Source organism: Triticum dicoccoides, chromosome 3B (genome assembly GCF_002162155.2).
Source record: "Triticum dicoccoides isolate Atlit2015 ecotype Zavitan chromosome 3B, WEW_v2.0, whole genome shotgun sequence".
NCBI lineage: Eukaryota > Viridiplantae > Streptophyta > Magnoliopsida > Poales > Poaceae > Triticum > Triticum dicoccoides.
The window spans coordinates 836,656,887-836,728,975 of NC_041385.1; positions in this window are offsets into that span (position 1 = coordinate 836,656,887).

The following is a 72,089-nucleotide window of genomic DNA, read 5'->3' on the forward strand; positions in this document are numbered from 1 at the left end:
ATCCACTGTTCTTAGTCCGTGCAAATCGCGGTACCCACACTATCAAAAGATAGCCTACGCGGTATTCATGGCATCCCGGAAGCTGCGACACTACTTTCAAAAGTGTTCAATCATAGTGGCCTTGGAAGTGCAACTTAATGATATCATCAACAACCGCGATGCCACGGTCCAGTTGCTAAATGGGCCATCGAGCTCCTCCCGTTCGACATAACATATAAACCTCGGCGAGCCATTAAGTCGCAAGTATTGGCCGATTTCGTCGCCGAATGAACGGAAGCCGAACTCCCTAAAGAGTACGACACATACTCCAATTGGATCATGCACTTCGACGGCTCCAAAATGCTGGCTGGACTAGGGGCTGGTGTCGTCCTGACATCCCCAACCGGAGATACGGTTCAATACATACTCTAGATACTATATACAGACTCCAATAACGCAGCCGAATATGAGGCTCTGTTACATGGTCTTCAAATGGCAGTTTCCATGGGCATTCGACGCCTAGAGGTGCGCGGGGACTCGAACCTCGCAATATCCCAAATAAATGGAGACTTCGATGCCAAGGATCAGAAAATGGCGGCTTATCGCAACGCCGTCCTCATGATGTCAGCTCGGTTCGAGGGGTCGAATTCCACCATGGGGTCCGAGAAAACAATCAGGCAGCGGATATCCTTGCCCGCATCGGCGCTAAGCGCAACGCGGTCCCACCTAACATTTTCTTGGAAAGACTGTTTAAACCATCCGTGGTATGGGAAGGGTACTCCGGCAACCATAGCCCGGACCCAACCGCAACGACCGACACCAAACACCCTAACATAATCAGAGGCTCTGCCCCTGAAATAACACCTTCAGCCCACGTAATAATGGCCATTATCGCCCCGTGGACAGAACCATTCCTGGCCTACCTAACTAGACAGGAACTCCCAAAGGATCAAAGTTAGGCACGCTGCATAGTGCGGTGATCTAAGTCCTACAAGGTCCATGAGGGAGAACTTTACAAGAAAAGCACTACCGGAGTCCTTCAAAGGTGCATCTGCGAAGAGGAATTGCGGAAATTTCTGGCAGAAATTCATGCCGGACTCGGCGGTCACCATGCCGCAGCCCGGGCCCTGGTAAGCAAGGCATTCCGTACAGGTTTCTATTGGCCAACGGCCCGGGCAGACGCACAGGACTTGGTCCAACGCTGCGTCGGTTGCTAGCTTTTTGCAAATCAAGGCCATATGCCGCCCACTGCCCTCCAAACAATCCCCATCACCTGGACCTTTGTGGCCTGGGGGCTTGACATGGTCGGACCCCTTAAAGGGTAAGAAAAAATACTTACTGGTCATGGTGGATAAATTCACCAAATGGATAGAAGCCAAACCTGTTACAATGGCCGAATCCGGACCGGTAATAGACTTCATATCCGGGGTAGTACACCGTTACGGCGTCCCCCACAGCATCATCACCGACAATGGCACAAACATCATAGCCGCTGAGGTGAAACTCAGGTGCAAAAACATGGGCATTAAGCTCAATTATGCTTCTGTCTATCACCCGCAAACTAACGGTCAGGTCGAACGAGCAAATGGTCTCATTATGAGCGGCATCAAACCCAGACTCGTGCGGTCCTTAAAGGAATCTGACACACACTGGGTGGAGGAGCTCGACTCCGTACTCTGGGGGCTGCGGACCACACCGAATCGAACCACCGGATACACACCTTTCTCTATGCATGGTGTACGACATAGAGGCAGTTCTGCCCTGTGACATAATTCATGACTGACCTCGAGTGCGCATGTATGAGGAAATAGAGGCCGAGCTTGATCGGCAAGATAGTCTGGATACCTTGGAGGAGAAACGCGACGTGGCTAAAGCCCGTTCCGCATTCTATCAGCAACAGGCTCGATGATACCAAAGCAGAGAAGTACGAGCCAAAACTTATAACGTTGGCGAGTTAGTCCTACGCCTGCCGAAGAAGAAAAAGACCAAGCTCGAGCCCAAATGGGAAGGTCCTTTCATCATTGACCAAGTTCTAGCCGGCGGAGCGTACCGTCTGCGGATGCATCGGATAACCGACTCGAGCCGAACCCATGGAACGCAGCCAGGCTCCAAAGATTCTACGCCTAGTACCGGACTCTATGTTCGTCTCCTTCCCCTGTCCATTCTTTGCATATACTTTATCTGTCTATTATTCTCTCTCCCCTCCCTCTCTCCTCTCTAGAGGCCCTTTTGGGGCCACTTGGTGCCTTGTTTGCACGCCATTGACGCGTTAACCGCGCTCATTATACCTGGGGGCTTCTTTTCCAGAAGCTTAATTATTTATACGGGCTTCATGCCCAACACATGTGTCATTCTTCCGCATGTACCTTTTCTTCACCATTATATGCATCGATATGATTTAAGTTTTGGCCAAGCTGGGTTGCCTGGCTCTTGTATTTATGCCCTATGTTCCCATTAATTCGGCGAGGGCATAAGGGGAGCACCTCTGCGATTGTTACTGTCGGGTCAGCCGGATGTGTACCTCAGACTGGGTGAAGCCGAAAGCTAGCATTCTTAAGGGAATATTCGGTCGGTGATCAAAAGATGATTTTTATTTATTTTTAATATGTGCCCCCAGATGCTTTAGCCCGCGTCTCTCCTCGCAGTCCAGACATGCACTTCAGGGCATGCATACCCAGGGAAAGGAACCCTTAAAGGAACTATTCTCCCTGGAAGATGTTTCTTACTAACCATGTAATATAACATAACTAGTTGGATACTTGTCTGTTCAAGCACTAATGACCCTATGCCTGGTTTCCATGCATACTCCGATTTTTCTATGACCAAGCGGGTATTCGGAGACACTCCGGACTATCGGGTGCCGAGGTTGAAGCGAAAAGGTCCGCCATGACAATGAATTTACAATACGGCTAGAAGGTATTAAACATGTCACTTTCATTACATAGTCACTTAGACTGACTAAATTCCTCTTCTATACCATCCAAGAGGCTGTCTAACTTACAATCCTGTTGGGAATATTTTGCGGCTAACTCTTCTTGCCCATACACTAAGCTAACAGGGATCTCTTTCCCGTCGGGCCCCACAGGTCCGACCTCGGCCATGTGGTTTGGGTCAGACTTGGCGTACCGCGTCTTCACCATGGCCCACGCTTCCCTGGCACCTTGATGGCAGGTCGATATCTTCCACAATTGGAAGCGCCGCCGCGCTTCCTTGAGCTTCTTTGCAAGCTCTGCAAAGCCTTCGGGCAGGGACATGGATGGCCACAAGGCCTGGGCAATACCTTGCATCCCCTGCCGAACTTGCTCGTACAGCCGTGAGAGCTCTGGTCCGTGGACCCAGGCATCTCATCCTCGGGACGACCCGTCAGCATACCTACAGACATAACTTTGTTAGCTGGCCTCTTCGCCGAACTCTTTTTTACAGTTCGCTCAAGCACTTACTGAAAATGCCGCGTCGAAGCCGCTTATTCTCCTTCACGGAGTCCAACAACTGGGCACGAACATCCTTTAGTTCCTCGCTCAGCTGGGTATTGGCATCCTGGAGAACATTTTTCTCCTACCTAACCTTTGTAAGCACACGCTCGCCAACCTTCAGCTGCCGTATAGCATGTTGCTCATCCGGATTCACTCCGGCGTCATCTGCACATATCATTGTTACAAATCACGTGCATGCCATGTGCTACATGGTACCTATAACTCTTTAAAACAGGTATTATCGGAGGATGCCTTCTCGGACTCCTTCAATGTGGCCATTACGGCCTGCAGCTGGGCCTTGCATTCTTCCAACTCTTGAGACAATTGGGTATTCTTCTCTGTAAGAACCTGCATAAATCATGATCCTTAAATCAGTTATCTTAACTATTTCAAGTCTCAGGGGCTACTGATATACATAATCATCAAATTTTCTTACCCGTGTGTCTTTCACGTACTGGTCCGTTGCCCTGTCTAGGCCAGTTTGAGCAGCACGGATATACGCATCTCCCGAATTGAAGGCATCGAACGCCTCTTGGGAGAAACAAGCGTCATGGAGTACGGCTCGGCGGCGCCTATGATTCATGGCGCTCTCCACTTTGGAATGCGTAGCGGATAATCTATCCGCATCCTCCATAGAAGGAGCATCCGGCGTACACCTCGTGTCAGCCTCCGCCTCTGTGTCCGGCCCTAGAACCCGACTGGAGGAGGCGTGATTGGCATTCTCTCCGGATATAGTCCGGCGAGTGTTCTTCCTTCTAGGAAACATGGGTGTTATTAAATCCTTAGAAATTACAAACCCTGGAGCGAGGTGTCCCATCATACCTTTGTGCCGGCGTCTCCGTCCAGACCGCTTTCTTTTTCGCTTGTCCGGCCCTGGAACCCCTTGTGGGCGGACTGCCACAGGCTCGATGCGGTGCCCGGAACGCCTTCCCTGTAAAATACCGTTTGTGTACGGTAGGTGAAGTGCAGGAAAGAAAATCCTTCTAAAATAAGGTTGGGGACTCTAGTCTCATTTACCTGCGAGGCTGCGAGAAGCCCGGGATAGTCGGCTATGATAGCCACCATGGCGTCATCGCAGCTTAGTTGATAAAATATCCTGTCGACCAGCTCCATAGATATGTCCGGATCCTCTTCAAGGCCCGGGTCGTGAGCCCGGTCAGGATCCTCCGGTTGTGGAGGGGGGCTGTTAATCTCCCTCACAGCCTTTCGCGGTTCCTGCCGTGAATCAGTAAGGTGAAAACTTATGATGTTGAATGCGGGAAGGATGGAAGCAAAGAGTAAAACAACTTACCAAACTGGGAAGGTTGTGCATGGAGAATCCGTCCCGTGGCTTGTTGCAGAGGAACTCTTCTTCCTCCCCCTTGTACAGATCGGATAAATTTTTTGCCAATGCTGCAACTGAGTCCGGACCCTTGCGCAACCAGCGAGTGGCATCATCTTCCCCGTTGAAGTGCCACATGGGGTGACCTCGATATTGAAGTGGCTGCACCCCCCGCATTATGCATATTGACATGACCTCGGTTATTGTCAGTCCTGTTTGTGCCAGAAGTTTAATCCGGCCCATCAGGTAAAAGACGTCCCTGTCATCTTCCTCCCGAGGGCTCCGTGGGCGCCAGCTTTGGCGTTTCTTCAAAGGGGCATCATTAAACTCGGGAAGGCCAATCCGGATAGGGTCCGGGAGGGGGACGTCCTCCATATAAAACCTCTCAGAAGGCCAGTCCTCGGACGTCTTCTTCGGGGTTCCGGATAGGTATCCGGTCTCGCCGATACGCCAGATTTTGGCTCCGCCCACTTGATATAGTGACCCCCTATGTGTACGGGGCACGAGGAAAAACTACTTCTTCAACAGCGCAAAATGCACTTCGCAGCCCAGGAACAACTCACAGAGAGCTACGTAACTGGCAATATGTAGTATGGAGGTAGGGGTGAGGTCGTGCAGCTGGAGGCCATAGAACTCCAGCAGCCCCCGGAGAAACAGATGGATTGGAAATCCGAGTCCCCTCAGCAGGTAAGGGACAAGACATACCCGCTCTTCCCTAGAGGGGGTGGGAAAGCTCTCCGCCCGTTCCCCGCCATTATAGGTGGCGAGCCTGGCTCGGACTGGGACCATGTACGCCAGAGGGAGAAATCCCTGGGTCTGCAGTTTCACCAGTTTACTGTGTGGGACAGAACACTTCTCCCAATCCCCGGGCTTAGGGCTACGGGAGCGAGAAGAGGAGCTACGCTGGCCAGCCATGTTGGAATGGGTTTGCTTGGGTGCCCTCTGATGAATCCTCGCAGGAGGGGAATGGTGTGGTTTGGATCTGAGGGATCCTCGTCTCTTTAATAGACAGTCTATTTGCATAGTTGGGGTGGTAAACGTAAAAAAGCCCTGGCTCCTCACCTTCGTTCGACATGTGGAAGATGGCCATTATTGGACGCAGAAGCCAAGAAGCGCAGCATTTATGAAGAACCAGACACTATTTAACAGGTATTCAGAGCTTGGAGAAGAACCCGCCTTGCAATGCCGAAGACCATCTGCGCACCGGACTTATCATCATTGAAGCCTGGTTCGGGGGCTACTGAGGGAGTCCTGGATTAGGGGGTATCCGGACAGCCGGACTATATCCTTTGGCGGGACTGTTGGACTATGGAGATACAAGATTGAAGAATTCGTCTCGTGTCCAGATGGGACTCTCCTTGGCGTGGAAGGCAAGCTTGGCGATACGGATATGAAGATCTCCTCCCATTGTAACCGACTCTCTGTAACTGTAGCCCCTCCGGTGTCTATATAAACCGGAGAGTTTTAGTCCATAGGACAATAATCAGACCATAGGCTAGCTTTTAGGGTTCACCCTCTCCGATCTCGTGGTAGATCAACTCTTGTAAGACTCATATCATCAAGATCAATCAAGCAGGAAGTAGGTTTTTACCTCCATCGAGAGGGCCTGGACCTAGGTAAAAACATCGTGTCCCTTGCCTCCTGTTACCATCCGCCTAGACGCACAGTTCGGGATCCCCTACCCGAGATCCGCCGGTTTTGACACCGACACGAATATTTGAGTTATATGATCGTAATGGTGTGTCCGAACATCGTAACCGTACTTTATTAGATATGGTGCATTCTATGATGTCTCTTATTGATTTATCACTATCATTTTGGGGCTATGCATTAGAGATAGTTGCATTCATGTTAAATAGGGCATCGTCTAAATCCGTTGAGGCAAAAGTTTGGGGTTGCGACACTTATGTCAAAAGGCTTCAGCCTGATAAGCTCGAACCCAAATCCGAGAAATGCATTTTCATTGGATACCCTAAAGAAACTATTGGGTACACCTTCTACCACAGATCCAAAGGCAAGATCTTTGTTGCTAAGAATGGGTCCTTTCTAGAGAAGGAGTTTCTCTCGAATGAAGTGAGTGGGAGGAAAGTAGAACTTGATGAAGTAATTGTACCTTCTCTCAAATTGGAGAGTAGCACATCAGACAAATCCGTTCCCGTGATGCCTACACTAGTACGCGTCGGTGCTATATAAATAGTTTTTAACCCCTTTCCACGATGGCATTTGGAACCGTCACCTAGTGAGTGGCAGCGGTAGGGGGGTCCATCCCACACGACCCAGAAACCGTCGGCAATATGCCCTCCTGGCACACACGCTCGGCAAAATGAGGTCGTGTGCGACTGGCGAGCGCTCAAATACGGAAATACGTACAGTAGAGCTAAAAAATACAATTATACAGGCGAAATTGTTTCCTGTCGAAAGTACATCCCACACAGTCAGTCCCCGCTAAACGTTTCCAGTATGTACATCCCACACAGTCGCTCCAAAGAAAACGTTTCTGTTCACACGTACATCACGCATGATTTTCCCCATTAAATCGTTTGCGTTATTGAATGCATCACACATGGTCCGTAAAAGAAACTGTGTGGCAAAGGCTATCCATCACACATAATTTTTATGTGGTAAACGTTTGCGCAAGGTGGCCTAACGCAAACTGTTTTCAAGAGAAAGTCATGTGTGATTGTTCATTGATCCAACACGGTTTATTCCTAGAAACTGTGTGCGTTGCTTGAGGTCATCGCCCACGGTATTTTTTCGATAACCGTTTGCAATAGCAAACACAATTAGCATGCTAATTGCCCTATTATTAATAATCCATTTATTAATCTAACTGACATTCGTATTAAGCACAAAATATATTTCATTTCCATATTAAGGAAGCAGAATTTCATAATTGAAATACATCATAGTACGACATGATATAGTTTCAGCACTCAACTACCATATTACACAACTGCACCAGCACCAAGTTTCACATGCAACATGTAGAACCTTTCAAAATTAGCATCATAGATGATATATAGACATATGCATCACATCTGGAAAACTGCTGAAGCGGAAGGCGAATATTGATCCTTCGTTCATCACTACTAGGGAAAAGCCTAGCACCAGCGCGGGTTCTAGGTATATCAGTAGCGCGGGGACCGGCGCTACAAATAAGGCGCTATAGCTAACCCATAGCAGCAGCGCGTGCGCGCTCGTGCTACTGCTATACAAGTGTAGCAGCAGCGTGCTGCACGGAAGCTCGCTACTGCTAATAGCTCTAGCGCGCTTTTTCTGGACGCGCTACTGCTACTGTCACGCTGCTGCTAGCTTTTCTCCCCTCGCTACTGCTAATTTTAGTAGTTTTTGAATTTTTTTCTGCATATTTGTTTTGTATTTGAACAGGCTTTATACAAGAATCTTTAGCAGATACAAATGTGATCATGATACACATACAAATGGCTGCGAGACCACAAATGTAATCATCGCATATACATAGAAATAGTCTCATCATAATCATCATCCAACACAGTGGTATCTCGTTATCATCTCGAAAATAGCGATACATGCAAGTCTCGAATACTTGCAACTACAACGCCATCCATCTAAACAATGGTATACGCCAGAAGAGCTATCACTATGAGTGAGAGCGAAACTATGCAGTACATGAGGCGCAGTTACGAGTCCTCTCTTGCGCTAGCGTGAACCTCAAGTAACTAGCTTCTCCTTCTTGTCTGCTTTTGAAGCCTTTATGGCTGGCGCCCGAGACCCCATTCACTTGCGCTTGACACTGAGGCCACTCGTTGTACACCCCCGGAACCTTCCTTTGTACACGATATAGCACTGCCATCTCTCAATCAAGAAACTAGGTACCTGTTAGAGATGCATCTTCATAAAGAGGGTGTACAATCATATGCAACAAAACATACTAGAGCAACACGAAAAAAGAAAGGGTTAGCAACTAGATGCAACATACATTATGCAAACTAATTAACTAGAGGTACGAAGGTCATCGTACCCAAACTAACAAAGTAGCGTTACGCAAGTTCGGCAGGGACCGTGGACATCACAAAGTCTCATCGCTACAGAAAGTATACAAGTTCAAACGAAACATATCATCATCATCAGCATCGTAAATCACTAGAAGTTCCATCCTTCCATATCATCGAGGATGTACCCCAGCTTCTTGAACGGCGTGAGGTCTTGACGTTGCATGCCTATGCGAGTTCGGACGTCAGCTCGCCATATAGGGCCGTGGTTGAACATCCCCTTCTCATCGACGACTTCTTTCATGATGATCATCGCAATGTCCCTTTGGATGCGAAAGAAGTCATCTCTAAGTTTATAATCCGCTTCTCCATGAGATTCTAGCCACTTGTGGATATGGTCATCATTTCTGCTTGTCATGCAAAGCTTTTGGTGATCCGTGTTGAACTCAATCATGAGATGGAGGATGTAGAATCCATCCTTCTTGCTTGGTTTTGGGACATGGATGCAGCAGAAGTTAGTTTTATGCGCGAAACCGATCTTCTTGTTCCATTGTATCCTGATCTGCATGTGGCAACCTTTAATGTTGAAGCCTTGGAGAGCATAATCTAGAATATTCATTATGTGGGTGTAATCCTTCTTCTCGTAATCTCTGGAAGCGTCAAAATACAGGGCGTGGGAGACTTGCAGGTAAAGAAAGATAAGGACGGCGCGCCCGTTGCTACGGGGAAAAGACACCTCAAATTATTCTCCATATGTGCGAGAAGGAATGATTGAAATGTACAAAAGGGTTGTCCGGAACTGACTTACTTTGGATGATAAGGAAGGAGGACAATTTCCTGGTCCTTATTCTGTACCATGAAGTTTTGGAGGTAGTCCCTAGCAGTTTAACGCTCAAATACATCGAGACTCAAGAAAGACTCGTGCATGTAGTACGGATCCGCCACACAGATTTGCGAGACTTCTTCTCTCTTCATGACGGAGCTAATATGTAGCGCAAAAAGGCGGACAATTGTAAAATCGAGCCGCCTTGTCAGAAACATCTCAAAGATATGGTCAAACCGCAGGAGGAACACCTCCGTGGGCCGTGTGTCGATGTAGCACTTCCCCTCAGGCACACCAACCGTGTATGTCGGATATCCTGGATCCTTCGAGGCTAGTAGGCTTTTCTCAGTCGAGAGCACATTGGTCGTGCAGTCTCCTGAGATCCTCTGATAGTGCCTCCAACGATTTCGGCGGTAGCATCGGCTCGCTCGTGAGATGGAACATGGCCGCACCTTTCACGGGCACACGCTCTTCAGAATCCATCGTCTGGCTATGATGTGCTCTGGCTTGTTTGGAGGCAGCTATCTTCCCCGATCTCTTCCTCTCCTTTTTCTTCGGCACACCTTCTAGACCCTTCCTTAACCCCTGCCCTGGTGTTCCCGGGTTAAGCACTATACGACCCTCGGCTAGTTGGGCCTGTGTTGAGGCGGCATCTTCAGGCGTGTGCTGTGAGGATTTCATGAAGAGAGACTTTTTGCAATCCCTGGTACGACCTTCCTACCCGGGCAGATCATCCATATCCTCATTAGCATGCTGATAGCCCGATTCTTCATATTGTTGACTCATCATATCTAAGTCACAGTCATACGCGTTTGTATTGAGGAAACCCATTGGGTCGACCTCCGTCTCATCATCCATTCTATGTTCTACAGGACCGATTACATCAGCCAATACTATTGCAACCCCTTCATCATGTTGTCTGCCGCTCTCACCCGGCACTATAGGACCTGGTAATTGCATAGGTGGGGTGGTGGTCTCCGCACATGCTTGTTGATGTGAGGTTATTGGTGTGCTCTCAGCCGACTCCAGACGAATAATATTCTTCGGCCATAGCAGCACCCAACCCTTGCAGCTTCCAATCCACGGCGGGGTCACGTCGTCCTCTCCCACATGCTGTACTGGAGGAGGCAAATCCTCGTGCCCCGATCTCACACTGGACAAGTTAACCCTGAAGTGCCCAGCGGGGATCGGCTGGTTGTGGAACGTGGGTTGCAAGGGGTTAATTATCATCCCCTTTCCCACGTCCACCTTCTGGCCTTTGATCAAGTAGAGTATGATGCATGGGGTTTCTTCGGCCCGCAAACACATGTCTGTGGCGTAAAACATCTGAAAGGCAACGAAAATGGAATATTCTGTATATATATATATATATATATATATATATATATATATATATGTTGGTGCGACATGTAATTGTCGTGAGGGCGTCGAGCTCAGCCAAGACGAAGGCCCACCTAGCGCTCCAGAGACTGAGGACGGGCTGCTATGAGCGGGAGCGACTGTGAGAGGAGGCCCGGTTGCGTGAGCAAGTGATGGTGCGGTGGTGTTGTTGTTCACGGAGTTGCTCCTGACGAAACTGGGCAACGGGAAATCATGTACCATCTTGTCTGGATTATCGTTCGTCCAATTGATGATAGCTGGAACCAAGTTAGTAGCAAAATCATTTCTGCAGGCAGTTACAGCTGCATTGACTGCCTGTTGTAGCAACTCATTTTTCTCCTCGGCTATTCTTTTCGCGTCCTCGGCTGCTTTTTTCTTGACCGCAAGCTTCTCCTTCTCGTTGATGTCCGCCTGACTAAACTTATTTTTCTCCTTCTTGGACTCCGGGCCCTCGTTGTAAAACACCTTCCACGTGGCGCCGTCTCCAGCGCCGTGCACATGATCATATTGCGGCCGCTGTCCCAAAGGGAATCCCTTAAGTTTGTTCGAGGCCCGGTTGAGAGGGGTGTCCCACTTGGGCCTCATCGGAGAAGTAGGGCTTTCGGCTGCAAGCTGGTGTTGCTTCTCCTGCAGAAGGAGCGTGAACCATTTAGGAATGTGTAGTCGACTAGATCTGGAGGTAAATGTAAGGTGGTAAAAGAATAATTACCAGTAGTCTAATCAATTTCCTCATGATCTGGTCCATGTAAAAAACCTTCTTTTCATTGTCCCACTTGTAGCGGGACCTGATGAAGTCACGCTCCAAGGGGTTGGTGTGGACTTCGCGAAGGGGTCTGGGATACCTGCGGCTTCATGTTCCGCGTCCTCCTTATCCCATATAGACCTTTTACCGAGGTAGCCACGGCTTCCGAGGTGATGCTTCCCCGTGTTCCTTTGCTGTAGGCTCTTGAATTTCGCAGCCTTCACCTTGGCTGAGGGTATGTACCAGTAGCTATGTGTTTGATCACTCTCTCTCTCTCTCTCGTGTTCTTGATTTGGCACGATCTTGATGTATCTCGAGCTTTGCTATTATAGTTGGATCCTATGTTTCTTCTCCCCCTCTTCTCTCTTGTAATGAATTGAGTTTTCCCTTTGAAGTAATCTTATCGGATTGAGTCTTTAAAGATTTGAGAACACTTGATATATGTCTTGTCATGCGTATCTGTGGTGAAAATGGGGTACCACGTGCCACTTCATGTATGTTTTGGTGACCAACTCGTTGGTTCCGCCCATGAACTAACGCATAGGGGTTGGCACACATTTTCGTCGTGATTCTCCGGTAGAAACTTTGGGCACTCTTTGAGGTTCTATGTGTTAGTTGAATAGATCTGAGATTGTGTGATGCAAATCGTATAATCATGCCCACGGATACTTGAGGTGACATTGGAGTATCCAGGTGACATTAGGGTTTTGATTGATTTGTGTCTTAAGGTGTTATTCTAGTATGAACTCCAGGGTTGTTTGTGACACTTATAGGACTAGTCCAACGGATTGATTGGAAAGAATAACTTTGAGGTGGTTTCGTACCCCACCATAGTCTCTTCGTTTGTTCTCCGCTATTAGTGACTTTGGAGTGACTCTTTGTTGCATGTTGAGGGATAGTTATATGATCCAATTATGTTATTATTGTTGAGAGGACTTGCACTAGTGAAAGTATGAACCCTAGGCCTTGTTTCAAAGCATTGCCATACCGTTTACGCTCACTTTTACCGTTCGTTACCTTGCTTTTTTATATTTTTAGTTTACAAAAACCTATATCTACCATCCATATTGCACTTGTATGACCATCTCTTCGCCGAACTAGTGCACATATACAATTTACCATTGTATTGGATGTGTTGGGGACACAAGAGACTCTTTGTTATTTGGTTGCAGGGTTGCTTGAGCGAGACCATCTTCATCCTATGCCTCTCGCGGATTGATAAACCTTAGGTCATCCACTTGAGGGAAATTTGCTACTGTCCTACAAACCTGTGCACTTGCAGGCCCAACAACGTCTACAAGAAGAAGGTTGCGTAGTAGACATCAAGCTCTTTTCCGGCGCCGTTGCCGGGGAGGCTAGGTAAGTGAAGGTATATCTTTAGATCTTGCAATCGAATATTTTTGTTTCTTGTTTTATCACTAGTTTAGTTTATAAAAGAAAACTACCAAAAAATGGAATTGAGTTTGTCTCATACGCTTCACCTTTTTAATATCTTTCGTGAGTATGATGGAAAGGGAAATTGTGCTCAAGTGCTAGAAGAAGAAATCTATAAAATGTTTGGAACTAAATATTTGAATGATGAGCATGATTGCAATGTTCTTAGTATGAATTCCTTGAATATCCATGATGCTAATGATATGCAAAGCCACAAGCTTGGGGAAGCTATGTTTGATGAAGATGATATTTTTTGTGCCCCAAGTTTTGATGAGCAAATTTACTATGATGAAAGCATCCCTCCTATCTATGATGATTATTGTGATGACACGTATGCTTTAAAGAATAATGATAACCATGAAAGTTGTCATCTTGATTTTAATTTCCAATCATATGATAGTTATTTTGTTGAGTTTGCTCCCACTATTACTCATGAGAAGAAATTTGCTTATGTGGAGAGTAATAAAATATCTATGCTTGTAGATCATGAAAAGAATGCTTTAGGTGCTGGTTATATTGTTGAGTTCATTCATGGTGCTACTGAAAATTATTATGAGGGAGGAACATATGCTTGTAGGAATTGCAATAATATCAAGTTTCCTCTCTATGTGTTGAAAATCTTGAACCTATGCTTGTTTTGCCTTCCTATGCTAGTTGATTATTGTTCCCATAAGTTGTTTGCTTACAAAATCCCTATGCATAGGAAGTAGGTTAGACTTAAATGTGCTAGTAATATTCTTCATGATGCTCTCTTTATGTTTCAATTATTATCTTTTATGTGATCATCATTGAAATCATCATGCCTAGCTAGGGGCATTAAACGTTGGCGCTTGTTGGGATGCAACCCAATTTTATTTTAGTTTCTTGTTTTTTGTTCTGTTTAGTAATAAATAATTCATCTAGCCTCTGTTTAGATGTGGTTTTGTGTGTTAATTAGTGTTTGTGCCAAGTAGAACCTTTGGGAAGACTTGGGTGAAGTCTTTATGATCATGCTGTAAAAAGCAGAAACTTTAGCGCTCACGAGATTAGCTAGAACTTTCTACTGGAGAGTGATATTTAGTTGATTCTTTTTGTACATGATTACTAGACAAATTCCTCAGGTCCACCAATTTAGTTTAGAATTTTTTGAGTTCCAGAAGTATACGTTTGATACAGATTACTACAGACTGTTCTGTTTTTGACAGATTCTGTTTTCATTGTGTTGTTTGCTTATTTTGATGAATCTATGGCTAGTAAAATAGTTTATAAACCATAGAGAAGTTGGAATACAGTAGGTTTCACACCAATATAAATAAAGAATGAGTTCATTACAGTACTTGAAGTGGTGGTTTGCTTTCTTATGCTAACAGATCTTACGAGTTCTCTGTTAAGTTTTGTGTTGTGAAGTTTCCATGTTTTGGGTAAAGATTCGATGGACTATGGAATAAGGAGTGGCAAGAGCCTAAGCTTGGGGATGCCCAAGGCACCCAAGGTAATATTTAATGATAACCAAGCGTCCAAGCTTGGGGATGCCCCGGATGGCATCCCCTCTTTCGTCTTCGTTCATCGGTAACTTTACTTGGAGCTATATTTTTATTCACCACATGATATGTGTTTATTTGGAGCGTCATTTTATTTTCTTTAGCTTTGCTTGATGTTTGAATAAAATACCAAAATCTGAAATTCTTAAATGGGAGAGTCTTCACATGGTTGCTATTTAGCTACTCATTGATCTTCACTTATATCTTTTGGAGTAGTTTGTTATTGGCTCTAGTGCGTCACTTATATCTTTTAGAGCACGATGGTAGTTTCATTTTGAAGAAATAGATGAACTCTCATGCTTCACTTATATTATTTTGAGAGTCTTAAATAGCATGGTAATGTGCTTAATTCTAATATGCTAAGCATAAAAGATTTGTAAGAATTCTTATGAGTGTGCTGAATACTAAGAGAAGTTTGATGCTTGATGATTGTTTTGAGATATGGAGGTGATAATATCGAAGTCATGCTAGTTGAGTAGTTGTGAATTTGAGAAATGCTTGTGTTGAAGTTTGTAAGTCTCGTAGCGTGCACGTATGGTAAATGTTATGTAACAAATTTGAAACATGAGGTGTTATTTGATTGTCTTCCTTATGAGTGGCGGTCGGGGACGAGCGATGGTCTTTTCCTACCAATCTATCCCCCTAGGAGCATGCACGTAGTACTTTGATTTTTGATGGCTTGTAGATTTTTGCAATAAGTATATGAGTTCTTTATGACGAATGTTGAGTCCATGGATTATACGCGCTCTCACCCTTCCATCATTGCTAGCCTCTTCGGTACCGTGCATTGCCCTTTCTCACATTGAGAGTTGGTGCAAACTTCGCTGGTGCATCCAAACCCCGTGATATGATACACTCTTTCACACATAAACCTCCTTATATCTTCCTCAAAACAGCCACCATACCTACCTATTATGGCATTTCCATAGCAATTCCGAGATATATTGCCATGCAACTTCCATCATCATCATATACATGACACGTCCATCATTGTCATATTGCTTAGCATGATCATGTAGTTGACATCGTATTTGTGGCAAAGCCACCGTTCATAATTGTTTCATAAATGTCACTCATGAGTCATTGCACATCCTGGTACACCGCTGGAGGCATTCATATAGAGTCATATCTTGTTCTAAGTATCGAGTTGTAATTCTTGAGTTGTAAGAAAAATAAAAGTGTGCTGATCATCATTATTAGAGCATTGTCCCAGTGAGGAAAGGATGATGGAGACTATGATTCCCCCACAAGTCGGGATGAGACTCCGGACGAAAAATAAAAAAATAAAAAAGAAGAAGAAGAAAAAAAAGAAAGAGGAAAAAAGAAGAAAAAAAAGAAGAAGAAAAAAAGAAAAAGAAAAAAAGAAATGAGAGAAAAAGAGAGAAGGGACAATGTTACTATCCTTTTACCACACTTGTGCTTCAAAGTAGCACCATGGTCTTCATAGTAGAAAGTCTTGTGTTTTGTCACTTTCATATACTAGTGGGAAATTTTCATTATAGAACTTGGCTTGTATATTCCATCGATGGGCTTCCTCAAATGCCCTAGGTCTTCGTGAGCAAGCAAGTTGGATGCACACCCACTTAGTTTCATTTGTTGAGCTTTCATATACTTATAGCTCTTAGTGCAACCGTTGCATGGCAATTCCTACTCACTCACATTGATATCTATTGATGGGCATCTCCATAGCCCATTGATTAGCCTCGTTGATGTGAGATCTTCTCCTTTTTTGTCTTCTCCACATAACCCCCATCATCATATTCTATACCACCCATAGTGCTATGTCCATGGCTCGCGCTCATGTATTGCGTGAAGGTTTATGAGTTTGAGATTACTGAAGTATGAAACAATTGCTTGGCTTGTCATCGCGGTTGTGCATGATGAGAGCATTCTTGTGTGACGAAAATGGAGCATGACTAAACTATATGATTTTGTAGGGATGAACTTTCTTTGGCCATGTTATTTTGAGAACACATAATTGCTTAATCAATATGCTCGAAGTATTATTATTATTATGTCAATATGAACTTTTGTCTTGAATCTTATGGATCAGAATATTCATATCACAAGTAAGAAGAATTACATTGAAATTATGGCAACTAGCATTCCACATCAAAAATTATATTTTTTATCATTTACCTACTCGAGACGAGCAGGAATTAAGCTTGGGGATGCTTGATACGTGTCCAACGTATCTATAATTTTTGATTGCTCCATGCTATGTGAGGGAGTCCCGGATTACGGGGTGTTCGGATAGCCACACTATACCTCCCGCCGGACTCCAGGACTATGAAGATACAAGATTGAAGACTTTGTCCCGTGTCCGGAAGGTTCTTTCCTTGGCGTAGAAGGCAAGCTAGGCGTGCGGATATTCAAGATCTCCTACCAATGTAACCGACTCTGTGTAACCCTAACCCTATCCGGTGTCTATATAAACCGGAGGGTTGTAGTCCGTAGAAAAACCATCTTCATACACAATCATACCATAGGCTAGCTTCTAGGGTTTAGCCTCCTTGATCTCGTGGTAGATCTACTCTTGTACTACCCATATCATCAATATTAATCTAGCAGGAGTAGGGTTTTACCTCCATCGAGAGGGCCCGAATGTCAGGACCCCGACTCAATGCCACATCGATCTAGCATGTAACACCTCATATCACTTTGCGGACTCACGCACGGTATCCCCACGGGTGTCGCCTTACCTTTGCCCGGGACCGTTTGCGCCTTTTGGCACACGTATATGATAGTGTCGCTAGCATCCATATGATAAGGAGCCCGGGCTGACATGGCTAGTCGTAAACCCAAAGTGGCACAAACTTACAGGGACAGGCATCCATGACCCAGCATCGAACGTGTCGGTCATCAGCGAGTGAATCCAGGCTGTAGCACTGGGCTAACAGGACTCCGGTGAACCGGGCTGTAGCGGGCTAACAGGACTCCGGTATTCATCGCGTGACATTTCCCCGAAGGAACAGACACAGGAACGAAGAAGGACACATGCCGGCCAGCCTAAGTGTTCCGGAGCAGTAGCAAGCTACCAGGGCTCAGTGGAAGCACTAGGAGACATTTCCCGGTAAGAGAGGCTACTAAGGATAAACAACTAGATAGTCAGATCCCGCACATAGCAATACACATTACACGTACGCATAACATGCAAGTATGTGCTGTACAACATGGCATCACAACATAACTCTACAACTCATATAGATAAGGCTCAAAGAGCCATCATAGCATTTATTGCAAACAGGGGTCACAAGACCCATCATACAGAGCATACAAGCAACAAGCGGAAGCATTACATGTTTGAGTACAGACATCTACAAATGAAAAAGACTGAAGAGCCTGACTATCTACAACATCCGATCAAGATCGTAGCTGAGGTACAAGCTACTTGTCGAAGTCCACGAGAACACTAGTAAGACCGAAGTCTCCGCTGCAAAAACATAAATAAAGCACCATGAGTACAAAGGTACTCAGCAAGACTTACATCAGATCCTATCATACATGCATTTGTATCAAGAGGGTAATGTGGGGTTTAGTTGCAGCAAGCCAGCTTTGACTCTGTGGCTATCCTGTTCTACGACTACCAGAACTTCTTTGAGGTGATATGGCGCACACGAGTCCACTAATCACCACACAATACACTACTATGGATTCAGCCCCGTCTCCCTACGAGAAGGCCATCCATAGTACTCACACTTGTCTTGAGCATTTTATAGTATCCACTTCAAGTTGTCTATGTACCATGTAAGCATCCAAGAAGTCCATAATCGTGGACTCGGCTATTCGAATAGATCATGTTAACCCTGCAGGGGTGTACTTCTTCACACACGCTCTCGCCACTTACCGCCATGTACACGTCATGTATCTCGGCAACCTTCAAGCGGAGGCCTGGCGAGGGTGTCGGCCACGACCTGACTAACCACACAAGACTCTAGCCCAGGTTTATCGCCTATTCGGGTTCCATCCGCAAGGAGATCCGGCCGGGGTGTCGCTCACGGCCCCAAACAATGTGTGCAGGGTTCCCGAGCCCACCATCCGGGTGCCACTCAGTACACCAGGCCACGTGTGCCTAGTCTGTCCCAAGCCCACCCTGCCGGGTGCCACTTGGTAGAAAAATAGCACTACCTACAAACACCAGAAACTAGTTGCGACTCCTGGACAGAGATCAAGTTGGTTAATAAGTCGAGAGGGCTTGGAGCGCCCGGAGCCCAATGTGTGGTAGTATCGAGTCATTGGACAACATACATAGAACTCAGTGCTTAAGGACGGTTCCAGTGAGACAACCCACCATGTACTCCTACATGGCCTCTCACCGCTACCTTTACCAAATCGTGTTCACACGTTCACTCTCAGCATCAGAACATAGAGCATTGTACTCCAATTCATTCCCGATGAATCAGACCTGACACAACTCTAAGCAATAGCAGGCATAGCATGGTAGGAACACAACATGGCTCAAGCAACTCCTACACATGCTAGTGGGTTTTTACTATTTACTGTGGCAATGACAGGTCATGCAGAGGAATGGGTTCAACTACCGCAGCACAAAGTAGCAGATGAATCGTTGTTGTCCTAATGCAATAACTGAGAGCAGGAGCGAGAGAGTAGGATTGTATCAGAATGAACAAGGGGGTTTGCTTGCCTGGTAGATCAACAAGGGAGGCACTGCTTCATAGACAGGTACTCTGGAACGGTCTCCGGAGCAAGACCTATCGAGAAGGAACGGTGCCAACAATCAATACACAAGCATATGCAACAATATGATGCATGAACATGGCATGAAGATGTGATGCTGTTTGAGCTAATGCAACTAGTATTCATTTGGTTTGAAGTCCATTTGAACCAAAGGTTCAAATGCATCTCCAAAATAAGCTCTTTATATAAGCCATTATAGTGTTTCACTTGTACAGCAGGTATAACTTGGTTTTTCATGCATGAAACTGGTACATATGGATAGGTTGCATTTTTCTGATAATTTTTCATATATAAATTATTTCAATCTGAGCTACGGTTGAATTTCTATGATTTTTTGAAGTTTAAATCATTTTCTGGAATTTCCTGATTTATAATAATTCCAGAAAATAAATAATTGCGTCAGCATGACGTCATGCCTGCGTCAGCAGGTCAACGGTGCTGACCAGGTCAAACCTGACGTGTGGGGTCCACACGTCAGTGACAGGGGGTTAAACAGGGTTAGTTTAATCCTAACTAAAGGATTAGTGGCGCTGGGGCCCACTGTCAGTGTCAGGGGGTTAACTAAGCGGTGATTAGCACTAATCTAACTTAATTAGCTGGGGGGGTTAGTTAGCTGGGTTGACCCGGTCAATCCTGCCGGCGTTTAGCCGGCGGCGACCACGGGGCTCGGCGGAGTCCCCGCTGGAGGCCACGAGAGCGGCGGCTGGGGGCACCAGAAGGTCGCCCGCGCTCCCGCGCATCCAGGGGAACCAGCGAGAGGCGGCGGAGGTGGCGGAGCTCACCGGAGCGGAGCTCGGGGCGGCGGCCGGAGTTCGGCCGAGTGCGCGCGGGTTATGCGGGGCACGGGGAAGTGAGCGGAAAGGCTCCACGGCCTCCTAGCGTCACCAGGAACACGGTGACGCGCGCGGGAGTGGCTGGCTCGGGCTCTGGCCACCGTGGCGCCATGGCCGGCGGCGAAGAGCTTGCGGGCGCGGTGGTTGTGCTAGCTAGACGGGGCAAACGAGCACGGGGAGGAGGGGAAAACGAAGTAGAGCTCACGGCGGATCCAGCGAAGGCATCAGCGAGCTCGGGGAAGCACTGGTGCGGCCGGAGCGTCGTCGGCGATCTCGGGCAGCCGATGACGAAGACGATGGCGATGGCGGCGCTCCAGGGCTTCCTGCGTCTTGCGGCTTGGCGGAGAGGACGACGACGGCGCGGAGCTCGGGGACGGCTCAGATGATCTCGAGGGGCGCGGTGGCTACGGCTACGGCGAGCGGTGGCGACGGGCGCGTTCGGGCGGTTGGGAGAGAGAGAACCAGGGGAGGGGGAGGAACAAGAGAGAGGGAGAGAGGTGCGGGGCGTCGCGTGGCGTCGTCCGGTCCATCCAGAGCGACGAGGGGGAGGACAGGCAGGCAGGGAGGGAGGAGGTGGCGCGGCAGAGCGCGCGCGCATCGGGCACGCGCCCGTCCCCCTGTCAAGGACGAAGACGACAAAGGAGGGGCGGCTGGGCCGGGCTGGCCAGCTGGGCCGGCCAGGCCGCACAGGAGCTAGGCCGCAGGTAAGTCTCCCTCTTTTATTTCTGTTTCCTTTTCTATTTTTCTGACATATGTTTTGATTTAATTAACATACTAAATCAATTTATTATCTTATGCCAATTTTTGCAGGAGCTAACTATATTATTCCAGAGCTCCTCAACAAGTGGCATAATTTTTGGACCATATTTTGTATATATAACAATATATATCCAAAGCAAATAATTATCGGATTAATCCAAATGGCCAAAATTAAATATCCATGAGCTCCTAAAATATTTGTTTGGATTTTACCTCTGACCAATATTTTCATAGAGCAGCATGAACATTTCCTTGTACCTTTTTGGAACAATTTTTATTTGGGTCATTTTCAGAATGATTCTGAGGGTTTCCCAAGTCCTCATTTCAAATTTAAATGGTATTTAAGCATGATGCACAAATGACTAGCTGGTCTAGGTCATACCAGACTAGGGATGTGACAACTCGCCCCCACTTGAAAGAATCTCGTCCCGAGATTCAGGGGTCGACGGAAAGAAAGTGGGGTACTCCAATCGAAGACGATCTTCTCGCTCCCAAGTAGCTTCTCTCTCGGAATGATGAGACCACTGAACTTTGAGAAACTTGATGTTTTGACGTCGGGTAACACGCTCTGCTTGATCAAGAATGCGAACCGGGTACTCTCGGTATGTGAGGTTATCTTGGAGATCAAGCGTTTCGTGGTCCACTCCGCGGATAGGATCCGAGAAGCAACGCCTGAGTTGAGAGACGTGGAAGACATCATGAACTCGAGAAAGATGTGGGGGTAGTTCCAACTGGTAGGCAACCTCTCCTCGTTTAGCGAGAATGCGAAAGGGACCAATGTAACGAGGAGCCAACTTGCCCTTGATACCGAAACGATGGGTACCCTTCAAAGGAGTAACCCGAAGGTAAGCTTTGTCGTCAATTTCATAAGTCATATCCTTATGATGACGATCATACTGGCTCTTTTGACGAGACTGGGCTGTTTTCAAATTCTCATGAATGATGCGAACTTGCTCTTCTGCCTCCTGGATCATGTCCAGTCCAAAGAATTGTCTTTCACCGGTTTCTGACCAGTTCAAAGGTGTTCGACATCTTCGTCCATAGAGAATCTCAAAAGGAGCTTTCTTGAGACTGGATTGATAGCTATTGTTATAAGCAAACTCGGCGAAAGGAAGACATTTCTCCCAGTCCATACCGAATGAGATAACGCAAGCTCTGAGCATGTCTTCGAGAATTTGGTTGACCCTTTCCACCTGACCACTTGACTGAGGGTGGAAAGCGGTACTGAAGGAAAGATGTGTTCCCATGGCAGTTTGGAAACTCTCCCAGAAGTGAGAAGTGAAAAGACTACCACGGTTTGAATTGATTTCTAGTGGAACACCATGAAGTGATACTATTCGAGAAATATATAAGTCAGCGAGCTGACTAGCAGTGATACTCTCTCGAACAGGTAGGAAGTGAGCCACTTTGGAAAGACGATCAATGACTACGAAGATAGCATTATTCCCTCTCTTGGTCCTGGGAAAGCCGGTGATGAAGTCCATACCAACTTTATCCCATTTCCATTCATGAATAGCTAAAGGTTGAAGGGTGCCAGCAGGTCTTTGATGTTCTGCCTTAACGCGACGACAAACGTCACAGTTAGCAATAAACTGAGCAATTTCTCTCTTCATCCTAGTCCACCAGAACCTCTGGCGTAGGTCCTGATACATCTTAGTACTACCGGGATGAATCGTGAGAGGAGATTCATGCGCCTCCTTAAGAATCAACTGTCGCAGATGTTGATTCTTGGGAACCACCAAGCGGTTTTCAAAGAAAACGACACCTCGGTCATCCATAGAGAAACATCCACCAACTCCCTTCTTAATGTTTCTCTTGATCCGGGAAATTCCCGTGTCCTGCTTTTGAGCAGCGATAATCCGATCCTCAAGGTCAGGTTTCGCCACCAAGGTAGAGAGGAATCCATGAGGAGCAATGTGAAGGTTAAGCTTACAGAATTCCTCATGGAGAAGTGGTTGACCCTGCTGCAACATGAGATTGTTGCAATAGGATTTACGACTTAGTGCATCAGCCATGACATAAGCTTTGCCTGGGGTGTAGGTAATCCCTAGATCATAATCTGAGATCAACTCCAACCAACGTCTTTGCCTAAGGTTTAAATCTGGTTGGGTGAAGATATACTTGAGACTCTGGTGATCGGTGTAGATCTCGCAACGTTTACCAAGAAGGTAATGTCGCCAGGTCTTGAGTGCATAGACTACGGCTGCAAGCTCTAGATCATGTGTAGGATAATTCTCCTCATGTGGATGCAACTGTCGAGATGCATAGGCAATCACATGACGATCCTGCATAAGAATGCAACCTAGTCCCTGTCGTGAGGCGTCGCAGTAGATAACAAAGTCTTTAGTGAAATCCGGTGGCACAAGTATGGGAGCAGAAGTCAGTCGTCTTTTCAGTTCCTGAAAACTGTACTCACACTGTGGGGACCACTCAAACTTTTTATCTTTCTTGAGAAGTTCCGTGAGAGGTTTGGCCACTTTAGAGAAGTTTTCAACAAAGCGGCGACAATAGCTGGCTAGACCAAGGAAACTCGTAACTTGTTTAACGGTTTCAGGTGGAGTCCAATCTAGAACGGCCTTAACTCTCTCGGGATTGACAGCAATGCCCTTACCAGAGATTACGTGGCCTAGGTAGGTCACTTCTGGCAACCAAAATTCACACTTGGAGAACTTGGCATAAAGGCGGTGCTCTCTGAGTTTTTCTAGCACAAGTCTAAGATGTTCGGCATGCTCTTCCTCGTTCTTCGAGTAAATAAGAATATCATCGAGGTAAACCACGACGAATTTATCTAAGTACTCCATGAAGATCGAGTTCATCAAGCGGGAGAATGTTGCTGGAGCGTTGGTTAGACCAAAGGACATGACGGTGTACTCGTACTGGCCATAACGAGTGACAAAGGCTGTCTTGGGGATGTCCCCGTTTCTGATCTTGATTTGGTGGTAGCCTAACCTCAAATCCATGTTGGAGAAGACTGAGGATCCAGCGAGCTGATCATACAGGTCGTTGATCCTGGGGAGCGGATATTTGTTCTTTATCGTGACCAAATTAACGGGACGATAATCTACAACCATCCGGTCCGTACCATCCTTCTTCTTGACGAAGAGGACGGGGCAAGCCCAAGGAGAAGAACTAGGACGGATGAAACCCTTTTGCAAGGACTCATCAAGTTGTTTCTTAAGCTCGGCTAGTTCTAAGGGTGCCATCTTGTAAGGTCTCCTAGAAATTGGAGCGGTTCCTGGGATAAGATCTATGACGAACTCTACATCTCTGTCAGGTGGAACACCTGGCAGTTCCTCTGGAAAGACATCCGGAAAGTCACAGACTACCGGGATATCTTCAAGGTCTGGAAGAGGGCTGGCATTAAGTGAATAGTGCTGACGCTTTGCAACTCTGGTGGAGACAGTGACTATCTTGCCAGATGGGTGTGTAAGCTGAACAGATCTGGTGTAACAATCAATCTTGGCATGATGAGCTGTCATCCAGTCCATACCCAAGATGATGTTAATATCTGAGGACTTGAGGTCTACAAGTGATGCAAGAAATACAAGTCTATCAACAAGGATTTCATTACCATAGCTGATTCTGGTAGTTTGCCATCTAGACCCTGGGGTTTGGATTTCAAGCGGAGTTGGCATATCACAAAATGACATGTCGTGCAAACGAGCATAGCCTTCAGAAATGAAGGAGTGAGATGCTCCGGTATCGAATAGAACCGATGCTGGATGACAATTGACAAGGAGTGTACCAAGAACGACATCTGGATCATCATGAGCGTCTTTAGCTGAGACGTGATGCACACGTCCACGTTCAGTAGGGGCTGACTTGACAATGATCATCTTGCGTGATGGCTTACCACGACCAACAGACTTCTCAGGCGGGGGTGGAGCATAACTAGTCTGAGAGCAGTCACGTGCATAATGTCCTGGCTTCCCGCATGTGAAGCAAGTCCCTGAAGTTGGATGTGGACCCGCACTGACAAGCGGTCTACCAGTAGGCCTGAGTGGAACATATGACTGAGCTGGGTGAGGCACCACATGAGATGGCCTCGATGAAAATCCGGGAGGAAGAGCGGAGTTTGGAACCCAAATCCGGCGCTTCTGAGGACCAGAACCGGAGGAAGATCCCAAATCACGTGTGTGCTTACGAGACTCCTCATAAGTGAGCTGAGCTATCTCTGCATTTATGGCCTTGTTCACAAGAGCTTGGAATGTATCACAATGATGCAGGTGGAGATCACGACGCAACTTGGGGTTGATACCCTTCCGGAACCTAGCCTGCTTCTTGGCGTCCGTGGACACTTCTTCTGTGGCATAACGGGCGAGGTTCTCAAACTCTCTGCTGTAAGCATCAACAGCCATCTGACTCTGGGTGAAGCTATAGAACTCTTCTCTCTTGCGATCAAGGAGGGCCTGGGGAATGTGATGCTCGCGAAAAGCCTCAGTGAAATCCCTCCAGGTAGGAATCTGGCCAGCTGGAAGCATAGCCTCATAGTTCTGCCACCAAAGACTAGAAGGACCTTCCAGGTGGTATGTGGCATAGGTGACCTTGTGATCTTCAGCTACGTTCGCAGAACGGAGCTTGTGTGTGATACTACGGAGCCAGTCATCTGCATCGAGTGGCTCAACGGAATGATGAAAGGTAGGTGGGCGCAAGCGAATAAAGTCATGAATGGTCACCGATCCTTTGAACTGATGTGCGGTGTTCTCCTCGATACGTGCCAACAAGCGGTTAGACTCACGCTTGTTTCTCTCCATCTCTAACATGAACTCTGCCAACGAAAGTTGGTCGGGAGGATCCTCATCCCTACCATCTCCGTGGTTCTGGCTACGAGCAACAGAACTTCGCTTAGCTGATGACATCCTGAGAAACGAAACCAAGGGCGGAATCAGCATCATCTATAGGCTATAGAATGTAGGATAAGGAAATTAGTATCTCTCGAACTCCCAGGGCAATTCCGGCAGCATAACGGCAGTAAAATGCTCAGAATGAGACATCCTACTAAAATGGGGTAGTAACATACTCAACATCACCACTCAAGGTTCCGAGATCATACCAAACAGGTTACACCGTAGGTACTTGAAAACTGGGGTATGACTCTGATCAACCAATCCTATGGGACTACGGAGTAGTAACACGTGATCCTAATATACGGAAGAGATAGCCTAGTTCCTTAACCCCGCAGGAAAGATAGGATGACTCAGATCAGAAGGCCATGAGGTATAAGGAGTAAAAAGAGCCTTACGTTCCTTCCCACAATCAATTCCCTTACATAACTAGAGAATTTCTAGACTCAAATTCGACCAGTGTGGCTTGGTAATCCTACAGGCAGCCAGGCTCTGATACCAAAGCTGTCAGGACCCCGACTCAATGCCACATCGATCTAGCATGTAACACCTCATATCACTTTGCGGCCTCACGCACGGTATCCCCACGGGTGTCGCCTTACCTTTGCCCAGGACCGTTTGCGCCTTTTGGCACACGTATATGATAGTGTCGCTAGCATCCATATGATAAGGAGCCCGGGCTGACATGGCTAGTCGTAAACCCAAAGTGGCACAAACTTACAGGGACAGGCATCCATGACCCAGCATCGAACGTGTCGGTCATCAGCGAGTGAATCCAGGCTGTAGCACTGGGCTAACAGGACTCCGGTGAACCGGGCTGTAGCGGGCTAACAGGACTCCGGTATTCATCGCATGACATTTCCCCGAAGGAACAGACACAGGAACGAAGAAGGACACATGCCGGCCAGCCTAAGTGTTCCGGAGCAGTAGCAAGCTACCAGGGCTCAGTGGAAGCACTAGGAGACATTTCCCGGTAAGAGAGGCTACTAAGGATAAACAACTAGATAGTCAGATCCCGCACATAGCAATACACATTACACGTACGCATAACATGCAAGTATGTGCTGTACAACATGGCATCACAACATAACTCTACAACTCATATAGATAAGGCTCAAAGAGCCATCATAGCATTTATTGCAAACAGGGGTCACAAGACCCATCATACAGAGCATACAAGCAACAAGCGGAAGCATTACATGTCTGAGTACAGACATCTACAAATGAAAAAGACTGAAGAGCCTGACTATCTACAACATCCGATCAAGATCGTAGCTGAGGTACAAGCTACTTGTCGAAGTCCACGAGAACACTAGTAAGACCGAAGTCTCCGCTGCAAAAACATAAATAAAGCACCATGAGTACAAAGGTACTCAGCAAGACTTACATCAGATCCTATCATACATGCATTTGTATCAAGAGGGTAATGTGGGGTTTAGTTGCAGCAAGCCAGCTTTGACTCTGTGGCTATCCTGTTCTACGACTACCAGAACTTCTTTGAGGTGATATGGCGCACACGAGTCCACTAATCACCACACAATACACTACTATGGATTCATCCCCGTCTCCCTACGAGAAGGCCATCCATAGTACTCACACTTGTCTTGAGCATTTTATAGTATCCACTTCAAGTTGTCTATGTACCATGTAAGCATCCAAGAAGTCCATAACCGTGGACTCGGCTATTCGAATAGATCATGTTAACCCTGCAGGGGTGTACTTCTTCACACACGCTCTCGCCACTTACCGCCATGTACACGTCATGTATCTTGGCAACCTTCAAGCGGAGGCCTGGCGAGGGTGTCGGCCACGACCTGACTAACCACACAAGACTCTAGCCCAGGTTTATCGCCTATTCGGGTTCCATCCGCAAGGAGATCCGGTCGGGGTGTCGCTCACGGCCCCAAACAATGTGTGCAGGGTTCCCGAGCCCACCATCCGGGTGCCACTCGGTACACCAGGCCACGTGTGCCTAGTCTGTCCCAAGCCCACCCTGCCGGGTGCCACTTGGTAGAAAAATGGCACTACCTACAAACACCAGAAACTAGTTGCGACTCCTGGACAGAGATCAAGTTGGTTAATAAGTCGAGAGGGCTTGGAGCGCCCGGAGCCCAATGTGTGGTAGTATCGAGTCATTGGACAACATACATAGAACTCAGTGCTTAAGGACGGTTCCAGTGAGACAACCCACCATGTACTCCTACATGGCTTCTCACCGCTACCTTTACCAAATCGTGTTCACACGTTCACTCTCAGCATCAGAACATAGAGCATTGTACTCCAATTCATTCCCGATGAATCAGACCTGACACAACTCTAAGCAATAGCAGGCATAGCATGGTAGGAACACAACATGGCTCAATCAACTCCTACACATGCTAGTGGGTTTTAACTATTTACTGTGGCAATGATAGGTCATGCAGAGGAATGGGTTCAACTACCGCAGCACAAAGTAGCAGATGAATCGTTGTTGTCCTAATGCAATAACTGAGAGCAGGAGCGAGAGAGTAGGATTGTATCAGAATGAACAAGGGGGTTTGCTTGCCTGGTAGATCAACAAGGGAGGCACTGCTTCATAGACAGGTACTCTGGAACGGTCTCCGGAGCAAGACCTATCGAGAAGGAACGGTGCCAACAATCAATACACAAGCATATGCAACAATATGATGCATGAACATGGCATGAAGATGTGATGTTGTTTGAGCTAATGCAACTAGTATTCATTTGGTTTGAAGTCCATTTGAACCAAAGGTTCAAATGCATGTCCAAAATAAGCTCTTTATATAAGCCATTATAGTGTTTCACTTGTACAGCAGGTATAACTTGGTTTTTCATGCATGAAACTGGTACAGATGGATAGGTTGCATTTTTCTGATAATTTTTCATATATAAATTATTTCAATCTGAGCTACGGTTGAATTTCTATGATTTTTTGAAGTTTAAATCATTTTCTGGAATTTCCTGATTTATAATAATTCCAGAAAATAAATAATTGCGTCAGCATGACGTCATGCCTGCGTCAGCAGGTCAACGGTGCTGACCAGGTCAAACCTGACGTGTGGGGTCCACACGTCAGTGACAGGGGGTTAAACAGGGTTAGTTTAATCCTAACTAAAGGATTAGTGGCGCTGGGGCCCACTGTCAGTGTCAGGGGGTTAACTAAGCGGTGATTAGCACTAATCTAACTTAATTAGCCGGGGGGGTTAGTTAGCTGGGTTGACCCGGTCAATCCTGCCGGCATTTAGCCGCCGGCGACCACGGGGCTCGGCGGAGTCCCCGCTGGAGGCCACGAGAGCGGCGGCTGGGGGCACCAGAAGGTCGCCCGCGCTCCCGCGCATCCAGGGGAACCAGCGAGAGGCGGCGGAGGTGGCGGAGCTCACCGGAGCGGAGCTCTGGGCGGCGGCCGGAGTTCGGCCGAGTGCGCGCGGGTTATGCGGGGCACGGGGAAGTGAGCGGAAAGGCTCCACGGCCTCCTGGCGTCACCAGGAACACGGTGACGCGCGCGGGAGTGGCTGGCTCGGGCTCTGGCCACCGTGGCGCCATGGCCGGCGGCGAAGAGCTTGTGGGCGCGGTGGTTGTGCTAGCTAGACGGGGCAAACGAGCACGGGGAGGCGGGGAAAATGAAGTAGAGCTCACGGCGGATCCAGCGAAGGCGTCAGCGAGCTCGGGGAAGCACTGGTGCGGCCGGAGCGTCGTCGGCGATCTCGGGCAGCCGGTGACGAAGACGATGGCGATGGCGGCGCTCCAGGGCTTCCCGCGTCTTGCGGCTTGGCGGAGAGGACGAGGACGACGGCGCGGAGCTCGGGGACGGCTCAGATGCTCTCGAGGGGCGCGGTGGCTACGGCGACGGGCGCGTTCGGGCGGTTGGGAGAGAGAGAACCAGGGGAGGGGGAGGAACGAGAGAGAGGGAGAGAGGTGCGGGGCGTCGCGTGGCGTCGTCCGGTCCATCCAGAGCGACGAGGGGGAGGACAGGCAGGCAGGGAGGGAGGAGGTGGCGCGGCGGAGCGCGCGCGCGTCGGGCACGCGCCCGTCCCCCTGTCAAGGACGAAGACGACAGAGGAGGGGCGGCTGGGTCGGGCTGGCCAGCTGGGCCGGCCAGGCCGCACAGGAGCTGGGCCGCAGGTAAGTCTCCCTCTTTTATTTCTGTTTCCTTTTCTATTTTTCTGACATATGTTTTGATTTAATTAACATACTAAATCAATTTATTATCTTATGCCAATTTTTGCAGGAGCTAACTATATTATTCCAGAGCTCCTCAACAAGTGGCATAATTTTTGGACCATATTTTGTATATATAACAATATATATCCAAAGCAAATAATTATCGGATTAATCCAAATGGCCAAAATTAAATATCCATGAGCTCCTAAAATATTTGTTTGGATTTTACCTCTGACCAATATTTTCATAGAGCAGCATGAACATTTCCTTGGACCTTTTTGGAACAATTTTTATTTGGGTCATTTTCAGAATGATTCTGAGGGTTTCCCAAGTCCTCATTTCAAATTTAAATGGTATTTAAGCATGATGCACAAATGACTAGCTGGTCTAGGTAAAATAAAGTTTCCCTTGTCTCCTGTTACCATCCGACCTTGACGCACAGTTCGGGACCCCCTACCCGAGATCCGCCGGTTTTGACACCGACATTGGTGCTTTCATTGAGAGTTCCTCTGTGTCATCGCCTTTAGGTTCGATGGCTCCTTTGATCATCAACGGCGATGAGGTCCAGGGTGAGACTTTTCTCCCCGGACAGATCTTCGTCTTCGGCGGCTTCGCTCTGCGAGCCAACTCGCTTGGCCATCTGGAGCAGATCGAAAGCTACGCCCCTGGCCATCAAGTCAGGTTTGGAAGCTTAAACTACACGGCGGATATCCGCGGAGACTTGATCTTCGACGGATTCGAGCCACAGCCAAGCGTGCCGCGCTGTCAAGAAGGACATGATATAGCTCTGCTTCCGAACAGTGTCCTGGAGGCCACATACGCTCCGGCCCCGATCCTTGATTCGGAGCCCGCTGCGTTCACTAAGGAAGAACGGTTGGATGTCACCTCAGGGGCTGCGACGTTAAAGGCAATTGAGCCGAACGCCAGTCCCGCACTCCGCGTTGCCCATGACTCCAAGGAGCCGGATTCTTCTCCGAACTCCGGGCCTTCCACGCCCCCGCCGATCGAATCTGATTGGGCGCCTGTAATGGAGTTCACCACCGCGGACATCTCTCAGTGCTCACCTCTCGGTGATATTCTGAATTCTCTCAAGTCTCTCTCTTTATCAGGAGAGCCCAGGCCGGATTACAGTCTGCGAGGATGGGATTCGGACGGCGAAGAAATTCAAAGCCCACCCACCACCCACTTGATAGCCACTATCGAAGATCTGATCGACATGCTTGACTTCGGCTCCGAAGACCTGGACGGTATGGACGACGAATACGGAGACTAACCGGAACCAGCACCCGCAGGGCACTGGATATCCACCACACACAATGACGTACTCATGGTGGATACACCGGAAAATATTGACAATGAGGTAAAAGGGGGCGAAAAGAAGGGTAAACCCTCCGAGAAGCACTCAAAGGGGCGACGTAAACGCCGAGCCAAACCCCGCCTCGATCAAGACCCTGCCCTAGAGCAGGACGAGTCGGCAGATGATGAACACGTCTCAGAACAGCCGTCTGAACATGGCAACACGGGCAGAGAAGACGAACAGTCTTCCCTCGGTCATAAACAAACTCTAGACGATACCACGCCGGATAAAACCATGGAGCAGAAGAATCTCCAAGAAAGGCTCGCTGCCACAATACGTAGCCTGAAAAAACAGAAGCAAAAGCTAAGGACGGCGGAAAATGCACTCAATACAAGATGGAGCAAAGTAATCAAGACCGCAGACAAATACAGCGGCAGCCGCCGCACCAAAAGCTATCCGAAGAGAAAGCTACTGCCCGAATTCGATCAGGAGGCCCTAGAGCCCCCAAACTTGAAAAATAAAAAGGCTGCGCGGTCGGATGGACGACCTACCGACCACTTCAAAACGGCAAACGGCTCCGCACACAATGCGGTATGCGACCCAATTAAAGATTCGCATCATGCCCCAGGCAGATCCATTTACGGACAAAGGAAGCACGCTCCCACGAGCAATGTAAAAAACACACCATCAGAATCCGGTGCAACCAAATACAGGGGTGCCGCACACCCCCTATGCTTCACCGATGAGGTTCTGGAATATGAATTCCCAGAGGGGTTTAAACCCGTTAACATAGAGTCATACGATGGAACAACAGACCCTGGAGTCTGGATCGAGGATTATATCCTCCACATACATATGGCTAGAGGAGATGATCTCCACGCCATAAAATATTTACCTCTTAAGCTCAAAGGGCCAGCTCGGCACTGGCTTAAAAGCCTTCCTGAAAATACAATCGGAAGTTGGAAAGAGCTCGAGGACGCTTTCCGAGCAAATTTTCAAGGGACCTACGTCCGTCCCCCGGATGCAGACGACCTCAGTCACATAACACAGCAGCCCGGAGAATCAGCTCGGCAGTTCTAGAACAAATTCCTTACTAAAAAGAATCAAATAATGGATTGTCCGGACGTCGAAGCCCTAGCGGCTTTCAGGCACAATGTCCGAGACGAATGGCTAGCCAGACACCTCGGCCAGGAAAAGCCAAGAACAATGGCCGCACTCACAAGCCTCATGACCCGCTTTTGCGCAGGAGAGGACAGCTGGTTGGCACGACGCAGCCCCAGCGACCCAAGTACATCAGAAATCAGAGATGGAAATGGGAAGCCGCGACGAAATAAGGACCATCACCGAATCAAAAATAAAAGTCTGAAGAGCACGGCAGTCAACGCCGGATTCAAAAGCTCACCGCACAATCAGACAAAACCAACCCCTCAGGATAATAGGGAAGATCCGTCCAGCCTAAAAAGAATCATGGACAGGACATGTCAGATACACAGCACTCCTGGGAAACCTGCTAATGATACCCACAGAGACTGTTGGGTTTTCAAACAGTCCGGAAGGCTCAACGCCGAATACAAGGGGCTTGACACACCTAGTGAGGAAGAAGACGAACCCCAAAAGTAGCACACCAGGAAGCAAAAGAACTTCCCACAAGAAGTCAAAATAGTGAACTCACTTCACATAACAAGGCATGAGGCACCCATAAAGGTCCGCATATTCAAGCCTAAACCTCAGGCGTCCCGCCACTGGTCATTAAAGCCAATAATTTTCAATCAGCTAGATTATTCTCAAAATATCAAGCATGCGGGCCGGACCGCCTTGGTACTTAAACCAATAATAGACGGATTCCAGTTTACCAATGTCCTTATGGATGGGGGCAGTGGACTAAACTTGATATATCAAGATACAATTCGAAGCATGGGCATAAACCCAGCAAGAATCCGTCACAGTAAAACCTCCTTTCAAGGGGTAGCACCCGGCCCGGACACCCATTGCATGGGTTTTCTCGGGCTGGCAGTTATATTTGGCTCGGCCAATAACTTTCGTCGCGAAAAGCTGATCTTCCACATAGTCCCGTTTTTAAGTGGCTATCAAGCACTACTGGGACGAGGAGCCTTCGCACCCTTTAACGCAATACCGCATTATGCATCCCTCACGCTAAAGATGCCCGGTCCTCGAGGCATCATCTCTTTAAAGGGAACGCACTAAAATACGTCTCCTCCAAAAGGAGGACTGTGCAGCTGCTTAAACAGCCGCACAATAAAATGGCCTCGCCAGCCAACAGACTTTTTCGATATAAGTCACAGAAGGCCATGGACCCGGACTCCATGAGTTCGGCAAGAGCCCATCATCATTGTAGGCTTATTACACCATACCAGGGGCTGCACACAAAGACAATAAAGCTCGACTTCATTTATTTCTCACTTTATATTCTGTTTATTATTATTTTTGTCCCGCACGACCCATTTTCAATTTAAATTCCTCTCTTTTACAGATGAATGTCGTACGGCGCCCGCCCGGGACACGGCACAGCGGAGACACAGGCGCAGACGTGCAGTAGGGACCCGCCCAAAGGATTCTTTTTAGATTAAGGCCCTGCGTAAACCTTTTTTATCATCTCTTGCTGTTATACATCCCTTGGTTCATTTTACCATAACTAAGGAGGAGACTGGCGTCTTGGCATGTGGCCACGCCAGAATTATTGCTCGTACCTGGACACGAAGGGCTTTTTTCTCCTTCCTTTTTATATAAAAGGGGGAGGGTGTTGTTCCGCACACACCCACAAAGACCGAACACCTTAGGGAGTGTTCGGCGTCACGAGTTTTGGCACTATATGCATCAGCTCCGAGTCATGATTTTGGTCACATGTTGGGTTGCCCGGCTCCTGCGGTCGGCCACCTTACGTTCCGTTCTGTCGGCTAAGGTAGCTCCAGGAGAACTACTGCGATTGCACCCCAGTTCGACCGGGCGAGCACCTCAGTAGAGAAAGCCGAAAACCGACTGTCATGATGTAGCGAGAGACTGGTCGCCACTCGATGACTCATAGGGGTTTATCGAACTCCTCCATTTTGACGAAGGGCCGCTTCCCGGTCAGGCTCACATGCGTCCCGAATTCGGATGAGCGCAGTTGCCATTTCAGGGCTACCTAAAGAGTCCCATTATCAAGCTCCTATGGCTAAGTGAAAGTGTTAAAGCATTATAGTCCGGATTGCCTAGCCCGCTGCGCTATCACCTCCTTTGTAGGACCAAGACGTTGGGTTAAGTGTGATATTGCGTTTTCAGCGCGCACCCCCGCACTATGTGCGTGGGGGCTGAAGCCAACGACTGCAATCTTTCAGAATTTATATATATTGAAACGGCCGCACAGGAGGTGTTTTTATTACTTGAAGGCACAAGTCTAAAATACGCCATCTACAAAAATACTGATCTATGATTACATATGCTGTCATAACGCAGCGTCTTTCGAACACTGCGTCTCTATTATACGAGCGCCCGCGAGGACCTCCTCAAAATAGTGTTCGGCAGGTTTTCGGCCTTCAGCCGAATCACGAGACGCAACAACGGTGGGCTCCATATCTGCCCAATATGTCTTAACACGGGCAAGAGCAAGCCGAGCGCCCTCAGTGCACGCTGACCTCTTTAAAGCTTCTACTCGAGGCACCACATCAAGACACTGCTGCACCAAGCTAAAATAGCTTGTCGGCTTCGATCCGCTCGGGCATAGGCGATCCATGGCATACGTCATGGCGAGTCCGGACAACCTATTTTCAGCTCGGCCCATTGGGCCAGGCGATCGTCCACTGCAAGTGGACGCCTTGGATTGGTGAACTGCGACCAGAAGAGTTTTTCCACTTCATGATCCTCCTTATCCTGAAAGTATCTGGTCGCATCGGCAGCACTAGCCGCCAAATCCAGGTAGATGTCCTTCACGCTCCACGCTTGGTCCAACAGGGCAAACCTCGGATCACAAAATTGTCTCCGCAGCAAGAAGGGCTTTCCATCCGCAATCAGTCCGGCTTGATGTAGCTCTTCTTTTGTCGCTCTCACCACAGAGCGGGCGTCCTTGAGGTCAGCAACGCCTTTCTCCAAATCCGTCTGCCTGGCTCGACCTTCCTCCTCGAGATATTTGCAACGGTCAGTAGCACTCTTCAACTCTACGGCCATATTAGCCATCTCCTCCCTGCTTTGGCAATGGGCAGCCTGTTCGGCCTTCAGCTCTTCACGGGCTTTCTCGGCGGCCGCATCGCTTCTTCTGGCTTGGCCCTTCGCTTTGGCGAGTTTGGCCCTAAGTCCTTCCACGGCTACCGCACCATCTGCATCAAGTATACACATGGTAAGAAGTTGACCTAAGTCTCCTCTTACTAACAATCGCCAAGAAAAATCAATACCTTGAGCATCATCAAGCCGCTGGTTAACCAGCGCGATGTCGGCTTCTGCCTCGTCAAGTTGCCGTTTCATTTCGGCAAAATCTTGAGTCTGGCTCGACCCCGGACAATCAGCCGCCTGCATGTACAGGCGCCATTTTAAGGACCTGGGATTAAGATCCTCTGCGTGCCGCACATCTTTGCGCCACACAGAGTCTCAGGGGCTACTATCTACACAGGACGCATGTTATTATGCGTAATTAACACTAATGTTCGTTATTCGAAAAACGTACCTCAAAGCCCGTCAATAAACTCTTGACGGCCTCGTTCAGCCCACTTCCCGCGGCTGCAATTTTCTCAATCACCGTGTGCATCAACACACGATGCCCCTCTGAAATAGAGGCTCGGCCCACCAGAACCTTCAGCTCCCCCGGCCGAACACCACTTGGCGCCGGACTCGCCCCATGGCCCTCTTCGGAGGTTGGGCATGGAGAACCTTGAGGGGTCATGTGATCACCTTCTGCCTCTGGCAGATTCGGAGAGATCCTCTGCGACGACACTTCGACGTCGTCCGCCTTGCCAGGCGATATAGAAGGAGGTGGCGTTCCGCTCTCCATCATCTCCGGAAGAAGATCCCCCGACGATGAGTTCTGCTGAGAGGGGTCGAGGTCCGAACTACAAGGTAAAGTTTCAGTTAAAAACTTCTCAGATATAAAACAAGGATTTCTCTTAAGGACAATTCCTTTTCTACTTACGGCTCGTTGGAGAGCTGCTCCCCTTGTGGATTCAGTTCGGCCGAGGGGCTCCTCGGCGACGGGTCCTCCGACATGGATTCTTTCCCCCGTTTTGAAGCTTGGACTTCCGGGTCGTCAGAGGTGGCCCTCTTCTTTTGGAGTGGCCTCTCTCGAAGAGGCCATGGTTTCCTTGTCGGTCCCCTTATTTCCCTCCAAAGGCACTACCTCTAGCATCCTGACTAGTACGGGATCCAGCCTGGTTTCGGGAAGGGGAACCGGACACCGGATCAGCTTAGCCTTTGCTATCCACTCCTGCTTAAAAGAAGAAATGCTGTTAAAAAGCAAGTTAATTATGCGGATAGAAGGTTCGAACACAAGGTCACCTACCTGAGTATCCGGGCGATTGCGGCTTAGGCCAGCATCCTCAGTCAAGTCTGGACTCGCTTCTTGCGATCCGAAGAACAGTTTATACATCTCCATAGGCGTTACGCCCATAAAATTTTGGAGAGCTCGCGGTCCCTCTGGGTTGAACTCCCATAAGCGAAGGGGGCGACGTTGGCCGGGCAGTGTTCGGCGAATCAGCATGACTTGTGTCACCTTGACCAGGTTGAGGCCTCGTTTCAGGAGATCCTTAATGCGGCCCTGTAGCAGAGGAATCTCTTTGGGCAAACCCCGATCTAACCCCGTATTGATCCACGATGCTAACCGTGGTGGGGGACCCGAGCGAAAGGCAGGAGGCGCCACCCATGTGGTGCCCCGAGGAGCGGTGATGTAGAACCACTCCCGTTGCCATAAGCCGAGCTCTACTTGAAGAACGCCCCCGGGCCATGGAGTGTCGGCATTTCTTTTTATAGTAGCACCTCCGCACTCTGCGTGGCGCCCCTCGATTATCTTCGGTTCTACTTTGAAGGTCTTGAGCCATAATCCGAAGTGAGGGGTAACATGGAGGAATGCTTCGCACATAACTATGAAAGAGGAGATATGGAGGATGGACTCCGGAGCTAGGTCATGGAACTCTAGCCCATAATAGAACATCAGCCCCCTTACAAAAGGATCCGTTGGGAAGCCTAATCCCCGGAGGAAGTGGGAGATGAATACTACGCTCTCACATGGCTGAGGGCTAGGGATCGCTTGTCCTTGAATAGGCAACCTGTGCGGAATCTCGCTGGTTAGAAATCTAGCTTCCCTCAACTTTGATACGTCCTCCTCCGTAACAGAGGAGGGCATCCATTGACCCTGAAGATCGGGACCGGACATTGTTGAAGGTTCGGTGCACCTGAAGTCTGGAAGCCTAGGGTGTTGGAACTCGAGGTGACGGGCGAGCTCGTTTTGAGAGTAGAAGAGGGGACGGGGCCTTGCTCTCTTTATAAGAGGAAGAATATCAAGAGCCCTCCCCGTAACCGTCTTGGACTAGCCTTGAGTTAAGGCAGGACATGCTGACAGGCACGTTTGGGTAACCCATGTCCGTATTAATGAGAATCCCGCTAAAAGGGGCGCACGATCTCTGCTTCGACAAGATGTGCCAAGGAAACCGCCTCGTTGAACGTGTAGCGGTGGAACAGTAAAAATATTCCATGTGGAAGGCTTGGCCGCGGTGTTATGACGCACTGCAGGATACGTCAGCAGATTTGATTTGTGTTGATATTATTCTCTGCATGGCAATACGTGGAAACTTATTTTGCAGAGCCGGACACTATTTTTTGGTGTTATTCATCTTCTTGAAGAACTTGGAGGAGGAAACCGCCTTGCAATGCCGAAGACAATATGCGCGCCGGACTCATCGTCATTGAAGCCAGGTTTAGGGGCTACTGAGGGAGTCCCGGATTAGGGGGTGTTCGGATAGCCGGACTATACCTCCCGCCGGACTCCAGGACTATGAAGATACAAGATTGAAGACTTCGTCCCGTGTCCGGAAGGTTCTTTCCTTGGCGTAGAAGGCAAGCTAGGCGTGCGGATATTCAAGATCTCCTACCAATGTAACCGACTCTGTGTAACCCTAACCCTATCCGGTGTCTATATAAACCGAAGGGTTGTAGTCCGTAGAACAACCATCTTCATACACAATTATACCACAGGCTAGCTTCTAGGGTTTAGCCTCCTTGATCTTGTGGTAGATCTACTCTTGTACTACCCATATCATCAATATTAATCTAGCAGGAGTAGGGTTTTACCTCCATCGAGAGGGCCCGAACCTGGGTAAAATAAAGTGTCCCTTGTCTCCTGTTACCATCCGACCTTGACGCACAGTTCGGGACCCCCTACCCGAGATCCGCCAGTTTTGACACCAACACTATGTTATCTACTGTTTTGGGAAATATCGGGCTTTATTATCCACTTTTATATTACTTTTGGGACTAAGCTAATAACCGGAGGCCCAGCCCAGATTTGCTGTTTTATGCCTATTTCAGTGCTTCGAGGAAAGGGAATATCAGACGGAGTCGAAACGGAACGAAATCAACTGGAGAAGTTATTTTTGGAAGGAAACCTACCGGATAGATTTGGACCCTACGTCAGGGGATCTCCGGGCTGCTCACGAGGGTGGGGGCGTGGCCCCCCCCTAGGGCGCGCCCCCCTGCCTCGTGACACCCCCGGAGGTCCACCGACGTACCCCTTGCACCCATATATACCTACGTATCGTAAAACTTCCAGAACAGAACGAAGATCGGGAGTTCCGCCGCCGCAAGCCTCTATAGCCACCAAAAGTCAATCGGGACCCTGTTCAGGCACCCTGCCGGAGGGGGGATCCCTCACCGGTGGCCTTCTTCATCATCCTAACGCTCTCCATGACGAGGAGGGAGTAGTTCACCCTCGGGGCTGAGGGTATGTACCAGTAGCTATGTGTTTGATCTCTCTCTCGTGTTCTTGATTTGGCACGATCTTGATGTATCGCGAGCTTTGCTCTTATAGTTGGATCCTATGTTTCTTCTCCCCCTCTTCTCTCTTGTAATGAGTTGAGTTTTCTCTTTGAAGTAATCTTATCGGACTGAGTCTTTAAAGATTTGAGAACATTTGATGTATGTCTTGCCGTGCGTATCTGTGGTGACAATGGGGTACCACGTGCCACTTGATGTATGTTTTGGAGACCAACTCGCTGGTTCCGCCCATGAACTAACGCATAGGGGTTAGCACACGTTTTCGTCGTGATTCTCTGGTAGAAACTTTGGGCACTCTTTGAGGTTCTATGTGTTAGTTGAATAGATGTGAGATTGTGTGATGCATATCGTATAATCATGCCCATGGATACTTGAGGTGACATTGGAGTATCTAGGTGACATTAGGGTTTTAACTGATTTGTGTCTTAAGGTGTTTTTCTAGTACGAACTCCAGGGCTGTTTGTGACACTTATAGGAATAGTCCAACGGAGGTGTTCTGTTTTTCTGGGCCGGCGAGAGGAGGGGCTTGTGCTGCTCTAGCTCACCTCCATGCACATGAGGTGTTCGATGAAATGCCCGAGCCACACTAGTTAAGGTTTCTCCTCTCGAAGCTCGACCTCAAAGCTCCATTTTCCTCGAGATTTGTCTAGATTTAGCGGTCCGTCGCGCCCCACCCATGTCTTCATCGCCGTCGATCACCCGCGCCGATCTCATCACAGACACCACCGTGGTGAGCCTCTTGCTCTTATCTTCTTTCTGAAAGGAAAAATATTCTTACTTCTATGTTTAGATAGATACTTGTATCATTTTCTTACTTTTATTATTGCATCTTATATAGTGCGATGGTTTTGGTATCCGCCCCCGTCGGCCCTCGTCCTGTCTATGATTCAGATGTGGTATATATATTAATCTTTATAACTATTGGTTCATTTATTGTTTATGAAAATTATGCGGACCAACGTGACATAGATTTTATTTATCTAGGATGTATGTGAACCGGAAATTCCAACCGACCCTATTGTCGAGAGGTTAAATTTAGTTGAAGAAGAAAACAATTTCTTGAAGGAAAAAATAAAAAAAATTGAGGAGGAGAAGATGATATTGGAGTTGCATCTTGCGGATGTCGTCGATGATCACAAGATCAAGATGGATGCAATGCGCTTGAAGATTAGAAAGATTAGAAAATATGGCATTCATACCGAGGCTTGGTATCATTATGCCGTTGGATCAATTGTTACCTTGGTTGCGATTATGATCGCCTTTGTTTTAATTAATGTATGGTTTAATTAATTAGATGCTCTGGAGAGCTATATGTTGTTAGATGAGAACTATGTATGTACTTTGGTTTTAATGTGATGATGAACTTCTATTAATTTGGACACTTAATTATATATAATGCACGCAGATGAACCGGCAATGGATGTACCGTGACAGACACACCTCCGAGTACATTAAGGGCGTGCATGAGTTTCTCGATGCGGCTGAGGCAAACAAGCAGAATGGTTTAATGTGTTGTCGATGCACTAAATGTGAGAATACGATGTCTTACTCTAACCGGAAAATCCTTCAAACCCACCTGCTTTACAAGGGTTTCATGCCACACTATAATGTTTGGACGAGGCACGGAGAAATAGGGGTTATGATGGAAGACGACGAAGAAGAAGAGTACAATGACAACTACGTTCCCCCTGAATACCGTGATGCTGCAACGAGGGGAGCTGGTGAAGATCAAGAGGAACCAGACGATGTGCCCAATGATGCTGCAACGGGTGAAGCTGCTGAAGATGAAGAGGAACCAGACGATGTGCCCGATGATGATGATCTCCGCCGGGTAATTGTCGATGCAAGGATGCAATGCGAAAGTCAAAAGGAGAAGCTGAAGTTCGATCGCATGTTAGAGGATCACAAAAAAGGTTTGTACCCCAATTGCGAATATGGAAACACAAAGCTCGGTACCGTACTGGAATTGCTGCAGTGGAAGGCAGAGAATGCTGTGCCTGACAAAGGATTTGAGAAACTACTGAAAATATTGAAGAAGAAGCTTCCAAAGGATAACGAATTGCCCGATAGTACATACGCAACAAAGAAGGTCGTATGCCCTCTAGGATTGGAGGTGCAGAAGATACATGCATGCCCTAATGACTGCATCCTATACCGCGGTGCATACAAGGATCTGAACGCATGCTCGGTATGCGGTGCATTGCGGTATTAGATCAGACGAGATGACCCTGGTGATGTTCACGGCGATCCCCGCAGGAAGAGGGTTCCTGCGAAGGTGATGTAGTATGCTCCTATAATACCACGGTTGAAACATCTGTTCAGAAACGGAGAGCATGCCAAGTCGATGTGATGGCACAGTGAGGACCGTAAGAAAGACGGGAAGTTGAGAGCACCCGCTGACGGGTCGCAGTGGAGAAAAATCGTGAGAAAGTACTGGGATGAGTTTGCAAAGGACCCAAGGAACATATGGTTTGCTGTAAGCGCGGATGGCATTAATCCTTTCGGGGAGCAGAGCAGCAATCACAGCACCTGGCCCGTGACTCTATGTATGTATAACCTTCCTCCTTGGATGTGCATGAAGCGGAAGTTCATTATGATGCCAGTTCTCATCCAAGGCCCTAAGCAACCCGGCAACGACATTGATGTGTACCTAAGGCCATTAGTTGAAGAACTTTTACAGCTGTGGAATGGAAACGGTGTACGTACGTGGGATGAGCACAATAAAGAGGAATTTAACCTAAAGGCGTCGCTGTTCGTGACCATCAACGATTGGCCCGCTCGCAGTAACCTTTCAGGACAGACAAACAAAGGATACCACACATGCACACACTGTTTAGATGACACTGAAAGTATATACCTGGACAAATGCAGGAAGAATGTGTACCTGGGCCATCGTCGATTTCTTCCGACCAACCATCAATGTCGAAAGAAAGGCAAGCATTTTAAAGGCGAGGCAGATCACCGGAGGAAGCCCGCCATGCGTACCGGTGATCACCTACTTGCTATGGTCAATGATTTACACGTAGTCTTTGGAAAGGGTCCCGGCGCACTAGCTGTTCCGAATGACGCTGAGGGACATGCACCCATGTGGAATTAGAAATCTATATTTTGTGACCTACCCTACTGGAAAGACCTAGAGATCCGCTCTTCAATCGACGTGATGCACGTGACGAAGAACCTTTGCGTGAACCTTTCACTGCCGGCCGATTCCGGAAGCATATGCTAAGGTGATGGTGGATGAAATAAAGGAGGGATTTGAGGACCTCCCGCTTCACCACCCTACCGGAGAAGGGGAGACTCGGCTGGGTTCTGCTCTGAAGACTCCATGCCTATGGCGGAAGGAGCTCATCAACCTTCCAAACTGGACGCCTCCGCCGCCTCCTCCTCCTCCGGCGAGTCAGGGGACTCCGCCTCCTCCACCGCCTCCTCCTCCGGCGAGTGACGATCAGCTGGGCCCTCGGCCGGCTCCTTCTCCGGCGCGTGGCGGCACTCCGCCTCCTTCTCCGCCTGCGCTGGCGCGCCCGAGCAGCCAGCCTACTCCTTCTCCGCCTCGTCAGCAAGGGCGGAAGAGACCCGCCGCCGCTCCGGCAGCTGCTCCTGCGCGTCGTAGTCCTTCTCCTCCGCCTCGCAAAAATCAAGCAGTAAAGAAGACTGCCGCTCCATCTGCTCTGCCGGCGTCTAGAAGTACAGCCAGAGGCGGGAGGACATACAGATTCGGTCCTTCTCTGAAGACTCCAGAGAAGTTACCATACGAGATGACCTCGGAGGAGAACGCGAAGATCGCGCGAGCCGAAGTGAAGGACTGGTTTCAAGGGTTGAAAGCACAGAGACATCCACCTCCGGAGGAGAAGGTAGATTCGCTGAAAGTGAAGCGCACTCTGGCTGCCCTGGCAAAACCACCCAAGTCTCCGCCGAAAGGCAACTATGAGTGCATTATTGCAAAGACATGGGCCGAAGCGTCGCGGTCGGGAAGTAAAGTCAGTGATCAAAGGCTGAAAGAACGACGAGCAGCTGGGAAACAAATTGCCCAGCTCGGCGAACAAGCAAAGCAATCGTGCCCCCCGCTCAAGGTGCCTAGCGTCGATCCGAGGATGGTGCCCGGTTATAACAATCTTGACGATTACCAGCCCGACGAAGTAAATTATGATTTCCTGGACGTGCAGATACACAGATACGAGTACAGGAAGCCTCTTGTCAAAGATGAAAGATCTCTATCAACGATGACGCGAAGATTGCATGATTGGTACATGAAAACCTGCAGAGAGTCTGGGGGAGGAATACTTTGTATATCAGAGTTAAACCGGAGCATGACCTCGTTGGAATTGAACTGTTGCATGTTCCATTTGAGGAGTTCTATCAGTTGTTCAATCAATTGGCCCTCGATAAAGTAACGGTCACCTGCTACTGTCTGTAAGTACTACTACTTCTGTCATTAAGTCTCTCTATATAGCTCAGCTCTTTGATTGCATGTATTTATAATTATCCTCACTATATTATGCAGATTGAAGATCGCCGAATTGAAGAAAAGACAAATCGGTGATATTGGGTTCGTTAACACATATCTCATAGATGCAACTGAGGTTGATAAAAGTCCCGAAGCTACTGAGGCCAACTTGCTATGATCATTCAAAAGAAATGAACACAAAGATATAATACTCTTTCCTTACAACTTCCAGTGAGTGTTACTGTCTTGTGCATATTCGGTTTCCCTTATATATTAGTCCAGGTTATAGTAATGTAATTAATGAGTTATGCATACGTGCGCAGTTTCCACTATATTCTCCTGGAGATTAGGCTTGAGCAGGGAGTAGTAACTGTCTTGGACTCGAGACGAAAAGATCCCGAGGAGTATGCGGACATGACTGAAATCCTCAGGAAGTAAGTTAAATCGATCATTATCCACCATATCAGCAAATTTGTTCATTTCTTGATATCAAGTAATAGTTTTCTTTTGTCTAGCAGGGTTTGGAGAAAATTCAGCACAAAATCCCCGGGACTGCCGAAGGAGCTGGTATTTAGATACCCAAAAGTAAGTACTATAGTAGCATGTTCCGCGCGTCTCCTAGCTATTGATTCAAGCGCTAGTTTCATCAATACCATTTGGCATTCTTGCTTATCTGTTTGATTGACCTCTATTTCTTGTAAAGTGGTTGTGGCAGGAACAAGGGAATGATTTCTGTGGATACTACATTTGCGAGTCCATCCGCCACACGACCTATGAGCGGGGCGGGTACTCTGACGAACAATATGAAGTGCGTAAGAAATAATATTCACAATTTTAGTTTATTACCATCATTTGTTTTGAGTTTCATTCATCCATATATATATATGTATTGACCCCCTTCTTCAAATTAGATGTTTCGGCGGCGGGATGAACTCCTAGGACCAGATCGCATGCGAGCAATTCAAGAGGAATTGGCGGCATTCTTTCTTGACCACGTGATCGCTGAAGACGGAGAATACTATGTGGACCATGACTCCGTAATCTAGGAGGTTATATTTGTAAGAGATACTTATTGTATATATGTAGCCGGTAGTGTCGGATAGATATACGAGAACTTGTTGTTCGACCAATCTCTCGGAGAAGGAGAGGTGGTCGATATCACTTCTCTTTGTATGCATATATGTTCATGACGATCTTCTGTTTCCTTCGTTTGCATAGCTAGCTAGCATATGCCTACTCTTCTCTATACGTATGTTTAGTACGTAACGTCGACCAAGCACGGACATAAGAGAGGACACTTCCCTCTATTAATTAGCTATCTAGCTAACACAATATATGAAATACCTAAATTAACCCCCCAAAACCCCCAAACCCCCTCCCCCCTTTAAAAAAAACCAAAAACCCCAGCCACAGAAATGCTGACGCGTGGATGCCTATTGGTCCCAGTTGGTGCTACCAACCGGGACCAAAGGCCCTCCTGCCTGGGCACAGGCCACGTGGAGGCCCATCTGTCCCTGTTCTGGTTTGAACCGGGACTAAAGGGTGAGGGTATTAGTAACGACCTTTTAGTCCCGGTTCAGGAACCGGGACTAAAGGCCCTTACAAACCGGGACAGTAGGCCGGTTTTCTACTAGTGACCATAGTCTCTTCATTTGTTCTCCGCTATTAGTGACTTTGGAGTGACTCTTTGTTGCATGTTGAGGGATAGTTATATGATCCAATTATGTTATCATTGTTGAGAGGACTTGCACTAGTGAAAGTATGAACCCTAGGCCTTGTTTCAAAGCATTGCTATACCTTTTATGCTCACTTTTACCGTTCGTTACCTTGCTGTTTTTATATTTTCAGTTTACAAAAACCTATATCTACCATCCATATTGCACTTGTGTCACCATCTCTTCGCCAAACTAGTGCACCTATATAATTTACCATTGTATTGAGTGTGTTGGGGACACAAGAGACTCTTTGTTATTTGGTTGCAGGGTTGCTTGAGAGAGACCATCTTCATCCTACGCCTCTAGCGGATTGATAAACCTTAGGTCATCCACTTGAGGGAAATTTGCTACTGTCCTACAAACCTGTGCACTTGCAGGCCCAACAACGTCTACAAGAAGAAGGTTGCGTAGTAGACATCAGTGCTCCAGCTTAGCCTCCTCTCTAGAAGCAGCTCTCTCGATACACATTTCCTTGCGAAGCAGTGCTTGAACATGAGGGTCCCGCATGATTGAACTTAGTACCGACGAACTCTGCTGTGTGGAGTCCATGTTCTCTCTGCCGCCAAGTCCGGCCCCTTCTAGTCTGGCATGTTCGACCCCTTCTCCGCCACCATGTCCGACCTCTTCCCCGCCGCCATTATCGATCATCTCTTCGTCTTGCCCCATGTCGTCATTGCCTGCCATGCCGGCGTCCTCAACATCGTCATCCTCATCTTCAATTATCCACCGAGTATAGCCATCCATGAAACCAGTCATGAGCAAGTGCTCTTCGACACGACAATCGTCATAGGGGTCGAGCCGAACTATTCCTTTGCATTTTCGACACGGACATAACACCTCTATCCAGTTATTTTCTTTCATGTCCTACACCGCCGACCACAACCACCTGTCCACCATCGTTTCATTGACCATCATGAACGTCTGCATGGTAATAATTAACAAATTGATTATAAAAATGCGTGCATGCATCAAAGTCATACAAAAATTCGGCATGACCTTCCATAAAAATAGGACATATACAGATCTAGAGCTTGCCCGGAATTCGCCGAAACGGGAAGAAATCGACATTTTGGCAAAACATAGGCAACTCAAAAGCACAATTCGGCGTCAACTCATGCCACACACACAATTTCCATCATATTACCCAATCATCATATTACACACACATACACATATTTCCATTTTGCAAAAGCATGAAATTTTAATCACCTCTTTCTCGAGATCGAGCACACGGTGGAGATGATGATGTAGGGAGATCAAAAGTGCACAAAGCTCTTCTTGACAAAGATAGATCTAGTTAGGAGGTAAATAGGTCACTTAACTAAATGCTACATCTACCTAGCTAGCTAATTTGGGAGGAGACAACTTCAACTAGTGGAGGGCGAAGGAAAAAGAGAAAGGAGATGCATTAATGGAGGTGGTGTAGTTAGCTAGGAGTAATGAAGAGAGAGAAAGGTAGGTAGAAGAGGGAGAGTAATGGGGGGAGAAGTATTGATGAAGAAGAAGAGTGAGAGAGGGAGGATGTGGGAGGTAGGGGAAAGGGAGGAGAGGAGATGGGGGAGGGGAGGACGGGTGGAAAAAGGTGGTGCAGTGCAGCGTCTTAGCAGTAGCACGGGAGGAAAAACGCGCTACTGCTAAGAGCGTAGAAGCAGCGCGCTTTTTGCACACGCGCTACTGCTAAACAGGGCCAACCGTGTGGACAATTTCGAAATTAGCAGCAGTGATGTGAGTAAAAAGCGCACTACTACTATTGCATTAGCAGTAGCGCGCGTCGTGACACCACGCTACTGCTAAACTTAGGTTGTTGGTTACTATCGGTCAATTTTTGTAGCAGCGCAGTTTAGCCCTCACGCGCTACTGCTAAATTTGCATGAATAGCGTCTGTTTCTTAACCGCGCTACTGCTAATTAGCAGCAGTGCTTCCTTTTGTGCTGCGCTGCTGCTAAGATTTTGTGTATAAGGTTTTCCCTAGTAGTGCATGTTTAAGGTCTTTGCAACTTTAGGCCAGTGCCTGTGGATGATTGACCGTCCGTCCTTCGTTCTCTTTAGAAACACTTGAATATTGAACCGTGGGTGTTGTATGAAAACCTTCCTCGCCTCCTGACCATAGAGGTGGTTTGAGAGGTAATCATCAGTGAACTGCTTTGAAAAGGCATGAAAACAAGGATGTGCATAAATATCTTCTCTATATTGGAAATGGGGCAAAGGAATCAAAAAAGGCACGGTGTAATAGTTAGTACCATCTTGTAGCGCACTGTTGTCTTCTTCATTGTGCAGACAAATATCTTGTTGTTTTTTGTCCCTAATTTCTTTATCGTAACAATCTTTTTGAGTTTCTTGACTTGATTGATATTCATGAAAAACTCATTTCCCCATATGCAAAAAGGGTCGAACAGTGGGTCAAAACCTCTGACAGCAGAACCTACATGTGCAAGACCAGATTGTTAAAAACCTAAATATTAGAATGGTTCCTGCAATTGCACAATAATGTTCTATTAGACAACAGACCATGCACGTGCTAACCTCGATTGCAAACCTCGGTGCTTCCCATTATTTCCTTGCAACACATATAAGGTAGCTAGTCATCAGGTTAAGTAAGGATTCATATGCTATCAGTAAAATATGTTGATGAAAAATAAGCACATTGAAGATTCATCAGATTAATTGAAGCCACATGGAAAACCCATTTATCCAAACCAAGCATGATTAAGAACTAGGAAATATAACACTTGTATATGTTTCTCATGTATTAAGTGCAGTCAAATTCGATTTATTCCTGACATGCACACCAATACAAAATTCTACCCACGACAGCACTCTGTCTCGTAGAATTGAACCAAGTAGTTAACTAAACACCACAACAAATGAACCAAACATTAACTGAGCACCACATTGCACAATATAACATACTCCTAATAGAAGATCAGACAGTTAAACAAACCAAGCATGCTTAACAACTTGGAAATATAGCAATTGTATTTGTTTCTCATGTATTTAGCACAGCCATATTCGATTTATTTCTCACATGGTATACAATAACAGAATGTAGCCACAACAATTGGACATCGCATTGCGGAATTGAACCAAACAGTTAACTAAACACCACAACACACATGAACCAAACGTTACCTGAGCACCACATTGCATAATGTATAACCAAAATAGCAATGTATTCATTTCTTATGTATTTTTTAAAGATAAATTTGATTTATTTCTCACATGGAAGACAATACAAAATTGCAGCCTGAAGAATTGAACATCACATTTGCAGAATTAAACCAAACAGTTAACTGAAGATGACAACTAATTAACAAAACAGTTAATAAGTGAGCACCACACTGCACGACATATAGAACATATACACTAGAGCAACAGATTGCATGGTAAAATTGGATTGCACAATTCACTAGAATTTGTGAAGGAAAGGAAGCTTAACGTGTAAATCGAGCATGCTTAACCGGCGTAGCTAGCAAATGGCAAGGTGCTCCTCCAAGATCTGGGGGTCGGCACGAATGGCAGCCATCGCGACCTCATCCGCGCGTGAGGCCGCAATTTGCTTCTCCACTACCAAATGCTCCTTGAGATCCTGGCTATACTGCGTGTACCATGGCTTAGGGCGGCTCTTATTTGGTGGAGGGATCAGTGATTTGGGTGGAAGGTGTCGCGCTCGTGCCGGCGGTCGGGGCATGTGGGATGTGGAAGGAGGTGGAGGGTGGGGGTCGGGTGTGGATTACCTACCTGGATAGGCGAGGCCTAGCAGCGTGAACGAGGGTCGCCAACGAGGATGCGGCACTGCAAGCAAGGACTGAAGGTTTCAACTTAGAAAGGAAGGCAGAAACAGGGGAAATGTGTCTTTTGGTAATGGGGAGGGGGCGGGGAGGTAGATATTTCGGCGGAAGCCAAAAATTTGGAATCGCTTCAGCGAAAAAACTGGCGCGCAAAGTGTCATCAGACACGGTCCCTTATTCAGAGTGGGCTGTCGACCATAGGCGTCGCACATTCTCACGTAAGCCGTATGCGTACTATAATCCGACGGTGCTCCAAGATATTTTGTGCTGCAGCTCACAGGGTTGGTGATAATAGACTGTGTGGGATCTACTTGATTTTTCATCTCGATTTGTATTACATAATGGGGTTACAGCGGCAATGGACGGGGTTTGAATTGATAGACCTTTTATCTACAGTGAACATGCAACTATATGTGTGTTGTAAAAAAATGGAATTATTCAGGGTTCGTTCAGAAATTTTATACATTAAATTGGTTTTCTAGCCATTTCAGGTGCACAATTCAAAATTAAAGCACATGCACATGGTCAGGTGCACCAACCTGGGTTGTAAAATCATATATGTGTCCATGGGTTTATGCTTATGTCCCATGCAAGAAATGGGGATGAATTTCGAACACCACGGCACCGTGGCTCTCCCGCAAATGTTGAGGTACTCTCTTTTGTAATTCTAGTAAATCCAAAACCTGTCTGAAATTCATGAACCTTGGCATGCTATCATGGAATGGCATCAACATGATGGGGTAAAAAATATTGTACCATTTGGGGCAGGTTGTGGTATAGGCTTCTCACAAACCAGAGCTTCTCACAAGAAAGCCTCATGGTTCCGTTAGGGAAACGTGTCACCTTTGTGGACAAAACGATATTCGTCGCCTCTTCATCATTTCAATTTTTTTCCTGGTGTCAACATAGAACAACAAGAGTGTTGTATTAAATTTTGGATTTTTTCAGGGATCGTTTGGACATTTTATACGTTAATTGAGTTTTCTAGGCATTTATGTGCATAATTCAAAATTGAACTACATGCATGTGCACCGTCCGTAAAAACGGGTTGCAAAATCAAATGTTTGTCCTTGGTTGCAAGATTAGGTCACATGCAAGAAATGAGAACGAATGTCAAAAACCTTGACGCTGTCGCTTGATGACCTAGAAGTATAGGGGATCTATCGTAGTCCTTTCAATAAGTAAGAGTGTCGAACCCAATGAGGAGCAGAAGGAAATGACAAGCGGTTTTCAGTAAGGTATTTGATAACCCACAAGTGTAGGGGATCGCAACAGCTTTCGAGGGTAGTATTTAACCCAATTTTATTGATTCAACACAAGGGGAGCCAAAGAATATTCTCAAGTATTAGAAGCTCAGTTGTCAATTCAACCACACTTGGAAACTTAATATCTGCAGCAAAGTGTTTAGTAGCAAAGTAATATGATAGTGGTGGTAACGGTAACAAAAGGAACAGAAGCAAAAGTAATGTTTTTGGTATTTTGTAGTGATTGTAATAGTAGCAACGGAAAAGTAAATAAGCGAAGAGCAGTATATGGAAAACTCGTAGGCACTGGATCAGCGATGGATAATTATGCTGTATGTGGTTCATCATGTAACAGTCATAACCTAGGGTGACACAGAACTAGCTTCAATTCATCAATGTAATGTAGGCATGTATTTCGAGTGACACAGAACTAGTCATACGTGCTTATGGAAAAGAACTTGCATGCTTATGGAAAAGAACTTGCATGACATCTTTTGTCCTACCCTCCCGTGGCAGCGGGGTCCTAATGGAAACTAAGGGATTAAGGCCTCCTTTTAATAGAGAACCGGAACAAAGCATTAGTAGATAGTGAATACATGAACTCCTCAAACTATGGTCATCACCGGGAGTGGTCCCGATTATTGTCACTTCGGGGTTGCCAGATCATAACACATAGTAGGTGACTGTAGACTTGCAAGATAGGATCAAGAACTCACATATATTCATGAAAACATAATAGGTTCAGATCTGAAATCATGGCACTCGGGCCCTAGTGACAAGCATTAAGCATAGCAAAGTCATAGCAACGTCAATCTCAAAACATAGTGGATACTAGGGATCAAACCCTAACAAAACTAACTCGACTACATGATAGATCTCATCCAACCCATCACCGTCCAGCAAGCCTACGATGGAATTACTCACGGACGACGATGAGCATCATGAAATTGGTGATGGACGATGGTTGATGATGACGACGGCGACGAATCCCCCTCTCCGGAGCCCCGAACGGACTCCAATTCAGCCCTCCCGAGAGGTTTTAGGGCTTGGCGGTGGCTCTATATCGTAAAACATGATGATTTCTTCTCTCTGATTTTTTTCTCCCCGAAAGCAAATATATGGAGTTGAGGTTGGCGTTGGAAGGTCTCCAGGGGGCCCACGAGACAGGGGGCACGCCCTAGGGGGGCGCCCCCCACCCTCGTGGACAGGGTGTGGGCCCCCATGCCAAAGATGGTGGGCGCCCTAGGGGGGCGCCCACCATCTTTGGCGTGGATTTTTTATTGATTTTTCTAAAATGTTCCGTGAACTTTTAGGTCATTCCGAGAACTTTTGTTTTCTGCACATAAAACAACATCATGGCAATTCTGCTGAAAACAGCGTCAGTCCGGGTTAGTTCCATTCAAATCATGCAAGTTAGAGACCAAAACAAGGGTAAAAGTGTTTGGAAAACTAGATACAACGGAGACGTATCAACTCCCCCAAGCTTAAACCTTTGCTTGTCCTCAAGCAATTCAGTTGACAAACTGAAAATGATAAAGAAAAACTTTTAAAAACTCTGTTTCTCTTGTTGTTGTAAATATGTCAAACCAGCACTCAAGTTTTTAGCGAAGACTATGACTAACCACATTTGCAATAATTCTCAGGTCTCATGTTTACTCATATCAATGACATAATGAGCTAGCGAGCAATAATAATAAAACTCGAATGAAAACACTTTCTCAAAACAATCATAATATGATATAACAAGATGGTATCTCGCTAGCCCTTTCTAAGACCGCAAAACATAAATGCAGAGCACCTTCAAAGATCAAGCACTGACTAGACATTGTAATTCATGGTAAAAGAGATCCAGTCATAGTCATACCCAATATAAATTAATATTAATGAATGCAAATGACAGCGGTGCTCTCCAACTGGTGCCTTTTAATAAGAGGGTGATGACTCAGCATAAAAGTAAATAGATAGGCCCTTCGCAGAGGGAAGCAGGGATTTGTAGAAGTGCCAGTGCTCGGTTTTGAAATAGAGATAAATATAATTTTGAGTGGTATACTTTCATTTTCAACATAACAACCAAGAGATGGCGATATCTTCCATGTCACACACATTATAGGCGGTTCCCAAACAGAATGGTAAAGTTTATAGCCCCCCTCCACCAACAAGCATCAATCCATGGCTTGCTCGAAACAACGAGTGCCTCCAACTAACATCAGGTCCCAGGGGGAGTTTTGTTTGCAATTATTTTGATTTAGTTTGCATAAAGCATGGCACTGGGCATCCCGGTGACCAGCCATCACTACAAAAAAAAGACACATCCGGGACATTTTGGGCCGAACGAAAAAAAATTATGTCATACATATGACACTTCTATGACGATAATTGTGACAAAACCCGGTATCATCATAGATGTGGTGGGATCCTACTTCAATGACAAAAAATCATGACAGAAAATGGGCTTTTCGTCCTGGGCGGGCCGGAGACGCAGTTGCAGGACATTCTTTGGGCCGTCCATGATGGAAAAAACAGTGGTAGAAGCGAGGGGGAGGAAAATTTCGGGGAGTTCCCGTTTTTTTTCGACCTTGAAGACTGCAGGGCTTGCACCCCACAGCATTTTATTAAAAGCAAAGACAAAATAGGACTAGTACAAAGTTCCCTCAAGAAGAGGAAAAAGAAGGAGAAAAAGGAACAGCAAAAGAAAGCTATACAGGAAAACTAATCCTAGAAATTACAAATGTACAGAGGGTAAAAAAATAGCTCCCCTCAAGGAGGAAGGAAATCAATCCATTTAAGTAATGCCTCCTTGTGCTTCTGCTTGATTCTATGAGAAAGTAGAGTGAGATCATGAATGAATCCATACTCCATGCTCTGAAGGAAGGCCTGATGTTCCTGAAAGCCCTGTCATTTCTAACCTTCCAAATGTTCCACCAGGCAGTAAACACCACTTCAGCGAAGAAAGGCTTGTTGAATTCCTTTTTAGCATGCAAGGCAATCTCCACCATATCCTGACTGTCTTTCCAGTGAATCTGCAGGTAGATCCATACGCGAGCACTGAAGTTACACTGGAAGAAAAGATGATTTCTGTCCTCCAAAGTCCCTGTTGGGCAAAGAACACATTGTGTTCCATCATTAATCTTCCATTTCCTTCTTTGAATGATGTCCTTGGTGTTAACCCTGTCCATTATGACTAGCCAGGCAAACATCTTGATTGACATTGTACAGCAACTGTTCCAAATCCATCTCAAAATTGGGTTTGCTACCATAGGCTGGTATGCAAAGTCATAGAACTTTTTTGTAGTATAAGAAGATTTCTTTCCATGTGTCACATCCCTAGTTCTGACAATGCCTAGTGCATGCACTAGAGTGTTGCATCATGTTTAAATTTCATTTAAATTTGAAATCGGGATTGTTGGAACCCTAGCACCAAAAGGAATTCAAATAGGTTCAACCTAAAAATAATTTTAGTGAATCCAAATGGCTTTCAAAAATGTTCATCATTTCTGGAAAATGCTAGAACCATAACCAGAGGTGTTGCACATTTTTCCATGACATATTTGGACACTGAATTAAATCATAAGTATTTGAATTTGGACATTTAAATTCTATAAAATATTTTAAATGTCCAAATATTCCTAAACTGAAATGTTCCATGTTGGATATATTCTATACAGTGGGCATGTGCAGTTTGGTGATTTTTGTAAGTGCCTAGGTATTTTTAGTAAAGCCACAAAGATTATAGAAAATTAGAAAATAGAAATAAAAGAGAGAGAGAGACTCACCCGGGCCACTTACCTGGCGCCACCCACCAGGCCCACCTGCCGGCCCAGCCCAGCTGCCGCGCCAGTGAGCTGCTTGGCTCGGCCAGGCAGGCAGGCAACTGCTCGACGGCGAGCACAGCATGCGTGCCACGCAGCTGCTCGCCGCCTCGCCGCTCCCCTCGTCCAGCTGCTGACGTGGGACGAACCCTCTCCCTCTCTCCGACCCCGCAGACACCCTCTCCTCGCCCTGGCTCCTCTCTCTCGCTCTCCCCGACGTCGCCCGACACGTCGTCGTCGCCGCCGCTCGCCACAACCGCATCCAACGCCGTCCCCGCGCCCTCTCACCGTGTCCGCACGGTTCTCCGTCGTCGACTACGCCGACCAACCAAGCCACACGACGCCGGAGCCCTGCATCACCCCCCGCGCCGTCGTCTTCAACCTCGGGCCGCCCAGATCGCCGTCGTCGTCCCGACTGCACCGAGCTTTCCCCGAGCCCACCGAGCGTCTCTACGTGACAGCTGTGAGCCACTGACCTCCCCCATCCTCTTCTTTTCTTTCCCCGTGCATCATAGCGACTGCACCGCGTTCACCCGCACACGCCGCCGCACGGGTTCGTCGCCGGCGAAGCCCCGGTGACCTTTTGGTCCCACGCGTGCGTCCGTTGCACTCGCAACGTTCCGTAGAGCAAAACTAGCACGGCAGCCGTCTCGTTTGCACACCACATCACCGTTCTCGAGCTCGACCGAGCTTCGGCCACCGCCGAGCTCATCGCCGGCGCCAACTCCGGCCACCCCGACCCCAACTGACTCCACCAAGAGCCGCGGCTCGTCCCCAGCTCCACTTTGATGCCTTCCGCGTCCCATTTGGTGGCCGGAACAGCCAAAACCACTTCCGCCGCCGCGTCGGGCTCGCCGGCGGCTAAACGCCGGCGCAGCCGACTTTGTCTTTGACCACGGGTGGGCCCTGGTTGAATCCGTTGGGTCAATGACAGGTGGGGCCCAGCCCTGTTAACTAATCCAGTTTAGTTTTAATTAAATTTCAACTAAACTAATCGCACTGACACACGGGGCCCACTGGTCAGGTTTGACCTGGGCTGCCTCGTTGACCTGCTGACGTCATGATGATGTCAGGCTGACGCAGTAACTTATTTTTTCTGAATTTATTTTTATTCAGGAAATTCCAGAAATTGTTGCAAACTTCTAAAATTCATATAAAATCAACCGTAGCTCCAAATCAAACAAATTATATATGAAAAATTATCAGAAAAATTCAAGGAATCCATCTGTACCATTCTCATGCATGTTTGAACAATGTTTGTCCTCTGTTTTGGACAAAACAAATAAATGGCATTTAAACCTTCATATATGGAGTTTGAATTTGAACCTAGGGTTCAAACCAACTTCATTTAACTTGTTGCTAGTTGCATTAGCTCAATCAACAGCATATTTCCATGACATTATCATGCATCATATTTGTTGCATTGCATTGATTGTGAACACGATTTGGTAAAGGTATCGGTGGGAGGCCATGTAGGAGTACATGGTGGGTTGTCTCATTGAAGCCGTCCTAAGGAACTGAGTTCTGTGTTTGTGATCCATGATTCAGCTACTACCACGCATTGGGCCCGAAACCAATGGACCCTCTCGGCTTCTTAATCACCCTTGTCCTCTGTCCAGGAGTTGCAAGTAGTTTCTGGTGTTTGTAGTATGCTGGAGGCCGTGCGCAGCGCTGACCGTAGGGGTGGGCTGTGATGCGGTAGGCACGTGGCCGGGTAAACCGGGCGCCCGTTTGGTGTCACGGAACCCTGTTCACATCGTTTGGGGCTGTGAGCGAAACTTCGGCCGGATCTCCTCATGGATGGAACCCGAATAGGCGATAAACCTGGACTAGCGACTTGAGTGTTTAGGTAGGTCGTGGCCGACACCCTCGTTGGGCTTCCGCTTGAAGGTTGCCGAGTACATGTCGTGTAAACGGCGGTAAGTGGTGAGAGCGTGTGTGAAGAAGTACACCCCTGCAGGGTTAACATCATCTATTCGAATAGCCGTGTCCGCGGTAAAGGACTTCTGGGTTGCCTGTATAGTTCATAGACAAGTGAAAGTGGATACTCTAAAATACGCAAGATAAGTGTGAGCGCTATGGATGGCGTTCTCGTAGGGAGACGGGAGCGGATCCATAGTGGTGTATTGATATGGTGAATATGTGGACTCGTGTGCGCCACCTCAAAAGAGTTACTTGCAGTCGTAGTTCAGGATAGCCACCGAGTCAAGGCTGGCTTGCTGAAGTTAAACCCCACCATCCCCTTGTTGATAATGATGCATATGTAGTTAGTTCTGATGTAAGTCTTGCTGGGTACATTTGTACTCACGTTTGCCTATTTTATGTTTTTGCAGAGAGACTTCAGTCTCGCTAGTAGTTCCACCTGGACTTCGACGTTTAGCTTGATACCTCAGCTACGATCTTGTGCCCTCGGCAGGATCTAGTAGATAGTCAGGATTTCAAGCCTTTTTTTCATTTGTAGATGTCTGTACTCAGACATGTTAAGCTTCTGCTTGTGCTTTGACTTGTATGCTCTGAATGTTGGGTCATGTGACCCATGTTTGTAATATCTCGCTCCTCGGAGCCTAATGAATAAATGCTTGAGTCGTAGAGTCATGTTGTGATGCCATGTTGCATTTGCACATATCGAGCTTATTGTGTGTATGTTATTGAAATGCTTGGTATGTGTGGGATCTGACTATCTAGTTGTTTTTCCTTAGTAGCCTCTCTTACCGGGAAATGTCTCCTAGTGTTTCCACCGAGCCATGGTAGCTTGCTACTGCTCCGGAACACTTAGGCTGGCCGGCATGTGTCCTTCTTCGTTCCTGTGTCTGTCCCTTCGGGGAAATGTCACGCGATGAATACCGGAGTCCTGTTAGCCCGCTACAGCCCGGTTCACCGGAGTCCTGCTAGCCCAGTGCTACAGCCTGGATTCACTCGCTGATGACCGACACGTTTGATGCTGGGTCATGGATGCCTGTCCCTGTAAGTCTGTGCCACTTTGGGTTTAGGACTAGCCATGTCAGCCCAGGCTCCTTATCATATGGATGCTAGCGACACTATCATATACGCGTGCCAAAAGGCGCAAATGGTCCCGGGCAAAGGTAAGGCGACACCCGTGGGAATACCGTGCGTGAGGCCGCAAAGTGATATGAGGTGTTACAGGCTAGATGGATGTGACATTGAGTCGGGGTCCTAACAGCTTTGGTATCAGAGCCTGAATGCCTGTCGGATTACCAAGCCAAACTGGTCGAAGTTGAGTCTAGAAATGCTTTAGTTATATGTAGGGGAATTGATTGTGGGATGGAACATAAGGCTCTTTTTACTTCTTATACCTCATGGCCTTCTGATCTGAGTCATCCTTTTCTCTTCTACGGGGATTAAGAACTAGGCCTTCTCATCTATCTATTAGGATGACGTGTTACTAATCCATAGACTTATAGAATTGCTAGTTTCAAATCTCAGTTCAGTTTTACTACTTTCGTATGTTCATAACTGTTGATCTCGAAACCTTGATATTGTGCTTCGGAGTGGCTATGCCACCATTTTTGTAGCATGTCTCCAATCTTTTGACCATTTACAGCCGTTATGCTGTCCGAGTCATCCCAGGTTTCTAAATAGTCTGAAGCATTTGCAAAATCCCTTCCTTTCGTTCCGATGTCCCTTTGGGCCAGATTAACCACACTAATCGGTGAGTTGAGGTATTCTATTGCCTCGACATATATGTTGGAGCTATTATTATGACTTAGCTGTTTTAGGGAGTCATCTAGTAATCTAGCCATGTATTGTGTTCCCAGTGTGTTGATTCTGGCTTTTGTTCTCGAAAGCATCCTGTGATGCCATTTAGTAGTAGGTATTCTATCTCTGGGTTTTGAACCCAAGACTCACTCTACTTACCTCATGTTGATAGTGCTTGCTCGTTCCTTTAGGTTATTAGTAACCTTTGCATTAGTCCTCGAGGTTCTTGGTATTTCCTTCTTCCAAATACTATGAACCACTTACGACAGATGTTTCTTGGATCAAAAGATCACAACAGGAGTGCTATTGATGAGTTCTCCATTTTATATTGTGACTCTGCTAGTTCTACCTTCCCCGCATGGGTTATCTGGAAGAAAAATGTTGAACTTGGTTCGACATACTAATCTATGCATCCACAACTCAGAAAATCATATGTTCCTTGAGTTGTCCCCCTTTAGCTGTATTCCGACCTTCGTCTATCGATTGATAGTCAGGAGTAGTCGTGCATTCGTTCATCGATGCCTATTATTCTTGTGGTCCGTCAAGCCATTCTATTCTGGAATGACTAGGAGAAACAAACTCCAGTACCTCATCCATTTCTAGGATTGGGTCAAAGCAGTTGTATTCCACAGATCAAAATGCCAATCCAGCTTTTGTTCTGTTCTACCTTGGAGTGTTACCATCTTTATGTCAGGACTGTCATGAGAATTGCACTACCTCTTATGAATTCTTGACGCAGTAATACTTCTTGCCATCATTGTTCATTCCTCGGTTCCCGTGTTATTGTAACCGGAATGCCGACAATTGAATCGTGGTGTGTGAAATCAATACTGCTAGCAACTCCGTTGCTTGGTAGTTAAACGGACAACAACTTCATTCTTAGCGTGCTGATTATTGAATCATCATCCTAGGATTGATCGTGCTACCTAGTCCTTATTCTGGTGCACTCCTCGATCAATGAGTTAGGATTATTCAGTCCCTTGCTTATTTGATCATATCGTCTTGCCCTGAAAAGCAAGATTGCTCTCGAGCTTAGTAACATACCGGTGGTTCGTGATTTTCCGTGTATCTTCTCGGAAGTATTACCAGGTTGTCACCTGACCGCTATGTTGAGCTCGTGGTCAAGTTGGTTTATTCTTATAAACCATTCTCTTCTCCAAGAATCCGTGTTGGATACCCCTGAGCTGGTTGGTCAAGCTAAACAACAACTTGGAGAGTTGGAAGATAAAAGCTTGTCCGACTTAGTTCATTTTAGGGGATATCTTGTATGTATGTTGAAGAAAGATGATATCCTCATCAATTGATCCTCGAGACCAGTTGTTGGATCTATTGTCTTGCCAAAACTTTGATTTGAGTGTGGGCTATTCTCAAATCAAATCAGAACCAACGATGTTCGTAATGTTGTCTTACTCGTGGATTTTCCTCGAGCATACCCCATTATGTCTTTTGGGTCTGACCAATACTATCACCTTGTTCACATAGTTATGGAATTCCATCTCCATGGGAGTCTGGATGAATTGCTGTTGAGCCCATCGACAACATCCTGTCTTCTCCATAGTTTTGTTGGACATTAAGCTAGTGTTGGAAATTTTTAAAAGCATTTGTTCATGCTAGCTCATGAAGCATATGTTCGAATGTAAGAAGTGACTTCCTCTATTTCATGTGCATTTGATGCAAGTTGCCGCCGTGGATTCGAGAAAGACAATGTTGCTTCCTTTGGAATCATCCCAAATCATTCATGCATACGTGCGAAGTATTCTGTGGTTCGAAGACTTGCAACCTTCATTCTATATGTATCCCTAGCACACCAAGCCACTGATTGATTTGTTCAAGGAGAAGAAGTTCCTTCTTAAGAGTATACCCTATGCAAGGACTTCGATATCCTCGATGATGGTTCCCCTCCTGAACTCGGTAGTGTTTTATTGTAAGACTACCATGGGATCATGTCTGTCTGGGACAACGTGTTCACATGTTTGTAGCAGAACCAGCTCATGTTTTGGAGCTTGCTATCGTAGTTCATTTCCTGAGAATCATGCAATGTCTTCTCGTCGGTTTGTGTTGTGAACTTTCATTTTTCTTTCTAAGACTCGATGAGTCTAAATTATTCCGACACCAACCAGATCTGAATCTCAGGCAGATATGATGGTTGGAACGTTTCCCAAGAACTATAATATTGGTCTCTCTGTAACCCGGTAAAATGGATGTCGTGGCCAACACACCCAGCTGGAAGACCTATTATTGTAGTATCTTGATTGAAGAAGTTGGCCACCTCTCCATAAGGACTTCGTAGGAATTAATCCCTACTTGTGTGCCTTATGATTTTTATGCTCCCGAAGTCCGACCTTTACTTGATGTTCTAGATACCATACCATATCTATGGATGGGACACGCTAGTACATCAAGGAGAACATTAGAAGTGGAGTGCTAAATGTCTCTCGGTCGATCTTCCAGATTTTGTTCCCCTTGGCCTCGCTAAGGTGAAATCTGAGAAGGTGTTGTCTTCCTTTGCATCTGCATTGTCCATCACTATTCATCATGGTGGTATGTTGTGTTGCCAGGATCCTTGACACGGAAATTGGTAAAACCTTGATGATTATGGAGATGCTCAAGTTCTTGAAAGCACGCACAAGCATTAGGTGCTATCATAGTAACTAACCGGGATTGCTTCCAGTTTTCTCGGTTATGCTATAACCATTCCAATAGTGGAATCACTCTCTACTATTGAGTTTCTTCCCAGTTACTAGAATCATTCCCAGCTTGCACCGTCATTGTGCCATCCTATCTTGGGTCCCATCCATTTCCGATAATAAGCAAAATCATTCCTTGTGTGGTCTTCAACAAGGTAATCCACATCATCCATTCTGGCCCGAGAATGTCATTCTTTCGGACTCCTTCAAATGATCGATTGTCAATTGCCTTAGGCTGGTATAAAGAATTTCAATGATCTCTGAATCAAAGGTAATTCTTTTGCCACTTAAGGGGATATATCCACGAATTGCCTTCCTCTAAAATGTCTCGCTGTGGTATCATGGCAACTCAAACTCTCGCTACCTTGACAACCGTTCACCACCCTCTTAGGTGTGGAATTGTTGTCTACCTAGTGAACCCTCGTCATCTGTTCCACTCCATTCCTCTAGACGTATGCTTTGTATCTCAGCTTGAGAGATGTTTTTATGACTCACCCCGCGAGCTGATCCTAAGTTGTTTGATCTCCGAGAAGATCGATTCTTTTAGAGTTTCCCATTCCTCTCATTGTCATGTTAGTTAGAGTTCTCAGAGCAAGACTTCGAGACAATGATGGTGATCGAATCAACATTCATTTGAAGTGCAACTTGGATCGTGAAGATTATTTTAGTTTGCGTTTCCCTTTTATCTTACCCTACGCTTGAATCTCGGGACGAGATTCTTGTTTAGTGTGGGTGAGTTGTCACGTCCCTAGTTCTGACAATGCCTATTGCATGCACTAGAGTGTTGCATCATGTTTAAATTTCATTTAAATTGGAAATCGGGATTGTTGGAACCCTAGCACCAAAAGGAATTCAAATAGGTTCAACCTAAAAATAATTTTAGTGAATCCAAATGGCTTTCAAAAATGTTCATCATTTCTGGAAAATGCTAGAACCATAACCAGAGGTGTTGCACATTTTTCCATGACATATTTGGACACTGAATTAAATCATAAGTATTTGAATTTGGACATTTAAATTCTATAAAATATTTTAAATGTCCAAATATTCCTAAACTGAAATGTTCCATGTTGGATATATTCTATACAGTGGGCATGTGTAGTTTGGTGATTTTTGTAAGTGCCTAGGTATTTTTAGTAAAGCCAAAAAGATTACAGAAAATTAGAAAATAGAAATAAAAGAGAGAGAGAGACTCACCCGGGCCACTTACCTGGCGCCACCCACCAGGCCCACCTGCCGGCCCAGCCCAGCTGCCGCGCCAGCGAGCTGCTTGGCTCGGCCAGGCAGGCAGGCAGCTGCTCGACGGCGAGCACAGCATGCGTGCCACGCAGCTGCTCGCCGCCTCGCCGCTCCCCTCGTCCAGCTGCTGACGTGGGATGAACCCTCTCCCTCTCTCCGACCCCGCAGACACCCGCTCCTCGCCCTGGCTCCTCTCTCTCGCTCTCCCCGACGTCGCCCGAGACGTCGTCGTCGCCGCCGCTCGCCACAACCGCGTCCAACGCCGTCCCTGCGCCCTCTCACCGTGTCCGCACGGTTCGCCGTCGTCGACTACGTCGACCAACCAAGCCACACGACGCCGGAGCCCTGCATCACCCCCCGCCGCCGTCGTCTTCAACCTCGGGCCGCCCAGATCGCCGTCGTCGTCCCGACCGCACCGAGCTTTCCCCGAGCCCACCGAGCGTCTCTACGTGACCGCTGTGAGCCACTGACCTCCCCCATCCTCTTCTTTTCTTTCCCCGTTCATCATAGCGACTGCACCGCATTCACCCGCACACGCCGCCGCACGGGTTCGTCGCTGGCGAAGCCCCGGTGACCTTTTGGTCCCACGCGTGCGTCCGTTGCACTCCCAACATTCCGTAGAGCAAAACTAGCGCGGCAGCCATCTCGTTTGCACACCACATCGCCGTTCTCGAGCTCGACCGAGCTTCGGCCGCCGCCGAGCTCATCGCCGGCGCCAACTCCGGCCACCCCGACCCCAACTGACTCCACCAAGAGCCGCGGCTCGTCCCCAGCTCCACTTTGATGCCTTCCGCGTCGCATTTGGTGGCCGGAACGGCCAAAACCACTTCCGCCGCCGTGTCGGGCTCGCTGGCGGCTAAACGCCGGCGCAGCCGACTACGTCTTTGACCACGGGTGGGCCCTGGTTGACTCCGTTGGGTCAATGACAGGTGGGGCCCAGCCCTGTTAACTAATCCAGTTTAGTTTTAATTAAATTTCAACTAAACTAATCGCACTGACACACGGGGCCCACTGGTCAGGTTTGACCTGGGCTGCCTCGTTGACCTGCTGACGTCATCATGATGTCAGGCTGACGCAATAACTTATTTTTTCTGAATTTATTTTTATTCAGGAAATTCCAGAAATTGTTGCAAACTTCTAAAATTCATATAAAATCAACCGTAGCTCCAAATCAAACAAATTATATATGAAAAATTATCAGAAAAATTCAAGGAATCCATCTGTACCATTCTCATGCATGTTTGAACAATGTTTGTCCTCTGTTTTGGACAAAACAAATAAATGGCATTTAAACCTTCATATATGGAGTTTGAATTTGAACCTAGGGTTCAAACCAACTTCATTTAACTTGTTGCTAGTTGCATTAGCTCAATCAACAGCATATTTCCATGACATTATCATGCATCATATTTATTGCATTGCATTGATTGTGTCCCTCTTTATTTGCCGGTAACTGTCACCTCTTGATAGACGTGGTTTCGATGATGAGATCGATGACACCGATGAAGATCTATAATATCTTCAGAAGTGCCAGGCAAGCAAAACCCCCTTGTTCATTCCGATACAATCCCACTCTCTCGCTCCTGCTCTATTTTACTGCATTAGGACAACAACAATTCATCTGTTACTTGCTGCGGTAGCTGAACCCCTTTATCCTTTGCATGACCTGTCATTCCACAGTAAATAGATGAAACCCACTAGCATGAGTAGGAGTTGTTTGAGCCCTGTTGTGCCTACTCATTCATGCTTGTTTGTCATGCCTGCTATGCTTAGAGTTGAGTCGGGTCTGATTCATCGAGGATGAATCAGAGGTGTGTGAACATGTCCTACTGTGTGTGAGCTAAGTGTGTGAACACGATTTGGTAAAGGTATCGGTGGGAGGCCATGTAGGAGTACATGGTGGGTTGTCTCATTGAAGCCGTCCTTAGGAACTGAGTTCTGTGTTTGTGATCCATGATTCAGCTACTACCACGCATTGGGCCCGAAATAAATGGACCCTCTCGGCTTCTTAATCACCCTTGTCCTCTGTCTAGGAGTTGCAAGTAGTTTCTGGTGTTTGTAGTATGCTGGAGGTTGTGCGCAGCGCTGACCGTAGGGGTGGGCTGTGATGCGGTAGGCACGTGGCCGGGTAAACCGGGCGATCGTTTGGTGTCATGGAACCCTGTTCACATCGTTTGGGGCTGTGAGCGAAACTTCGGCCGGATCTCCTCATGGATGGAACCCGAATAGGCGATAAACCTGGACTAGGGACTTGAGTGTTTAGGTAGGTCGTGGCCGACACCCTCGTTGGGCTTCCGCTTGAAGGTTGCCGAGTACATGTCGTGTAAACGGCGGTAAGTGGTGAGAGCGTGTGTGAAGAAGTACACCCCTGCAGGGTTAACATCATCTATTCGAATAGCCGTGTCTGCGGTAAAGGACTTCTGGGTTGCCTGTATAGTTCATAGACAAGTGAAAGTGGGTACTCTAAAATACGCAAGATAAGTGTGAGTGCTATGGATGGCGTTCTCGTAGGGAGACGGGAACGGATCCATAGTGGTGTATTGATATGGTAAATATGTGGACTCGTGTGCGCCACCTCAAAAGAGTTACTTGCAGTCGTAGTTCAGGATAGCCACCGAGTCAAAGCTGGCTTGCTGCAGTTAAACCCCACCATCCCCTTGTTGATAATGATGCATATGTAGTTAGTTCTGATGTAAGTCTTGCTGGGTACATTTGTACTCACGTTTGCCTATTTTATGTTTTTGCAGAGAGACTTCAGTCTCGCTAGTAGTTCCACGTGGACTTCGACGTTTAGCTTGATACCTCAGCTACGATCTTGTGCCCTCGGCAGGATCTAGTAGATAGTCAAGCTTTCAAGCCTTTTTTTTCATTTGTAGATGTCTGTACTCAGACATGTTAAGCTTCCGCTTGTGCTTTGACTTGTATGCTCTGAATGTTGGGTCATGTGACCCATGTTTGTAATATCTCGCTCCTCGGAGCCTAATGAATAAATACTTGAGTCGTAGAGTCATGTTGTGATGCCATGTTGCATTTGCACATATCGAGCATATTGTGTGTATGTTATTGAAATGCTTGGTATGTGTGGGATCTGACTATCTAGTTGTTTTTCCTTAGTAGCCTCTCTTACCGGGAAATGTCTCCTAGTGTTTCCACCGAGCCATGGTAGCTTGCTACTGCTCCGGAACACTTAGGCTGGCCGGCATGTGTCCTTCTTCGTTCCTGTGTCTGTCCCTTCGGGGAAATGTCACGCGATGAATACCGGAGTCCTGTTAGCCCGCTACAGCCCGGTTCACGGGAGTCCTGCTAGCCCAGTGCTACAGCCTGGATTCACTCGCTGATGACCGACACGTTCGATGCTGGGTCATGGATGCCTGTCCCTGTAAGTCTGTGCCACTTTGGGTTTACGACTAGCCATGTCAGCCCGGGCTCCTTATCATATGGATGCTAGCGACACTATCATATACATGTGCCAAAAGGCGCAAACGGTCCCGGGCAAAGGTAAGGCGACACCCGTGGGAATACCGTGCGTGAGGCCGCAAAGTGACATGAGGTGTTACAGGCTAGATCAATGTGACATTGAGTCGGGGTCCTGACACCATGCCTCCATTCCCAGAGATCATTGCAGCTAGAATCCAGATGGAAAGATCCCATTAGTGTTGAAAGCTGTTGCAATTCTTGATGAGCTTGCTCAGTGAGTGGCAGGAAAAAAAGATCTTGCAAGCTATGAGCCAGAAAGACTTCCTTGACTGAAAGTTTTTTGTTTAGGCAAAAGGATTCGGGGGTCGAGCGATGCGCGTTTCTCTCGTACACGTACGCGCATGTGTGCAAAGCGTTGGCCCTAACTGAACCCGACCAAGGCATTGGGCTCTAACTGAACCCGAGCGATTGCACTACAGGCTACGCGTTACTGAACCCGAGCGATCGATCGATGGCTGTTAACTGAACCCGATCGAGCGATTCCTTTGCTACTGCTGCTAACTGAAGCCGATCGATGCTGCATCTGGATGAACAGTGAGCATTGCGGGGGGGGGAGAGGATTTGGATTAACAATTCCCGGTGGGGGTGGATGAACATGACCCCGTGGTGTTGCCTCTGGATGAACAGGACCCTGATCGATCGAGCCGGTTGGGGCTGGATGAACAGGACCTCGTGGAGGGCTGGATGAATAGGACCACCCCGTGGAGGGCAGGATGAACATTAGATGGTGGAGGGCAGGATGAACAGTAGCCCGTAGAGGGGTGGTTGAACAAAAGCCCGTGGAGAGGGGTGGTTGAACAGTAGCCGGTGGAGTAGCGCGCGGTGGAGGCTGGATGAACAGGAGCCCATGGATGAACAGTCGCGGGTGGAGGCTGGAGGAGGTCGACGGTGGATGAACAGTAGCTCGTGGAGGCTGGAGGGGGTCGATAGTGGAGATGAACAGTATCCCGTGGAGTCCCGTTTTGCGGTATGCCACACCCCTCCCGATGAACAAGACCCCTGTTTCGACCGTAGGCGCTCCAACACTAGTTCGTTTCCTCCGTTTTGCGGTACGCCACACCCCTCCCGATCAACAGGACCCCCGTTTCGACCGTAGGAGGTCCGTTTCCTCCATTTTGCGGTACGCCACACCCCTCCCGATCAACAGGACCCCTGTTTCGACCGTAGGAGGTCCATTTCCTCTGTTGTGCGGTACGCCAGGCCTCGTTTCCATCGCCTCTTCTGTCCAAGCCCTCCCGATGAACACGACCATGCATTCCGTTCCGACCCAGCCACGTTGCCTCTCGATGAACATGACGCATTCCGTCGCCTCCCCATGAACACGACGACGACGCTGTTTCTCCGTTCCGACCCAGCCATGTCAACGAGCCCTGGCCGTACGTATGCGCGAGTAGGCGTTCGAGACCCCGCCCGTATGTACACATACGTGGTCATATTTTCTTTCTTGCACCCTGGCCGATGTACGTACGTGTACATGCTACGTGCGTGCCTCTACTATGACACGTGCGCGCCTCTACATCGACCAGTATATATGTACGTACACGTTCACGACCAGAATGACAACGCTACGTATGCTTCGACCAGGTGGGTCCCGACTGTCAGGCACTTCCTTGCGTGCGAAGATGTAGCTGGTGGGTCCCAGCAGTCAGGGGCAAATGGTTTTTTTGCAAAATACGGTGGCCTGTCCGATGGGTCCCCGCTGTCAGGTGGAGGAATAATTATTTTGCACGTAATAAGGAGGCACTTCCTTGCTGCGGCCGTGGACCCAACTGTCAGCCTCTCCACGTACAGTCCACGTTCGATGGAAGTCGTTCCTTGACCACGTTGACCATGCCGCGCCGAGAGCACCAGGGCGGTGGATGACGGCGAGGCCTAGGAAGGGGACGACGGGGAGCCGGGGAAGACGCGGCAGTGAAACCCGCGCGGAGAGGAGTACGAGGGTTCACTGGTTCGGCTGCGGTGTGAGGCTGACATCGCCGCAGGGCCTGGCCAGCGGTGGGAATAGTAGGGGGTGGTGAGGCCTCCGCGGCAGCACAGCTGGCCACGGGAGGCAGGAGCATGCGGCACGACCGGCGCTGCTTTGGGCGGCTGGAGCAAGAAGACCAGAGGTTGAAGAAGCACTACGGCCGTTGGATGGACATCGTACGGTCACTGGAGCTAGAATCATGCATATTGACTAAGTTGGCAAAGCCCTCCGTCCCTGTCAACTTAGTAGGGCCACAAGTCAGCCTGCCACTATACTGGGTCCCAGCTAACAGGGGGGTATTCATTTTTTTGTGCGTAATAATGAGGCACTTCCTTGCGTGCGAAGATATAGCTGGTGGGTTCGAGCTGTCAGCGGCGCTAACGTTTTTTTGGCGAAATACAGAGGCCCTTTCGGTGGGTCCCTGATGTCAGGTGGAGGAATCATTATTTTGTGTGCAATAAGGAGGCATTTCCTTGCGTGCGGCCGTGGACCCAGCTGTCGGCCTCTCCACGTAAAGTCCACTTCAGATGCATGTCGGTCTTTGACCACATTGACCAGGCCGCGCCGAGAGCACGAGGGCGGTGGACGACGGCGAGGCCTAGGAAGGGAACGACACGGAGGCAGGGAAGACTCGGCAGTTGTTTCCCGCGCGGAGGGGAGTACGACTGTCGGTGTAAAAACCAGTGGATCTCGGGTAGGGGGTCCCGAACTGTGCGTCAAGGTCGGATGGTAACAGGAGACAAGGGACACTTTATTTTACCCAGGTTCAGGCCCTCTCGATGGAGGTAATACCCTACTCCTGCTAGATTAATATTGATGATATGGGTAGTACAAGAGTAGATCTACCACGAGATCAAGGAGGCTAAACCCTAGAAGCTAGCCTATGGTATGATTGTGTATGATGATGGTTGTCCTATGGACTACAACCCTCCGGTTTATATAGACACCGGATAGGGTTAGGGTTACACAGAGTCGGTTACAATGGTAGGAGATCTTATATATCCGTACGCCTAGCTTGCCTTCCACGCCAAGGAAAGATCCTTCCGGACACCGGACGAAGTCTTCAATCTTGTATCTTCATAGTCCTGGAGTCCGGCTGAAGGTATAGTCCGGCTATCCGAACACCCCCTAATCCAGGACTCCCTCAGTAGCCCCCGAACCAGGCTTCAATGACGACGAGTCCGGCGCGTAGATTGTCTTCGGCATTGCAAGGCGGGTTCTCCTTCAAACTTTGTGTACCTGCGGGTATGACGTCTGATTTTTATAATGCAGTGCTCCTTGGCTCCCGCGTCCAATAATGGTCGCCTTCCACGCGTCAAACGAATGCGAAAAGCCGGGGCAGTTTTACATCCAAGCCCCTAGCCGTATAAACGAGCCGCCTATTTAACAGGACGAGGATTCAGATCCAAACCACACCCTCCCCTTCTACGAGAAATCATCAGAGCATCTCCAGCAAAGATCCATTCTAACATGGCCAGCCGCCGTAGCTCCTTCTCTCGCTCTTCCTATCCTATCCCTGGAAACTGGGAGAGTTGCTCCATCCCGCATAGCGAATTAGTGTCGCTCCAAGCCAAGGGATTTCTCCCTCAAGCCTATATGGTCTCGGTCCGAGCCGGACTCGCCACTTATCAAGGCGGAAAACAGGCGGAGAACTCACCTAGTCCCTCTAAAGGGGAGCGGGTGTGCCTGGTCCCTTATCTAATAAGGGGACTGGCATTTCCAATTCATCCCTTTCTCCACGGGCTTCTGGAGTTCTATGGCCTCCAGCTGCATCACCTTACGCCCGGCTCCGTGTTACACATCGCGGGCTTCGTTGCTCTCTGCGAGCTATTTTTAGGCGTCGAGGCTCATTTCGCGCTGTGGAAGAAGATATTCTGCCTGGTGCCCCGTTCCCAAAAGGGGTCCAGATATCAAGTGGGCGGAGCCGAAGTATGGCGCATCGCCGGGACCGGATACCCGTCCGGAACCCCGAAAAAGGCGTCCGAGGACTGGCCTTCAGAATGGTTTTACATAGACGACGTCCCCCTGCCGGACCCTATCCGGGCCGGTCTCCCTGAGTTCAGCAATGCTCCCCTGAAGAAACGCCTGAGCTGGCGCCCTCGGAGCTCTCAGAGAGAGAATGACAGAGACGTCCTTTACTTAATGGGCCGGATTAGGCTTCTGGCTCATTCCAGACTAACCATGATTAAAGTCATGTCCATATGCATCATGCAGGGGGTGCAGCCGCTCCAATACAGAAGCCACCCCATGTGGGATTTCAACGGAGAAGATGATGCCACCCGTCATGGCCGTAAAGGGCTGGACTCGCCTGCCGCTCTAATGAAGATCTTATCCTCTTTGTACACGGGAGAAGAAGAGGAATTCCTCCGCGTCGACCCGCAGGGCGGATTTTCCATGTATAATCCTCCGAACTGGGTAAGCGGACAGTCGTGCTTCCCTGTTCATTTTACATTCCCATGATTTAATAGTCAGTCTAACGACTTCAATGCAGGGCCTGCGCCAGGAGGTAAAAAACATAAACAGCCGTCCTCCACAGCCAGAGGACCCAGAACGGTCCCTTGATCCGGACTCCGAAGAGGATCCGGACTTAGCGGTGGAGTTTATTGACGGAGTGTTTTATCAGCTAAGCAAGGACGATACTGTCGGGGTAATCGACCACGGGTACCCCGAGGACGGCAAGACGACATTTCAAGACATCGAGGCTAGCAAAGCCCCTCAGTCCGACTGTCCGGCCGCTCCTGCCGGCTTCCCAGCCGGCTGCCGACTGCGCCAACCAGCCGGCTGCCGACTGCAGCCTGACCCGACATCGACAAGACACCGACGGGACGACCGTACCGCGACGCCGTCATCTACAGTGTACCGTGTCCCCTAGGTACTAATTTATAAAGTACCCTAGGGGACAAGCACGACATGTACCATGCCTAGGCCATGCCACTACATAGCTTGGCATGTAAGCTACCCAAGGTAGCTTACAACCAACGCTACCACCACCCAAGCTTACATCCTAAGCTACCTTACAATATAAAAGGGGAACACACATATCCATCCATCCCCATGGCACAAGCCACGCACGGCCACTAGAGCACACATGCTCTCACGGCCACTAGCATACCACATACATGCATTTACCAAGTCAGATGCCTATGGCACTGATCTCAGATACAGCTCCAGGAGCACTTTGTACTGCCCGATGTACACCCCAGATAGAAACACTCAGACATGCAGCAGTAGGAGTATTATCTCTACGAAGAGCTCCGAAGCTGGGTAAACCACCGCGTGCTACTCGCATACCCGCTCCCGGGCCTATCAGCAGCAGTCTTACCCACACACTAAGCCCTTGTGGCATCTGTCGACTCGCAAAGACCCCCGTGAGAAATACCACGACAGTTGGCACCCACCGTGGGGCGGTACTACTATTATGCTACCACGCTGCTGCTGGTTTCGCTGTCCGGGCGGGACCATCTTCGTCTTCCCCGCCGCGGCGTCGCGCCGTCTCTCCGGTAGCGCTCGGGGGATCGACTTCGACCCGCCCCTAGAGCAGCCACGCCGGACGGCGCGTCCTCGTCGTCGGCCTTGCCGCCTTCGTCATCACCACCGTTGCAACGACGGCAGTCCATCTCCGCGCGCGCCACGCGCGAGGCCTCGTTTCGGTCAGCCGTGTCAATCCGCCCGCCGCTCGCGTCCGCTCGCCTCCGCGCTGCGCCTTGCTCTGGCTGAAACACGCCATTCACCACTCCATATACCATCTATGCAAGCTAGTTAGATGCAAGTCAACAATGGTCAAACCACGGCCATACACCACACAAAACACTTCCCTGATGCAATCCAGACAATGGTCATGTACTGGTCAGATTACAGCCATACGCGCCTTGTACACGCATCAGATAACATTCAGACCATGCCCAGACAATGGCGCTGGTTTTGCTGCTACTATTGCCCGCTGCATGCTCCTGCAACCGCTGAGGCCCGCGAGCACCGCGGCCGACTGCGCCGGCGCTCCCGCCATCCGAGCGCCTGCACCCCTTCTCCGCGCTCACGCGCGAGCCCCACGGCCTGGTGCTGCTGCTCCCCGCGGCTCCCCGTCGCCACGCGGGCTTAGGCCGCCCCCACAACGCTGCTCTGTCCGCAGCGTCCCGTCGCTCCTGCATCGCCGCCACCAAGCGCCCCCGCGCGCGGGCGCGCGCTGCCTCGTCGCATTGATGTCGCCCATCATCGGCCACTCGCGCGCCCCTCCTCGCTCCGCGCATCCCCAGCCGGCTCCGCCTAGCCAAGCCGGCTCCCCCAGCGCCGGGTCCTCCCCATCTTGCCGCCTGGCCGGGTTGCCGCCTCCCGCTGGCTCCGGCCGGCTCCTGCCCGAACCCGCGCGCCTCCACCGCATTCGCCGGTTGCCAGGCTCGCCGTCCCGTCCCGAACGGCCGGCTGCGCCCCGATGCCGGCTTGGAACGGCCGGCTCCGTCACCTGGTGGCAGGGTGGGCCGCCTTGCACCGCGCCGGCTGCCCCGCCCCGCCGGCTCCACTCCACTCGGCCGGCCCTACAGCCTGCCGTCTTCGCCTGCAACTCGGACGGCCGGCTCCGCCGCAACCCGGACGGCCGACTCCGCCCGCTGCACGGCCGCTTGCCGGCCCCGCCCGCATCTCGGGTGGCCGGCTCCGCCCGCATCCCGGCGGCCCGGCACTTACCTGTTGTGCCCGGCATCCCGGCCGGCCGACCTCGCCTTGCCTGCCACCTCCACCTCGCTCGGCTGCCCTGCCGCCTGCCTGCGTGCCGGCTCCCCGCCCCGGCTGGTTCCGCCCCCCTAG